We start from the raw sequence: 71,067 nt of genomic DNA on the forward strand, positions 1-71,067 counted from the left end.
GTTGGATTCTGACCGTTGGAGCTCTGACATGTGGCCCCGCCTGGATGTCCGGTGTACACCGGACATGAACTGTTCATTGTCCGGTGCATCGGTATGGGCGCGCCTGCCGACTGCGCGCGCAGAGCGCGCATTAAATGCGCTTGCAGGTGACCGTTGGCGCGGAAGTAGCCGTTCCTCCGTGGTTCACCGGACAGTCCGGTGCACACCGGACAGTCCGGTGAATTTTAGCGGAGCGGCTGCCGCGCGAACCCGAGGCTGGCGAGTTCCGGAGGCCGCGGTTCGTTGGCGCACCGGACATGTCCGGTGCACACCGGACAGTCCGGTGAATTATAGCGCGCCGGCCTCCGCGAATTCCCGAGGGCGAAGGGTTGAAGTCGAAGTCCTCTGGCGAAGGGTAGAAAACGAAGTCTACGGGCGCACCGGACACTGTCCGGTGCACACCGGACAGTCCGGTGCCTCCAGCCAGAGGTGCCCTCGGTTGCCTTATTGCTCCTTTGTTGAATCCAACACTTGGTCTTTTTATTGGCTAGATGTGAACCTTTTGCACCTGTATAACTTATACACTAGAGCAAACTAGTCAGTCCAATATTTGTGTTGGGCAATTCAACCACCAAAATTATTTAGGAACTAGGTGTAAGCCTAATTCCCTTTCACTAGGAAGTTAGGGGCAAAATGCAAGGGAGACAAAACTTGTATTTGGGTCCCTAAGGATATTTGCACTAACCTTGTAGGACCCAACATGAGTTGGGTACCTAAGACCCAAGCCTAAATTTGCCTAGCAGGTTTATGCATCCGGAGGTTCAAGCTGGATTATCGACAGCGGATGCACAAACCATATGACGGGGGAGAAGAAGATGGTCACCTCCTACGTCAAGAATAAGGATTCCCAAGATTCAATAATATTCGGTGATGGGAATCAAGGCAAGGTAAAAGGGTTAGGTAAAATTGCAATCTCAAATGAGCACTCTATATCTAATGTGTTTTTAGTAGAGTCTCTTGGATATAATTTGCTATCTGTTAGTCAATTATGCAATATGGGATATAATTGTCTTTTTACAAATGTAGATGTGTCTGTCTTTAGAAGAAGTGATGGTTCACTAGCCTTTAAGGGTGTATTAGACGGCAAGCTCTACTTAGTTGATTTTGCAAAAGAAGAGGCCGGTCTAGATGCATGCTTAATTGCTAAGACTAGCATGGGTTGGCTGTGGCATCGCCGCTTAGCACATGTGGGGATGAAGAATCTTCACAAGCTTCTAAAGGGAGAACACGTGATAGGTTTGACTAACGTACAATTCGAAAAAGATAGACCTTGTGCAGCTTGTCAGGCAGGTAAACAGGTGAGAGGAGCGCATCACAGCAAGAATGTGATGACCACATCAAGACCCCTGGAGCTGCTACATATGGACCTCTTCGGACCCGTCGCCTATCTAAGCATAGGAGGAAGTAAGTATGTTTTAGTTATTGTTGATGACTTTTCCCGCTTCACTTGGGTGTTCTTTTTGCAGGATAAGTCTGAAACCCAAGGGACCCTCAAGCGCTTCCTCAAGAGAGCTCAAAATGAGTTTGAGCTCAAGGTGAAGAAGATAAGGAGCGACAACGGGTCCGAATTCAAGAACCTTCAAGTGGAGGAGTTCCTTGAGGAGGAAGGGATCAAGCACGAGTTCTCCGCTCCCTACACACCACAGCAAAATGGTGTGGTAGAAAGGAAGAACAGGACGCTAATCGACATGGCGAGGACGATGCTTGGAGAATTCAAGACCCCCGAGCGTTTTTGGTCGGAAGCCGTGAACACGGCTTGCCACGCCATCAACAGGGTCTACCTTCATCGCCTTCTCAAGAAGACTTCGTATGAGCTACTAACCGGTAACAAACCCAATGTATCTTACTTTCGTGTATTTGGAAGCAAGTGCTACATTCTAGTGAAGAAAGGTAGAAATTCTAAATTTGCTCCCAAAGCTGTAGAAGGGTTTTTGTTAGGTTATGACTCAAATACAAAGGCGTATAGAGTCTTCAACAAATCATCGGGTTTGGTTGAAGTCTCTAGCGACGTTGTATTTGATGAGACTAATGGCTCTCCAAGAGAGCAAGTTGTTGATTGTGATGATGTAGATGAAGAAGATGTTCCGACAGCCGCTATACGAACCATGGCGATTGGAGAAGTGCGGCCACAGGAACAAGATGAACGAGATCAACCTTCTTCCTCAACAATGGTGCATCCCACACCTCAAGATGATGAACAGGTTCATCAAAAGGAGGCGTGTGATCAAGGGGGAGCACAAGATGTTCACGTGATGGAGGAAGAAGCGCAACCGGCACCTCCAACCCAAGTTCGAGCGATGATTCAAAGGGATCATCCCGTCGACCAAATTCTGGGTGATATTAGCAAGGGAGTAACTACTCGATCTCGATTAGTTAATTTTTGTGAGCATTACTCCTTTGTCTCTTCTATTGAGCCTTTCAGGGTAGAAGAGGCCTTGCTAGATCCGGACTGGGTGTTGGCCATGCAGGAGGAACTCAACAACTTCAAGCGCAATGAAGTTTGGACACTGGTGCCTCGTCCTAAGCAAAATGTTGTGGGAACCAAGTGGGTGTTTCGCAACAAACAAGACGAGCACGGAGTGGTGACAAGGAACAAGGCTCGACTTGTGGCAAAAGGTTATGCCCAAGTCGCAGGTTTGGACTTTGAGGAGACCTTTGCTCCTGTAGCTAGGCTAGAGTCCATTCGTATCTTGCTAGCATATGCCGCTCACCATTCTTTCAGGTTGTACCAAATGGATGTGAAGAGCGCTTTCCTCAATGGGCCAATCAAGGAGGAGGTGTACGTGGAGCAACCCCCTGGCTTCGAGGATGAACGGTACCCCGACCACGTGTGTAAGCTCTCTAAGGCGCTCTATGGACTTAAGCAAGCCCCAAGAGCATGGTATGAATGCCTTAGAGACTTTTTAATTGCTAATGCTTTCAAGGTTGGGAAAGTCGATCCAACTCTGTTTACTAAGACATGTGATGGTGATTTGTTTGTGTGCCAAATTTATGTCGATGACATAATATTTGGTTCTACTAACCAAAAGTCTTGTGAAGAGTTTAGCAGGGTGATGACGCAGAAATTCGAGATGTCAATGATGGGCGAGTTGAACTACTTCCTTGGGTTCCAAGTGAAGCAACTCAAGGACGGCACCTTCATCTCCCAAACGAAGTACACGCAAGACTTGCTGAAGCGGTTTGGGATGAAGGACGCCAAGCCCGCAAAGACTCCGATGGGGACCGACGGACACACCGACCTCAACAAAGGAGGTAAGTCCGTTGATCAAAAAGCATACCGGTCAATGATAGGGTCTTTACTTTATTTATGTGCTAGTAGACCGGATATTATGCTTAGCGTATGCATGTGTGCTAGATTTCAATCCGATCCTAAGGAGTGTCACGTAGTGGCGGTGAAGCGAATTCTTAGATATTTGGTTGCTACGCCTTGCTTCGGGCTCTGGTATCCAAAGGGGTCTACCTTTGACTTGGTTGGATACTCAGATTCCGACTATGCTGGATGTAAGGTCGATAGGAAGAGTACATCGGGGACGTGCCAATTCTTAGGAAGGTCCCTGGTGTCGTGGAACTCTAAGAAACAAACTTCCGTTGCCCTATCCACCGCTGAGGCCGAGTATGTTGCCACAGGACAGTGTTGCGCGCAACTACTTTGGATGAGGCAAACCCTCCGGGACTTTGGCTACAATCTGAGCAAAGTCCCACTCCTATGTGATAATGAGAGTGCTATCCGCATGGCGGAGAATCCTGTTGAGCACAGCCGCACAAAGCACATAGACATCCGACATCACTTTTTGAGAGACCACCAGCAAAAGGGAGATATCGAAGTGTTTCATGTTAGCACCGAGAACCAGCTAGCCGATATCTTTACCAAGCCTCTAGATGAGAAGACCTTTTGCAGGCTGCGTAGTGAGCTAAATGTCTTAGATTCGCGGAACTTGGATTGAAGTGTAGCATACATGTGTTTATGCCTTATGATCATGTTCCTTTTTGCATTTTGTTGCTTATTGTGGTGCTCAAGTTGTACAAACATTCCCTGGACCTCACAAGTCCTTGTGTAAGTGATGCACATATTTAGGGGGAGTTGTGTTACAACTTGACCCTCTTGAGACTAACCATATGCTTGAGTTTGCGTTATTTAGTCTCGAAGGAGAATTGAAAGGGAAAAGGTGGACTTGGACCATGAAAGACTTCCACTGCACTCCGATGAGAGGGTAACTTATTCCAAGTTCATCTTTAGACTCTTATTGCCTATTTGCTCTTAATTGAAGATTTTGGTGAGGCAATGGGGTTAAAGGGCCAAGATTGATCCCGTTTTGGTGCTTGATGCCAAAGGGGGAGAAAATAAAGGCCAAAGCAATAGATGGATCAGCTACCACTTGAGAAATTTTGAAAATAGTAGATTAGAGCTTTTGTGTTGTCAAAACTCTTGCATTGTCTCTTTTGTCAAAAGTTGGGCTCTTGTGGGGAGAAGTGTTGATTATGGGAAAAAGGGGGAGTTTTTTGGAATCTTGAATCAATTTTCTTTGGAAAACCTCTCTTTGTGTCTCTACAAGTGGATTTGACTTAGAGATAGGATTTTGTGTTTGATTTGCAAAAACAAACCAAATGGTGGCAAAGGATGATCCATATATGCCAAATTGAATCAAAATAAATTTGAGTTTTTATTTTGAAGTGATATTGCACTTGTTCTAGTTGCTTTATGTTGTGTTGGCATAAATCACCAAAAAGGGGGAGATTGAAAGGGAAATGTGCCCTTGGGCCATTTCTAAAGTATTTTGGTGATTGAGTGCCAACACAAGTGCTTAAATGTGAATCTATGCCCATGGATGAACAAAGTGCAAATCAAGAGCAAAGGTATGTTTCTAAGTCTTAGTACATTGGTTTTGTGTACTAATATACTTGTCTAAGTATCAGAAACAGAATGAAGAAGAAAAGAGAAGAGTTGGCTGTGTACAGCCAAGAGGCTGTTTCGGTCTGGGGCACCGGACTGTCCGGTGGTGCACCGGACAGTGTCCGGTGCGCCAGGCTGCCTCGGGCGAAGTGGCCGCTCTCGGGAATTTGCCGACGGCGTATGGCTAAAATTCACCGGACTGTCCGGTGTGCATCGGACTGTCTGGTGAGCCAACGGTCGGCCGGGCCAACGGTCGGCCGCGCGATCTGCGCGGGACACGTGGCCGAGCCAACGGCTAGAAGGGGGCACCGGACTGTCCGGTGTGCACCGGACATGTCCGGTGCGCCAACGGCTCCCGCATCTGCAACGGTCGACTGCGCTGTTTAAGGAAGGAAATCGGGCACCGGACAGTGTCCGGTGTGCACCAGACTGTCCGGTGCGCCCGACGACAGAAGGCAAGAATGGCCTTCCAGAATTGTTCTCAACGGCTCCTAGCTGCCTTGGGGCTATAAAAGGGACCCCTAGGCACATGGAGGAGAAAAACCAAGTATTCCTACAACATTCCTAAGCACCAAGACATCGATTCCACGCATTTGGTTCATTGTGATAGCATCTAGAGCTCTTGTTGAGTTGTGAACTCATTGAGTTGTGTTGCGAGCTCTTGTTGCGACTTGTGTGCGTGTTGTTGCTCTGATTTTGAGTCTTGTGTGCGTTGCTAGTTTCTCCCTTACTCCGTATTTCTTTGTGAATCTTAAGTGTAAGGGCGAGAGGCTCCAAGTTGTGGAGATTCCTCGCAAACGGGATATTGAAAGGCAAAGCAAAACACCGTGGTATTCAAGTTGGTCTTTGGACCGCTTGAGAGGGGTTGATTGCAACCCTCGTCCATTGGGACGCCACAACGTGGAGTAGGCAAGCGTTGGTCTTGGCCGAACCACGGGATAAACCACTGTGTCATCTCTGTGTTTGATCTCTTGTGGTATTGTGTTTTGTTGAGACTCCTTTCTAGCCACTTGGCAATTATTGTGCTAACACTTAACAAGTTTTTGTGGCTATAAGGTTAAGTTTTCACAGGATCACCTATTCACCCCCCCCTCTAGGTGCTCTCACTCTCTGATAAGTCGCTCCAGCGTTTTTGAGGTCGAACGACATGGAGGTATAACAGAAAGCACCAAACGGAGTGATGAACGCCGTTTTTTCCTCGTCTTCTTTTGCCAAACTAATCTGATGATACCCGGAATAGCAATCTAAGAAAGACAGCACCGAACATCCGGCGGTAGAGTCCACCACCTGATCTATCCTCGGGAGCCCGAAGGGATCCTTCGGACAGTGTTTGTTGAGATCAGTATAGTCGACGCACATGCGCCAATCCACTTTATTCTTTTTGAGTACAAGAACAGGGTTGGCTAACCACTCAGGGTGTAATACTTCTCTAATAAATCCAGCCGCAACCAAGCAAGCTAACTCGGCGCGAATGGCCTCTCTCTTATCGGGCGTGAAACGACGTAGCTTTTGCCGGATCGGCCTCGCCTGGGGATAAACCTTCAACTTGTGCTCGGCCAGTTCTCTTGGGACTCCCGGCATATCCGCAGGTTGCCATGCGAATACATCTCGGTTATCTTGCAGGAACTGGACGAGCGCGCTTTCCTATTTGTTGTCCAAGCTGGAGCTGATGATGGCTGTCTTGCGCTCATCAGCGAACCCTAGGTTGATTCGCTTGGTTTCTTCAGTCGGCCGCATAGAGGTCGCGGCCTGAGCTTCGTTTGCCGGTACGGCGAGGTCCTCCTCAGGCTTAGAGTTCGCCAGTGTAGAAGGGACCGTTGACGGCTTGGTGGTGAGAGTCGCTTGGATGGCCACTCGGAAGCATTATGCGGCGCCTTGGAAGTCGGCGCGCACAGTTATGATCCCTTGCGGTCCTGGCATCTTCAGTGTCATGTATGTATAGTGCGGAATGACCATGAATTTGGCCAATCCCGGCCTTCCGATGATGGCGTTGTACCCGCAGTCGAAATTTGCCACTTCAAACCTCAGGAACTGAGTTTTGTAGTTCTCCGGAGTTCCGAAGGTGACCGGCATGTAGATGTGGCCCAGCGGGTATTCCCCCTCCGTCGGCACGATGCCGAAGAAAAGAGTGTCCGACTTGAGGAGCTCTTTGAGGTGAGCCCCCAAGCCTTGGAGCGTCCGGGGGAAGGTGACGTTGATGCTGCTCCCCCCGTCCACTAGCACCTTCTTCACCCGGCTCTCTCGGATCACCGGATCAACGAGGAGCGGGTATTTGCCTGGATGGTCGAAGTTGAGCCATTGATCTTCCCGAGTGAAGGTGATCGGGTGCTCTGACCACCGGTATGGGGCGGGAGGACCGGTGGTCGCCACCAGTATCTGGCGGTCGTTGAGCTTTTGTTGTCTCTTGTTCTCCTGCGACCCATGTCCGCCGAAGATGACGTTGACCTCCCTGTCGACGCGTGGGAAAGCTCCTCCTCCTCCCTCCTCCGGCTGATGAGGTTGTCGCGGTTCATCCGGTCCTCCCCTCGGCGGAGGAGGAGGTAGAGGTTGGAAGGGTCGGCCATGCCCAACGGAGTGCTTGAAGTCCCAGCAGTTGCGAAGAGTGTGGCGCATGTCCTTGTGGTATGGGCACTGGGCATCGAGGATGTCGTCCAGCGTGCGCTCGCCTCCGCGAGGTCCTCCTCGGGCGCGAGAGGCAGGCGGTCCGGCGGCGTGTACTTCTTCGCGAGGCCTCTTCTCCCAGCGTTTGTCGGGTGGCTGGTTCGCGTCGCGTCGTGGTGCCGTCGGTGCAGGCTTTGCTCCTCCGATGAGGTCCTGAGCTCGCTCGTCGGCGGTGATGTAGAGGTCGGCTTCCCGGAACAGCTCCTCGGAAGTAGTCGGCGCCTTCTGTAGTATGGCTCGGACGAAAGCCGAGTCGTTGGATCCTCTATAGAAGTCCTCAATCACGGTCGCCTCTGTGACCTCGGGGATGCGATTTCTCATGGTCTGGAACCTTTTGAGGTACGACCGGAGAGTCTCATCCCCCCGGCGCTTGATGGATTTGAGGTCCCATGGTTGCGCTGGCTTATCGGAGAGGGACTGGAAGTTGGCGGTGAAACGTCGACTGAAGTCTCCCCAGTCGTCGATGCAGTGTCGGGGTAGATGTCGTAGCCACTATAGCGCATCTTGTCTAAGGACGATGGGCAGATACGCGGTCATAACGTCCTCGGATGCTCCGGCAGCCCGAGCAGCGGTGGTGTAGACGGCTAGCCAACCCCCTGGATCCTGCTTAGGCTCATATTTGTCGACATTGGATACCTTGAAGTTGGGAGGCCATTGGATGGCCCTAAGGCGCGGAGTAAGTGCGGACACTCCGCACGTGTCCTCCTGTCGTCGGGGACGATGTCTGTCCCGGGGAGGGGAGTTGTGATTGTGGTTCCTCGACCGTCCCCGGATGGTTCCGCCAGTTGAGGCTGTTGCTGACTCAGTCCTGGTGGCCTGGCTCTGAGTCGGGATGCCATGATCCCGGTCGTACTCCTCCCGACGGCGAATCTCGTTCTCATGCCGCCGTTCGCGCGAAGCATTGATGGAGCTTCGCGCGTCTCGGCGACTGTTGATGGTGTGTCGTAGATCGTTCGGCGGGTGAGCAAGCGGTAGAAGATGGTTGGCTGCCTGGGTGAACAGGCGTCGGTATCCCTCGGCGTCGGGAGTCCGAGGAAGTCCATCAGCTATCCGAGCTAGTACCCCTCCGACTTCGCTTGGCGTGTTCATAGCTCGGGCGAAGTCGGGATTCAGGTTGCGCCCGAAGAGCGGATTCTCCCGGCGTTGCCTTGCGTCTTGCTCGGCCTGTTCCTGAGCCCGCCGGCGATCACGTCGTCGGGAGTTCCTTCGTTCTCTGAAGACGCGTTCTTCTGAAGTTTCTCCTATCTCCGAGACCTCGTCTCGTGAGACAGGCTGCTCCGGATCCCGTTCTCCGGCCGCGTGATGTCGTCGAACGTTCCTGCGCCGGTTCCTCCGTCGGCGGGATTCTCGTTGAGGCGGTTCTTCTCCGGGCGCGGTCGGCTCGTCGTCAGAGACGGTGGGCGACTCCACTCTCCCGATGAAGAGGATGTCGGGGTAGAATGGTGCTGCTGTCGTGGCGACTTTCTTTCCGTTCTCTTTTGAGGCCAGAGGAACGGAAGGAACGACTTGTTTTTCCCTGGTCTCCTTCTTCCTCGCGATCCGTGTCCATTCTTTTGTCGGGGAAGTAGACAGCGGAGTCTTCCGGGTCAGTGAACTCTCGGCCCCCGGCTTTCCGAAGACGATCTTTTTCCGAAGAGCCGGAGGTTGCGCCTCTCCGGCATTTTCGGGGTTTGTTGGAGGAGACTTCTTTTCCGGCGGATCCGCGATACGGTGTAGAATTCCCTCTTCATCCGCTACAGATGAGATTGTCCCAAAGCAGAATACGGATCCGGGACGCATGGTGATCTTGCTGTTGAAGGTGACGGCCATTGAGCTAGCTTGGATCGTCGACACACCCCCTACCTGGCGCGCCAGCTGTCGGTGTTTTGGGTCCGACCGCACACCTGGGGTGGCCCCTCAAGGTGTTTTTAGGAGTAGGACGGTGTCGACGACTGTAGCAAAATGGTTCGTGCCGATCACACGAGGGACAGTGGACAAGATTTACAGGTTCGGGCCGCTTAGAGATGCGTAACACCCTACGTCCTGGTGAGTATGTGTACGCGGTTACAAGAGGGCTCTCTGGATTGAAAACACAGAGAGTTGAGGTGGGTGGCTAAATAAGATAGGGTCGATCGTTCTGAAGGGGTGCCCCCTAGGCCTTATATACTCGACCATGGGGCAGTACATGTGGATATGATAACAACAAGTAGCTAAAAAGTGGTGAACCTCTTGAGTTTATCCCTACGTAACCCTCGCCGACTTATCCTCGCATGGCTCCGTTGCATGGGGGCTTCAGCGCGGGAAAGTCGGGCCTCTGTTGCGATTTACTTGCTCGACGTCATGGGCCACCCGAGCTTGCACCAATCCGGTATCACGTCGCTTTGCCTTGTTGGTTGTTTCTCCCCAGGCCCACGAAGGAATGACCTCATGATTTATTGGGCCCTTGGGCCTTTCGTGAGGTTTTTCACTCCTCTAGTGGACCCGGGGGATATCTATCCCCCACACCTCCCTCGACGCCGTCTCAGCACACCCCTGTACCTCGGCTTCGCCGGCGCGCCCGCCGCCGCCGCTTTCCTCTTGCTACCGCCGGCAACCCTCCCCGTGGGCGACGTGGCATTACAGCGCGGGCGGTGCTCCTTCATGTGTATTTCCATGACGAACTTACGCGGCCTCGCCGCCGCTTCAACACCACCACCGGCGTCAGCCTCGTCGCTGGAGGAGAACGTGGAGAGGGTTTCTGCGGCAGCGTGGTGGAGACCGGCGACCCCACCACCGGCTGGGACTCGTCGGCAGCGAAGGAGTGCTCGTCCACGGCGTGCAGCGACGACGCCGGTAGCGGGACACGATCATCAGACGTCGCGGGGAAGTTGGTGATCGCCGACGGCCCACGAAGCCGACGCGTCTCGCTGTCGTACCTCCTGGCCGCCTCCTCGGCGGTGTCGAACATGCCTAGCCACATCTGCTTGCCCTTCCGGTCGCGGGTCCTAGCCACGTACCTCCCTCGACGTCGTCTCAGCACGCCCCTGTACCTCGGCTCTGCCGGCACACCCGCCGCCGCCGCTTCAGCACTGCCACCAGCGTCAGCCTTATCGCTGGAGGAGAACGTGGAGAGGGTTTCTGCGGCGGCTTCCACGGGTTTCGGCAGCGGCGTGGTGGAGACCGGCGACCCCACCACCGGCTGGGACTCGTCGGCAGCGAAGGAGTGCTCGTCCACGGCGTGCAGCGACGGCGCCGGAAGCGGGACACGATCATCAGACGTCGCGGGGAAGTTGGTGATCGCCGATGGCACGCGGAGCCGACGCGTCTTGCTGTCGTACCTCCTGGCCGCCTCCTCGGCGGTGTCGAACGTGCCTAGCCACATCCGCTTGCCGTTCCGGTCGCGGGTCCTCGCCACGTACCTCCCTCGACACCGTCTCAACATGCCCCTGTACCTCGGCTCCGCCGGCGCGCCCGCCGCCGCCGCTTTCCTCTTACCACCGCCGGCAACCCTCCCCGTGGGCGCCGTGGCATTGCAGCGCGGGCGGTGCTCCTCCATGTGTATTTCCATGATGAACTTACGCGGCCCCGCCGCCGCTTCAGCACCGCCACCGGCGTTAGCCTCGTCGTTGGAGGAGAACGTGGAGAGGGTTTATGCGGCGGCGTCCACGGGTTTCAGCGGCGGCTTGGTGGAGACCGGCGACCCCACCACCGGCTGGGACTCGTCAGCAGCGAAGGAGTGTCCGTCCATGGCGTGCAGCGACGGTGCCGGAAGCGGGACACGATCATCAGATGTCGTGGGGAAGTTGGTGATCGCCGACGGCCCGCGGAGCCGACGCGTCTCGCTGTCGTACCTCCTGGCCGCCTCCTCGGCGGTGTCGAAGGTGCCTAGCCACATCCGCTTGCCCTTCCGGTCGTGGGTCCTCGCCACGTACCTCCCTCGACGCTGTCTCAGCACACCCCTATACCTCGGCTTCGCCGGCGCGCCTGCCGCCGCCGCTTTCCTCTTGCCACCGCCGGCAACCCTCCTCGTGGGCGCCGTGGCATTACAGCGCGAGCGGTGCTCCTCCATGTGTATTTCCATGACGAACTTACGCGGCCCCGCCGCCGCTTCAGCACCGCCACCGGCGTCAGCCTCGTCGCTGGATGAGAACGTGGAGAGGGTTTCTGCGACGGCGTCCAAGGGTTTCGTCGGCGGCGTGGTGGAGACCGGCGACCCCACCACCGGCTGGGACTCGTCGGCAGCGAAAGAGTGCTCTTCCACAGCGTGCAGCGACGGCGCCGGAAGCGGGACACGATCATCAGACGTCGCGGGGAAGTTGGTGATCGCCGACGGCCCGCGGAGCCGATGCGTCTCGCTGTCATACCTCCTGGCCGCCTTCTCGGCGGTGTCGAACGTGCCTAGCCACATCCGCTTGCCCTTCCGGTCGCGGGTCCTCGCCACGTACCTCCCTCGACGCCGTCTCAGCACGCCCATGTACCTCGGCTCCGTTGGTGCGCCCGCCGCCGCCGCTTTCCTCTTGCCACCGCCGGCAACCCTCCTCGTGGGTGCCGTGGCATTGCAGCGCGGGCGGTGCTCCTCCATGTGTATTTCCATGACGAACTTACGTGGCCCCGCCACCGCTTCAGCACCGCCACCGGCGTCAGCCTCGTCGCTGGAGGAGTCCGTGGCGCGCGGTCGTTGTAGAAGACACATACTAGTTATTAGATAAGTACTCTATCTTTTTCTGTCTGTGCTTACTCAAACAAGAGAACTGGCCTTTCGATTGTGGTGTCATCACTGATGAAGATAGAGTCCAGAACCATGAACACCACACACAATGGGCTGAACATTACAGGGTATGATGGGCCTTTCCTAGATACAGCCCACGAGTTGAGGCTGTATTTAAGTGCCGTTACAAGTGCCCCTGCACCCAATATGTTGCAATGTCAGAATTGCCACTCATCTCGAAACTATAACTGTTTGCACGACAAGTTATCATCAGTGCTTATTGTAAAAAAACGTAGAGACAAATTACTGAGTAGACCATGGTCAGAAGGTTTATATCCTATACTATATTCTAGGTGTTCTTGTCCCTCCGAAGTAAAAGACTCCAGCAAGTGTTGTCTGAAACCCTCCAACCAAGCATATTGCCATGAATGACCAATATTTGTACGGATATACCTTGACAACCTTCGACTGGAACCACATATGAAAACAGAAAAAAAAACTACATTATGATTCACAAGAAAAAGAAAAGAAAGATACATTGTGAGCTAATTAAAACGGCTTAAAATTAAATTAAACATGGTAACAAATGATGGGCACCAAATTAAGCACAACTACCTAAGGGGGTGTTTGGTTTCTAGGGACTAATTATTAGTCCCTCAATTTTATTCCATTTTAGTCCCTAAATTACTAAATATAGAAACTAAAACTCTATTTTAGTTTCTCTATTTTAACAATTTATGAACTAAAATAGAATAAAATAGAGGGACTAATGTTTAGTCCCTACAAACCAAACACCCCCTAAATCAGGTACCAGCAGGCAAGCATGAAGCTGTTGCCTGCCAGCAAGATTGTTCCACGTAGCCGATGATGGCTCGCAGCATCCACGGCACCGACGTGCTCTTCGCTGTGATGGTGAAGAATAAGGACGTTCCATAGATGCAGAATCTTTCCCTGTTCGTCCATCCTCAACAACGAGGGCTGACTAGCTGGCTCCAATTGATCGATTTGCTATGGACTGTATGCTCTCCAACAGTTTCTCCGACGGTCACATCTGGTCCAATCGCTACACACAGTGTGGCTTATCTGCAATAAAAAAAGTAGTCAAATTGACAAGACGACGATAATTCATAAGACAATATTTACTTGGAACCAAATTCTTTAGTTCATCTAGAGGTGGCAATGAGCTATAAAATTTAAGTATTGGATTGGATTAGGATCAGACTCTATTCTTATTTATTTTTAAACTAAAGTGTCTAATTTACTGTGAAGAAAGATTTAGATTGTGATCCATTACCACTCGTTACCACCCCTAAGGTCATACAGTGCTCTGATTGAGCTCAATCCTATGTACAAAGCCGATGCACAGGTCAACTCATTGAAGTTGTTTAGCTTCTCCTGAACTTTGTCTGTGCCAACAAATTCAACCGAGACACGCTTTTGGCTTGCCGAGAAGACAGACATCTCATCTGAACACAGTGCGACAAAGCATGTAATCAGGGTCATTACGAAGGAAATCCAACAAACTGCAACAATGTTTGCACAAGTATTTCTACTCTGCTGAAAGGGAGTGAACATTGCCGGATCAAAGGAAATGTGAAGACGATGACGACGACAACAACTTGCCTTTCGCATGAGATCCCATGATCACGCGCAGTTTGTTTTAGCTTTTTTGACGAGTTTTTTTAGAATTAAAGAGAATCTAAGTATTATTAGAATTATATGCTAAAGAAGACGAAGAAACTCATAGAGTTTATAATATAAAAATTAATGGATTTCTATTATCGCTATAACTTTATATTAATTTTGAACGGATTTTTATCGAAATGATCATTATAAAAACAGAGCGAAAAGATGATATTTTATAGTTCACATCGGTTTCTGACGGTCAGAATATAAAGGGTTTTTTAAATTGATGCCCTTCGTTTTAAAACCTGAAACAAACACGGCCCACGTGGTCACGTCCACCGATTTGGAAAAAGAAACAGTATGGCACCCACTGAATTTTTTCCCACCGATTTTACTGTGCTTCCTTCCTTCGCACCCCGCCTCGGCCGGCGTCGCCACGCGCACCCCGCCTCATCCATCCACCAATCCACCGCCTTTCGCAGGATTGCGCTTGCTACCCCGGGTCCCCACCACACGCACGCGAGCCCGCGGCCACCACCTCGATGCCACTGACGGGCTGGAATCCGCTGGCGCCCGTCCTCCAGACCGTCGCCGCTTTCTCCCGCCACATCCTCATCGCCCCCGACGCCGGGCTCGACGACCACCGCCTCCGCCCCCTTCTAGCGCTCTCCCTCTCCCCGCCTTCGCCGGCACCACCGCAACCGGAGGTCCGGAAGGCAAGTCGTTTTTCTCCGTCCTCCGCTCCGAATCCGATGTCGTCTTCTGTGTGGTTTGATGGGGGGAGGTGATTGGTGAGGGTTTCGAGTGAATGCGCAGGAGAAGAAGGATGCCAAGGAGGCGCCACTGACGAAGGAGGAGGTCGGCCGGGCCACGTGGATGCTGCTTCACACCATCGCAGCGCAGGTGCTCGAGCTCGATCTATTACTGTACTGAGTAGCTTAATGAAGCACAAAACTAGCTTAGCATTTGCCTTAATCTGACAATGCTATTATACTGTCTCACGTTACAGAATGATCAAAATGCAATGGAGAGAAAAATGCTATCCATGTACCATAGCACATTTACTATTACAAAGATTGATTAGTATACTTGTGGGATGTGGGCAGAGACTGATTTTTATATATATATATTTGATTTTCGTTTGGATCTCATCAACTATGTGACTTGCTTTCAGTTCCCTGACGAACCTACGAGGCAACAAAGACGGGATGCAAAGGAGTTGGTAAGCGCACGAGACAACCCTATTAACTTTCTTTATAATTTGAATACCTGGGACTTGGGAAACCAAAATGTTGTTGTGAAGAGGTTTGAAGACTTTCTGCAACTGTAATTTACTCTCATGGTTTAGTACTAGATATCACAATTTGTAAATGTGAAAACGCTGGTAGCTACTTCCTGAAAATTACAGAGAATAACTTTCATGATCTGAGTACATTTATAAAATCTTCCATGGGTGACACTCTAATCCTTTATTATCTTTCTTATTCCCAACTTAGGCGGGTTAGTGTGAGGTGCACATGGTCTAGCATGCTTCTAATGGCAAATTTAGAAAGAAAAAAAAATCATAAACTATGTGTTATCAGACTACCACTAAATCCATCAGGAATAGTAAGCTGAAAACATTTTTTAGGAGGGACTGGAACTGGACCACCAGAGTAATTAGACTTAGCATGTTCACAAGACAAATGGAAACATTTTTTCCCCTGAAAGTTTGTACTTTCTCTACGTCAAACATTTTTATTGCTTGATATGCACACAAAAATAACATTACTGCTGGTCGCTGCTCAGATGCATATAATCTCGAGACTATATCCTTGCAAAGAATGTGCTGATCACTTCAAGGAAGTTTTGAAGTAAGCATTTCTCACCAACAACTTGGATAAATACTTGTAATATCAATTTTAATTGCTTGATTCCTTGATGTTTCTTTGTGTTACAACTTACAAGTATTCTCTCTGTGAAGTGGTCACATGGTTCCCTTGACAGTTTGCTGCTTTATAATATGATGCAAAATAGCACATATTAGCTACGAACTCTTGCTACTTTCTGCAGTTTGAGATCTGTGCATGAATCTTAGTTTCTGGTGCTCTGAAGTCATGGGTTTGGCTGGTAGCCTGATACAGTATACACCTATTTATTAAGTGTTTACACAGTTTTTTGTCCATATGATGCACAGGGTGAGTAAGCTCTTTTTTTTTAATAAGGAATGTGTAAGCTCTTTACATGCTCATCTATTGATGACTTGAATATAACAATGAATCACAATGATTGTTTGTGTTTATATTTGTGAAGGTTCATGTTGTTAATATCTGATACGGAAACATGGCTGAGTTGCGTGTTATTTTATCTAACTTTTGGTTATCTGAAAGTTTATGTAGAGGACAGCCCTCTCATTCATCAGGCTGAATATATCATAGTTCAGTGATAGCAATAATTCTTGAAAACTAAACTGACTTAACTGTGTTGTACTTCTGTAGAGCAAATCCTGTGCAGGCAGGATCTCAGGCTGATTTCTCCCAGTGGTTATGTTATGTCCATAACGTGGTTAATCGAAGGTGAGTCCATACAGCCAACTTTGTGCAGTTGTTTATTGTTGCCTTTGAAATCCTCTAAGGCATTGCAAGTGTTGAATATGTTTATATAGAATCATAGGAAAAGTAAGGTCTCAGGGCCAAAAAGAGGAAAACTGAGGCACACCCTTTTACTCCTACAATAAGGGGTATGTCAGTATATGTTCATAAGTGTGGATGTTTCCATTCTAATACCATGATTTGCAGAATCTTGAGCTTCTGGAATCCCCTGACGAGCTTGTTCTTATGTATTTCCTATCTGATCGGTCTGTGTTTTTTCTTGCAGCCTTGGGAAGCCAATATTTCCCTGCCAAAGAGTAACTGCACGTTGGGGTAAACTGGATTGTCCTGAGCGCTCGTGTGATCTAGAAGGCAGCATCGACATCATGCCAAACCGATGACATGGCCAAGAAATCGCTTGAACTTTCTACCCGTAGATGATTTCATTTCAATACCACTCATTGATGAGCACTTGAGCAATACCAGGGAGATAAGAAAGAGAATTCAGGACTCCGTGCTGACATAGCAGGGCGTCCATATGCTTCTGTATCTTTGGCGTTGGACCGTTGTAGTAAAAGATATGAATGTCTCGTGATATTTGTACTTGTCTATGCCTAGTCTGATGTCTGACGACTCTTCCATAACCCATACCAGTCCGTGCAGATTTTCATTTTTGTGCAACCGTCTTATGTCTGAGCAGTTTTTTTATAATATCACAGGAGTCAGAAGTGTACTCCCCTTTCGAGGGTAGGAAGATGTGTCGTCCTTTCTAATACTTAAATTTCTGTATCACAGGAGTCAGAAGTGTACTCCTTTCTATATAGAATTCTGGAAAACAAGATGCTGATGACACTTCTACTAGGATGGATCCATATACTTATTAGGATGTTAAATATCTGATCTTTTTTCAATTGCGAATAAATATGATAGCTATATAAATTTATATTCTTGTTTTTAGCATTGAGTTTATTCATAAAAAATAAGCTTTAAATTCGTTTTATATCTTTTTTAAATAATCGGCATAAAATTTGGATACAGATTTAAATTTTCAACTTTTTTTTGTTGTTGAGAGAAAATAATGCATAAAAATTATACAAAATTTTATTCTGGTCTTTATAATATGTTTAACAACATGATTAAAGATCAACATCTAATTTTACGCACAACTATGTTAAAAATTAATAGGGTGTTTGGTTTGAGGAATGAGCTAGTCTATCATCTTCTCACTCCTCACTATTTTTGTTTGGTTTGTGGAATGGAATGAGTTGATCCATCACCACCTCATTCCTCATAGTTAATTAGTTAGTACTAATATGAGGAATTAGGTCATCCCACCAAATTTGATGAATGAACCTATGATGCATTATCTTAATTTGGATGTATTGGATGTAGTGATTCTTTAAATCAAACACCAGATAAATCTATGATATAATTTGGATATTTAGGATCCATCCGTATCTACAACTGCCGAAATTAGTAATTGGTAATGGGTAAAAAAAGGAATGCGACAGCCGAAATTAGAAAGTGAGGAGCAACACCTGCAGACTGCAAGCATGGCCATCAATGCGAGCAAGTGCCGGGCGATGGCAGGAATGCATGGAGGCCACCTTCCTCGTTTTTCCAGGCCATTTTTCTGCAGCTCCTCGTTGTTGACGATGACATAAATTCTCCCGTCTTATCACATCATTTTTTTAAAATCCGCATGCTGACATCTAGCAGTAATGCTAATGGAGGCGCATCACGCAGGGACGTCTCCCTATCTTAAGAAGAGGAGCTGCAGGAAGCCAAAGGAAACGAAGCATAGCCGTAGAAGCATTTCACAAGTCTTGAAGGGATTGTGCTTGCTGCTTGCATAGTGGTAGGAGATGGAGCGTCCATCTGTGCTGATTTTGCTGATATTTGCATTTGCTGGAGGAAATCTGCTCGTGGGCATCGCCTCTAACGCAAGAAGCATCAAGAACACAGGTACACCGTACCGGTCGGTTCCTGTTTTTGCCCCTTATCACTTTCTTCGTGCACCTCCTGTTCTTTTTCTTCTTTCTCGCCAGTTTTCTGGAGCCAAGCCGTGACTGATAATTCCAGGCTTGTAGCTTGAGCAATTATCTCGCCCTGCGACCCTGCGTTCATGATATAGTGCTGAAAGTTTAAATGAGATCCGATATTGTACTCAGGACTAAAAAGAAAAGAAGATAACGACCAAATCATCGGCTGATATTGATAGCTCGTATAGACAAAGGCTAGTTCTTTCCTTCTCTTTTGAGTGGTTTTCTCTTCAAGCAAAAATATACCACTGGAAAAAGGTCTCCAAAAGCTACCCCCACGAGCCCTGTAGTGTTTTTTTAATAAATCGTAGTACACGCCTGTATACATGTACGTTGCAATAAAATTGCTTCAGGCTGCCCGCACTGGGCGACGCCAAATGCCTATGCTAGGGAATCAGGATGAAATATTTTTTAAGTAGAAATTTACGGTTCCACGAGTGGTGGATATCCTCAGCAGTTCACTTTAACAATTTCTATTTACTGAGCAAACATTACACAACAAACCTACATGTATATATGCACGAAAAAAAGGACTTGGTGCCTGTCTTTTTTTTCAAAAAGTAGGATGTGATTTGGCCCAGCGCAGTTTTCAATAATGCTAGTAGTACACCTTAACTATCGATACCTCGTGTATTATGTTGTTCATGACCATGGCATTATTGACGTCAAATCAGATCCAATCTCACTAAATCTGTACTCTACGAAATTTTTTGCTACCTATTGATCAAAGATTATGGAACTTTAATCCTAGAATACGTGCACCTCTTAATTGATTGAGTACTCTACCTGGTGCACAACCGTTTCACCGTACTTCCGACAGTTCTCTCTCTCTCTCTCTCTCTCTCTCCTATTTGGTGAAGGAAAACCTACTAGCTTTTTACAGAATGCGATGTAACCGTACACACGTCCGACAATTGTAGGCGTGGTATGTATGATTGGTTAGTCTGCTTTTTTTTCTTTCTGTCAGCATCTTTTTATTGAGCAATTGGCGAGATTATATTTAGGAGTTGGGGTATATATGGCCCGTGGGCCTATTGCTGACATTTAGCTGAATTCCTTGTAGATCCAGGACATGGAAGCATAGATCTAAACGACAGGAAACTGAAGGTATGTTGTGTGCTCTCGAACAGCGTATCGCACACATCGGCAGAAGCATATACACGGCCAGAAGAGAGTCCATTTAGTTAACTGAAATATATTACCTCAGTGGCTAGTGTTTGCCTTATCAGTAATTAATTCTTTTTGACAGTAGTATCTTTTTACCTAGAGACGGCTACCACCTATTTCCATCAAGTTCTTAAGTGACTTTCCATGTATCATTTTCAGGAACGATATACTTTTACCATCCGAAAGACAAGGGGCCTGGAAAATGTCAGGACGGACGACTACCAACCCGTTGACCCGAGCCCAAGCTCCAAAGCCACGATCAGGCCAGGTCCAATTGAGCATGGAGCTCCGCTTCTTCCTTATGTACCGCGGTACCCGCCGCCGCCGCCTGCCTCCTGTTGAATCCCCTGGATCCCCTTTCAGGCTTTCACTTGGATACATCTGGTCGTCAAAATCTGCTGTCATACTTTTATTAAGGTCACTAGTGTGACCATATATGTATCAAATATAAGTGTGTTACTGTTACCAATACCATATTGCTTGAGTGCTGCATGTTTTACTATGTTTCGCGAAGTGGTGAATGGTTGTCAAGGGCCCAAAGAGTTTGAAGAACTCATCCTTGATGGCCTCAACTATCATGCTTGGGCATCATTTGCCAAATTTAAAAGAAAGTGCTCATGAAAGCTAAGATATGAATTGTACTTCAACCTTCAATCTAACATGATACCGGTGGTTGGTGGTTTAAATCATGGTTCATACTGAATCACATAACACCATTTCTCTTTTTACGTGAAGATCATTTTGTTAGATGATTTACTTTCGAGTAATATTCAAATGATCCACTTTGAGATTTGATATAATCTCATTATTATTGACATCATATTTATTGATGTTGTGATATGTTCAAGCTCATGCGTAATCTCATTATTATTGACATCATATTTATATGATATAATATGCTTCTATGGTGCATCTATTTGATGACCTAAAGCGTGTCATTCTGACAACACGAGACCATTAAGTAATAATGTCTCAAGCTTGAGCACATTAGCCTCTACACTACTGAATTTATCAAATGTGCTTATAGTGATGAATGTTTGTCTTGGTATTCAAAATGATATCCATAATGTTTGTCTTGGTATTCAAAATGATATGATGAATGTTTGTCTTGGTACTGCACGTGCAAGTTTCCCTATGATTTTAGTACGTGAGAATCCATAAAAGATTTCCCACGCATATATTGGGTATGTTTTCCCAATCTCACCATTGTAGCTTACATGTATGGGCACACAGAAAATTGGGGATCTATGTGAGAATTCATTTTTTCGTCGATCATTAAGTATTTAGAATCTCTTTGTAATAATCTATTTATGGCCCTACACTAGCTTGAATCATGAGGTTTTCTAGACATTATGGGGAGATTAGAGTACCAAAAATAATACCAGGAAATTATAAGAAATGTGGTAAGCATTCAGGCTCAGGATTACGTACTAAAACTGAACCTTTGGGTTTGAATGATTTGCAAGAAGTTGTAAATTAACTGCCATGTGCATTTACTATAAGGTGCCACTCAAATTAATCCTATGTGCAAGTGCCAGAAATAGTGGTTAAATGGAAAACCACTCAACTCCCTATTGCAACACGGTTGTAAATAAGAGGGGGGAAAACCACTCAACTCCCTATTGCAACACGGTTGTAATTCGCTCCCATAAGGAGTCAAACTGAGGACCTGAGGAGTGCTACTCAGACCACCTAACCAACTCGGATAGAGACCATTTCGCCTTTGGTAAAATACCGAGGAGTCTTTTAATCGTTGCTTTACTATGTGTTTACTTTTAATCAATTTAGTTCAACCATTTATATTTCTAGAATAGTCATGCTATAGGATTGGCATTTATGATGCAACACATTTTTGGCACATCATTAGGCACTCTTATAAAATTAGTCTTATGATCAGGATTTAATTTGTGAAGGAAAAATTAGAGAAGTCCAATTCACTCCCCCTTTTGAACATCTTGATCTTTTCTATTAGTATCGGAGCCTCATGCTCACTAGCTAGACTTAACTGCCTTGAGTTGATATAATAATAGAAAAAGTTCAATTCACGATACGAGGAATACTATTTAGACCATTTAACCAACTTAGTTAGAGACGCTCTTAAGACGACTCTATACGAGTATGATTGTTAGTGAGAGAAGCCACAGCCTATCGGAGTATCCTCAACCTACAATATTGTTGAGATGTAAATCATCTCTGATCAAGTGACAAATGTAGTGCCGTCAGGTGGCAGTTTTGATTGTGACAAATCAACTTTCCATTTGACTCTCTGTTCTGAATTTCTCATCCATTCAACTCAATTATTAATTTTACTAGCTACCGGAGAATAGACAGTAAGAAGGCATGATTACCTATCATGAACTAGTCATATAGGGCGCAATAACTGATATCATGTTGAATTATAGATGTTACTAGCCACCTATATGATGCAATCTTCCAGTTCCATAGAGCTGGTTGTTAGGATCTCTAGGATTGCTTTTAACTTAAGCTCGGACAAGCAGAACAAGCTAATTGCGATGGTTTCAATTAGTGGCCTCTTCCTTTCAAGCTTTTCTCAATTGTCGTTCCACTGACAAAGACTCGCCACACGATGACACGTCTCTCTCTCTGTGTGTGTGTGTTGATAGGATTTATTAAACTATTATATATCAAAAGAAAATTTGACCAAATTGACTTTATGCCAAAGAAGTACGTTTCTACACAAAGGCTCCGTTTAGGTAGAAAGTGAGTGTATCTTAAGTATAAAGGAAGTACAATGAGCATGTAAACTACCTCATCTTGAGCTTAGAAAAAAACACGTTGATTCACATGTTGAGAAAAGAATGAAAAATTGTCATCAACTTGGATAAAGCTTGAATGACATGAGACCTAATCACCAAGCATCACTTGCAACAACTCTGATTACCATCATGACATGTACGTTCCTTCTGTTTCAAGGTATACCACCATTAGCATTCTAGTTAGATCGGACAAACCCCATGCATTACAGAATCTTTAAACCATGAAGCATGCAATTGGTAATCAACTATCGCTAGGGACTGGGACATAATTGCCTCTCCACTGACAACCTCCATCAGAATTCAGAACTGCAGAATGAACCAGCTTCAGAAGGCTCTCTTGGTTTCTGGGTGCTGACTGACCGAATCGTGCTTTATTGGTGACCCTTGCCTTCATTGATGGTCCTATTACTACTAACTAACTAGATCACTATCATTATTATCAGACAACTCTGATGGATGAGCACCGATGTTGAAACTCAGCAATCAGCAGTCGCTGCTGGGTGACACCTCAGCTAATGCTGACGCTTGTCGAAGTGAAAACCTGATGGTTTTGCTGTTGTTTCCTTCAACAGTGTTCTAAGTATTTGGACATAGCCACATAAGTTGTTAAGAAGCTGTTGTTGCAGTGCACAGTTTGTCTTTTTTTTATGTAGAATAGCCACTGGTCGCTTGTTGTACTATTTAGACATTTCTCCAATAGCTTTAGTTACATCGGTCTATCAGGCCTTGAGTCCAAAGTAGTTTCTTGAACAGTTTACATCGCGGATCCTTTGCACGATGCATCATTTTAAATAACACCGTCCTGCGTCTTGAAATGAAGTATGTTTTCACTCTCATGTTCATGTTGCTTGTCCACCCAAATCCTTGTAGAATACGAATTCCAGTATCCAAAAAGGAAATGTACTGCAGCTTTGAATCGGACGATATCTGTGTAAACCATATATATGTTTAACAAACTAGCAGTAGAAATCTATAACCAACATTTCTTCCTTAACAACAAGAAGGGCCTGCCTAGCCATCTTCTTAAGGCTGCATTATTCCATTCCGGAGCTTTCAAAGAGAAAAGGTGGATTCAGCTTTGACAAATTCCTAAGTTTCAGATGAGAATAGATTTCAGTGCAAGCCAGGCACTACAAACAAGGTCTACTTTCCTTGGGCCATATGTGAAGCAACTGCATTTTGGACTCTTTGATGAGTCGTCCGTCTCCAGTATAAGCAAAGATTGTTTTTTTTTCAAGACTATGGAACGGGTTGTTCCTTGCAATCAAGTATGGGCTTAACCAAACAACTAAATCGAACGATCTCAACAGACTGGAGCATTGAATCCCAAGCTTATGGAGCTTTACTCTGTGCTACCTTTTTAAAATGGTACTACCATCCTTTGTTCCCTCTTCCCTGTACGCATGGGGCATGGCAAACCCAGTGCATCAAGCAATGATGAAGTCGTTCTCGTCCCCATGGATACAAGGGGTGCACAACACAAAGATGAACTCCACTACTCCAGAATAATGCGATGGACGACGTAACTGCAAGCAAGGTGTAGGTTTCGCAGAAGGCGGCTTATGAACTCGTGGATAATTAAGGGCAGCTACTAGGAACTGCATGTCTGGCTTCAAGCTGCATATGGACATACAGAGAAGAGTCAAGTTTTGCGTGCGCACACGCTTAGCTGTTGCCAATTGAGATAGATATTGGAAACTCTTGTCCTCGTCTGGAAGTTTCTGCGCGTAGCTAGCTGTTGCCACAGCAAAAATGCTGATGCTCCTTATCTCAAAGTCACTCGCATTCTTCGTAGTCACGCCGCGCTGATGCAAAGGCGCACGCATCATAGTGCGTAAACAACTATTCCAGCCGTGCACAGCTTAGCATATCGGCTGGAGTATGAGTGCACATATATCCATCCCACAAGCTCTCTCTCTCTCTTTTTTAATGTAGTATTCAGTATGAAGCCATGTAAAGGTATGATGGTACTCAAGTCCTCTTTCCTTGCCACTTCTGCATGATAGTACATGGTGATTAAAAAAAGGACTTGTAGTTTGTTAAGAGTGAGAGTCTGTTAGACGATTGAGTACATCAAACTTGAATGCTCACGTTCAGTGAGTAAAGGTGCCAGACTACGGTTCAGCGTACCATTTGCTGTAGTTGTACAGTACGTCAAAACTGAACCTCCCAGTTTACTGCTTGCTATGCTACCCCAGTACATGAGATGAGTGGCGAACTGGCTGGCTTATTCAATGTTCTTGCGCTGGCATGGGCATGGCACTGATCAATCAAAGTCGGCGAGCCACATGCTGTAACACTACTCTGACTGACTGACTCCATACTAGCTTTAGTCATTTATTAAACTACTGTGACACTGGATGGATAAAACACTGCAGATCTTCAGGAACCATCTCCAGTCCAGTGTAATGGTCCACACACCTAAGATGCTGTCACTTTTACGGTCTGCAACAGCAGCAGCAGCAACAACAGCCAGATACCGGCCGGCCTTTGCGCACATGCACCAGCACATGGCTGAATGCCAATAGGTCTCCGTATTTGCAAACTAGAACAGATGTTTTTAGGGGAGTAGATACGGTTTGTAAATTAGCTAAGACACTAATTGATTGAAGGCATAAAAAGGAAGGATAGTAGAACCTCCTTAGAAGCAAAGGGGGGAGGACAAAAGAAAAAAGGTACACAATTGTGCAGAGAGGGGAAGGAAGGGAACAGTGTGTGTGGGGTGTGGTGTGGGGGGGCCTTCACAAAGCTTAATCTGCAAATAATGGCCGCCTTTAAGTGGCCTAAAGCTGATGCTTGCTGGGTTTTGGAGCCTCGCTTGTGACGTCCAGGCAGGCTGCACTGCAGGCCAAGGAGGCTGGAGACGGACGGCTGCAGCTGCCGCAGTCGAGCTGCTGCTCCTGGTTCCGGTCGCAAACTCATCAGGTACTGCTGAAACCTTTTGCACCCTCTGCAAGTTCAGATTTGCTTTGCATTGCATTGCGGTGGTGGTCTGGATTGTGATTCCTTTTCTTCGGGGTCTTGAGATGCTCGGCCTTGTGAGCTTTCGACACTGCCTTTGCTTCTCCTTGCTTTTTTTTTCTCTCTCTCTCTCCTTTCTATTTAAGGAGCATCTCTGAATATATCAGCTTGGCAACTGGATGCAGTGCATTTGAGTTGTATATAAGCTGTCAGCAAGATGCAGCTCTGCTCTTGATCTTCTTTTTCTTTCTGGTTGACGAGCAATGGACGGCCCTTGCAAAGCAATCACAGGCCCAAAGCCACTTTTGTTTGAGGAGATCTCCTCCTCTCTTTTTTTGTTGTGTTTCTCAGTATTTAGAACAAGGAGAATTTCGTGCATAGGGATTACTCTCTTAGTCCTAAAATAAATGTCGCTGCTGCATTCGTGCTGGTTAAACTTTTTTTTTAAAATCTAACTATTACGTTCATTAAAAAAAATTAGTTTGTTATAAAAAAAATAGATCCGATGATGTATCTAACAATATTAAGTATATACTATAAATGATGATAAATTTATATATGCGTGCACTTCATTACAGTTGAAAGTGTCTGCCTGTTGAAAAGCGAAAACGACGCTTATTTTTTTGGTACGGAGGAAGTACAATCTTTGTGCGTTATAGACCAACAGATGAATACCCATCCACAACCAAGAGTTGTTGTTTTTTTCTTTTCTTCTTTCTTCCAGCAGAGCAGCCGGTAGATTTACAGAGCAAAACATGATACGTCGGTGGTGTGGCAGCAGTTTTTGTGACGTTTTCATACGCGAATTACAATACTAGAATAGTTCCACGAGAGTTCACGATTGTTGCCGCGTCCTTGTCACCGGGATCGTCGCTCGTGCCGTCATCTTTCTTGCGCGTGCTTGGTGGCCCTGCCCCGGTAGAAGATCGCCATCGGAGAATATCTGCATAGCTTCTCAGTTACTGATGGCCTCCTCTTGCAAGAATTTTTCCATGAGACGCGGGAGTTGCCGAGCCCGAGATGTATGCTAAAGCCGACGATGCCTGCGGATCATCAGAGGGCTCTCCTCGCCTCTCCTCCGACTGCAGGCGGTTGGCAGAATTTCTCCGGGAATCTTGCTGCTCTGCTGCTGCCTGCAGCCTGCGTTAGACGTGAGTGAAAATTGGCACATGATGGCTAGAACCATATCCTTAACTACAGTACCCGCATACACGCGTTGGAAAATTAAGCACACATGTGCTGTCGGGACTCGGGAGTACTAACTGTTAGAAATAAATGCGACACAAAATAGGATCAATCACAGAGAAGACACGGATTTAACGTGGAAAACCCCTCCAAAGTGAAGGGGAAAAAAACCACGGGCGCCGGCAGGCAACTTCTCACTATTTTCGGGTGGTTACAGATCGCAGGAGATTTACAATTTGAGATAGGCCGGAGCGCAGCGAGGCCAACTTGGCCGCCTTCTTCAGAATTTGGATCACAAACTCAACACTAACTAGTAGGGGGGCTGACCTGAGCCGTAGGAAAACAACACAATCATGGAACTCTGGCGCCTTCCCATGTCCTTGCCGCTCGCCGTCGTCTCCATGCATTTGGCACTAGTCAAACAGAGCTAGAAACGAAAGGAAGGGGTGGATGGAGAGGTAGCTGATCATTGGGGGGTGGGGATCTGTTCTTGTCGTCCAGGATCTGGGAGAATATGCAATGTTTTATGGGCGGTACCATTTCTGTACTTGATGCCTGTCAGTCTTTCGTTCGTGAGGGTGTGGAATCTTTCTTGGATTATTTTTGCTCCTAAGTACCCTCGCCTGTCTGTCTGTTTGTCACCAGTGCGCTATTGCGCCGATTCACTGCTCTCGGACAAATTGAGGTCACATGGTTTGTGCATGATCCGTGAAGGAACCCTGGCCGGACCCCGGTTAGTAGTGTAGTAGTTCCTTCCGTCACATTCGTTGTCGATTGTCGTCATGTTAGGTCAAAGTAACGATAGGTCAATTTGGAGGCAGAGTTAGAGAGAGATAGCTAGAAGGTGGCTGCGACGACCGTAGTACGATCTCCGTTGACACTCGCAGAGAACGTTGGACTTTTGGTAGTAGCACAAATGCCAGGTGCACGCTCGCGGCATGGCCAGCACGCATGCCGGATTGCCGGCGTTAAGACTTTGAACGGGAGAAGGCAGATCCAGACGGCGGGGGACAGTACACGGACACGGCGAGCGAGATAGAAGAATCTTGGCTTGCCAAGCGTGTAACGTCGGGCCTGGCTGGTGGTCCAAACTCACCGAGGGGGGAGAGCATGCGGTTTTTTGTCCCGTTTCCCCGTCCGTTGCATCCATTTGTCCCGGGCTCGCTCGGCGTGCCATGCGGCTGCTGCCTTGGCACATGTGCGCGCGCTGCCTCTTCTACCTCGCTTGGTACTCTCTCTCAGGGTCCCCTGGCCATGCCCTTGCCTACTAGTTGCCTTCCCGCACGGTTGGATGGATGGAAAAACAGACGGTACTAGTCCTTCTTGCCGCGAGGCCATCACTGGCCAACCACATCGTTGGCCTGTACCGAGTGTCCAGCCCGTCCATCCGAGCTGACCCTAATCTCCAGCTAGTCTTCACTGTAGCCTCAGCTGCTGCTGACGCTGCAATAGGTCGGCCGGCCGGTCGGTCTGTCCGTTTTTTACAGCACCCTGATCCTGATCTCCACCGTGAGAGATGGGAGAGAGATGGCAATGGGCCAAGGCCAATGCCAATGGCATTGGCGCATTCCTCGAAAGCCAAGGACTCTTAATGCCATCTAGCTAGACGCCCTAGCTTTACAGCGCCATCCGCGGCAGCCTTTTGTATCCGGCAAGCACTGCACTGTTGCGGGAGGACCAGGATAACGTGGCTGTTTTGCGTGGATACCCTTTTTTTTTCTCCCCCCGACGACCTTTTCGCCCTCTTTGATCTCTCCTGTGACATCTACTACTCACCTGTATTTCAGTTTTACAGTTTCTAGTTGTTTATGTCCTCTAACAAAATTAATGACTACAGATAGTGTGCTCCACTGTTTATTTTCCTGTTTTCATCCTTTCTTATTACACCATCACCCGGTGAGACATAAAATCAACCGGAATACCAATGAAGAATCTTGAGTTTTCTAACCGGTAATTAATTTGTGGTAGTTTGTAGCTTTGTATTTGGAGTTAGCGACTTGCTAAAATCCAAGCGCCTGAACTTTAGTTTTTGTTTTCAGGCTATGATTAGTACATATAATTCATAATGAACTTATGTTTTCGGAAAAAAAACATAGAAACATTTATGAGCGGTGTCATATATTTGTGAACGAATGTACTAATAGTTTTTAATCCACATAAGAACATTTTTTTTGTACGACATATTTTATTATAGAATCATGACGCGTCGTCGGTCGTCGCTACGGGACAGTGACATACATACGAGCAGGGGCGCCAGCCAGGCACGTACACGTTACAAGTGTACGTTTTGGTTAGCTAGCCTTTTTTCCGGTGGGTGATCGTGTTCTATTTGATTTGAGTTTGATACAGCAGTGGACGCGCGCGCACACCACCTGTAATTATCGTGCTTGATCTAGACTCCCCCATACATACGTGACAACTAACCGACACGTACAATATAGCTAGCGTCGGCGGTGTTAGGGAGTAAGCTAAGCAACTTTAGTTGCTGAAGCAACCCCGCTGTACGTACGTGCGCGAATTGGTGTACTCGTGAATACATAAGCATGCCGTCACGGATAGCTAGCGTAGCATGCAAAACAGTGATCCACCAGATGATGCGTTCATTGACGAAGCCTCTCAACTCATCATCAGTCTCAGCTACTCGATCGGTCTACTCGTACTATATTACGTACCACTTCTAACAAAAAATTGACTCGACACACACAAAACGCGCGCTACCGCGCAGCGCGCGTCAACTGCCTGCCGATCGAGGGCCGATCAAGTCAGAGTCACTAGCGACATAGGGATACTAGCTAGCTAGCTGAAGCACGAACACGGACGCACCGACCATCTGTCACGCGTGATAAACGGGACAACAACAACCGCGACACGGCTGATGACTCGTCGACCCGCGAGGAGAGGGAACGTGCCACTAGGCTACTCCGCGTCGTCTCTACGTCCGGCCGGTCCTCCCACGTCCGAGTCCGAGGACGCCGGACGGTCGCCGGTGGACGACGTCGACGCGCGTACGTGCGTGGCCTTGGGACTTTGGCAGGCCGCCTGCCATTTCCCGTGTGTGCTCGCGCCCGTGCAGTGGGTCGTTCGCGGTCGTGTCGTTGGCGTTGCAGGTGCTGGCTGCCGCAGCATGCTTTAACGACACGCTGCCCCGTCCTCCTGCCCCCGCAATACATGACCCAGGGCGCGGTGCCGCCGAGTTTGGTGAGCTGTATTTGTCCAATTACACTTGCCCACCACACCTTCGTCGTTTGCCCGCCATAGAATACGTACATTGATATCCTATACATCCATCCAAGAGATAGTTTTTTTTTCATTTAATATTTGTTAAAAGTATCCTAAGACACCACATAAGTATATAGCATAAAGGTATATATATTTTTAAGAACCAAAGTATTTTAAATTTAACTAGATTATTTAATTATTCTAATGCCACACTAGGCCTCATCCATGTGGCCTGTTCTAGAATGCAGAGAGTCCATAGTGATCGACCAATGTGGAGAGTTCATAGTTTACTCAATAAATTGGCATGTGATCGATTGACGTTCAGGCTAGGCCTCATCCATGTGGCCTGTTTTTGGTCGGAAAATAAAACTACTGCCTCGTGGTTTCCAAAGACATCGCCAATGTGGTTGGTGTGCGCCCTAGGCTAGGCCCCTAGCTAGCTAGACACCCACTTGATCATCATCACAACAAATTTAAAATACACTTAGTCAAGGTTTGTACGTCAACAGTAGTAGCTGTTCAATTTGTATTGGACAACAGTCTCAGACTAAGCAGCCGAGTGCTATATTTTGTCCTTAATTTTAATTTATACGCGTCTGTGCTTCGGCGCAACGAGTTAGCTAGACGACGGAGCATCGTCCACAAAGACAGTTAAATTCTTAAGATTTCTCACGAGACCTCTTATATTATTACATCATGACGACAATGCAAGCTCATCTTGTCGGGCAAATAAATGGTCGGAAAAAAACCCCCCATTCTTTTTCTGAATTACTGTTACTCAACAGACCTCTCTCCTACGATTTGACTTCCTCTTACAAATATCTCTAGTGTGATGCCTGCTGGACCTCACAAGACGCTCTCAAGAAAAGCAGGGGCGTTAGGAAGGTTAGACGCTAAGCAAGCACGCGATTAGGAAAAAGGAAAGTGCCCGTCTGAGGACGACTCCTTAGCGAGAATACTATAGTCTCGCTCGCCATGAGACAGGTCTTGGGCAGGCATGACATAAGACTATACGAGAGGGATTGTTGTAGGGAGCTAAGCTAACACAGCTGCAAAGTGCAGTTCGAAGCTACTGTTTACCTAAAACCCAAGAAATAAGGGGCGAAATTGACGTTCTTATTATATGTGCTGCACGCAACGAATAATTAATCTCCCGGTTTCTGTTAGATTTAGAGCATGCATATATAGAATTAATGCATGGGTTGATGCTTTATATATTGCTGTCCATGAAGAAACCACAAGTTTATGAATTTTATTTCCTTTTCATATACAGCACACAGTCAGTTATCATAATTCTAGCAGTCATGATAACACTTTTCTATATACGGTGATCTTTTCTCATTGGTCAGATGTAACTGGTGAGTTTTGTGTGTGTGTGTGTGGTGGCAATATATGTGCTGACTTTCTAGGGTGATCCTTTCTCGTGGCATGGGTCACATAAGCAATCATATTGCAAAATACCCGATAATTAAAAAAAGTAGTTGTTGCCTATATTAAAGAGATCGTCCAGCACACCCACCACCTGAGAATTCCCGAGATTCAGTACAAAAGCTCCAGCAAGAGAACTCACCTAATTAAAAAAAAGGCCAGCTTTCCCCTGTTGTTTTCTTTTCGGGTGCAATCCACGCCTGTATTTTATTATTCGTGCAGAAACAAGAAGAAATATACTATATACACAATCATAATTTAGCCTGTCATGTGTTTCAAGGTACTCTTGTTGTAGGTCATCTTTTTTTTCCGGAAATGGAGTTCTGTTCATATCGTTTTTATATGTTATGTGATATGTACAACAAAGCTTTTGTCAAGGGTATGCAGCTCTGGTGGGTCATCCATCGAGGGAAGGTTGGGTTCTGATTAATGATTATATATATTATTCAATAATTGTGATGTTTAATCTAAGTAAGCTAAGACCGGTTCAGGAATTGAGATTAGGGATGTTTTTAGTTGCAATGATAGGACAAGATAAGATGGAACCGTCCCTTATATAAAGATGTTTGATTGACGGTTCAGGATTTTGGCACATGACTATTCTAGTACCGTCTCCAGCTATGCGTCAGATTTGTGTTTTGTCCCTCTAAAAGTTAATGAATTAGGTCAAGTAAACTAAAATATGAACTCGGGTTCGGTAAGTACATGTCGTGAAAACAACATTGTACGAAATTTTCATAGTGGTACCGGTAATAAATAAACAATGTAAACGTCCCTCCGTTACTACTTCAATGGCGCCCTAAACTATTAGTACTAGTAGATAACTTTAGTTTAGCTAACCTAAACCTACCTAAGCTCTTCACCTCGCGCAATGCCTGCCATTCAAAACTGAACTGTACTTATATAATAATTTCTTTTTAACCTAATGCTTCGACCTGCTGTTTTTCAGAACTATTTTCCCCTTTTCAATCCACAACAGCACAAACAGTGTTTTTTTCTCACACTTCTAGCGGATTAAAGTTTGTACCGTTACAATCCTCTCGTGCGACATTAATTTATATCATTTTTAACTTTGTGTTAAAACAAAATCATAATAACTAAAATCTGTACAACCTCCAGTCGCTTAAATATGAGGTTTCAGACAGTTTTTTTTTAATTGCACGTCATTTTATTATGCTTTCATGGAATGTCAACTGAAACCGGAGAGAACAGAACAGAGAGTAGGGAATCCAGGTTAGACCCTGTTTGGTTCCTTTATTCACTAAAGTTTAGTCACTAAAGTACTCCGTTTGATTCTAGTGACTAAACGGACTAAAGAGCATTAATTGTTGTGAATAATAATCGGATTACCCTTATTAATTGTTGGATGTTTGCTGCAAGAAGAAAGTGAAGATGACAAATAAGGTAAAAATCCTACTTTAATCCCCTTTAGTCACCCGAACTAAAGTTTAGTCATCCACTTTAGTCACAATGTTTGCTTCTTTAGGGACTAAAAGTGACTAAGGGGGTGTTTGGTTTCGAGGGACTAATTTTTAGTCTCTCTATTTTATACTATTTTAGTACCTAAATTACCAAATACATAAACTAAAACTATATTTTAGTTTCCATATTTAGCAATTTAGAAACTAAAATGGAATAAAAATGAAGGGACTAAAGATTGGTCGCTAAAACCAAACACCCCTTAAACTTTAGTCACCCCAAACCAAACGAGACCTTAGTCGTCTTGACTGCACAAGTGTTGCTTTCCAACCCTAGTAGTAGTAATAACTAATAAGGGGGTGTTTGAATACACTAAAACTAATAGTTAGTTGACTAAAAAAATTACTAGTAGAATTAGCTAGCTAATAAATATCTAGCTAACTATTAATTAATTTACTAAAAATAGCTAATAGTTAAACTATTAGTTAGGGCGCTTGAATGTCTCCAACTGAATTTAGCCATTGACTATTAGCTCTAGTACATTCAAGTTTATATGGACTAATCTTTAGTCCCTTCATTTTATTTTATTTTATTTTAGTCTTTAAATTGTAAAATACGGAAACTACAATATAGTTTTTGTTTCCGTATTTGACAATTTAGGTACTAAAATGAAATAAAATGCAGTGACTAAACATTAGTTCTTAGAAACTATACACCTCTAAATTGGTCAGACAGAAACATCATTTGTTTCATGTTTTCTTCTCTTCCACATATGTACCCTTTATAAAATCATATAGCACCAATTCAGGACTTTTAGGTTCTACCCCAATCCATATAGATTGAGGTGATTTTAATCCCTATTAAGTCAAAATCTTTTTCAATCTATATTAATCCATTCCAAATTCATATGATCGAAAATAACTATACAAGCCCTCACGGTTTTTACATGCTACACCAAAATGGCACTGTCACTCTCACGCCAGTGCCAACATTGTAACATTATTTTTTGAAAAAAGAGAGTTTAATAAAGAAAAAGAAGTTAAAGGCTCACACGCCGCTAGTCTGAGGAGTGGGGACATCGTCATGGCCACACCACACCCAGTCACCCACCCACACAGGCACACACAGCAGCAGCGCAATCGCAGGGCAGGGCGAGACCAGCAAAGATCCCCGGAACCAGAGCAAAGCAAGACACAAAACGAGCAAAACAACAGCAAAAGAAGGAGCGAGGGAAAAAAAAACTCACGCAAAATCCCCACTTCACTTCGCTTCGCCTCCTCCCTCCTCCTCTCAAACTGTAAACACTTCTTCACCAGTTCGCTGCTTCTCCTCGTCCTCACAGGCGCGTCGTCGATCCGGAAGGCGCCCGCCACCGGGAGCGGAGGCCTGAGCGGGAGCAGGAGCGGGGCCGGCGAATCTGGAGCCCGGGGGACCTGCATTGCCTCGGGACCGCCGCGCGTAGCCAGATCTCCCCCGTCCCCTGCCGCGGCACCGGCACGGCATGGTGGCTGCCGCGGCGGCGGCCACCGCGCCAGATCCGGACCAATCCTCGCGCCCGCCGCTCACGCCGGCGCTCGACAAGCCCAACTCCGCCGCCGCGCGGAGGAACTCGCGCTCCAACAAGCCCGTCTCCTCGAGGTACCTGTCCGCCGCCGCATCCCCGGCCTCCTCCACTTCGTCCTCCACGTCGTCGTCGTCTTCCTCGTCCTCCTCCCGCCGCTCCCTCTCCGCGCAGCGCACCCGGACGTCCACTCCGCCGCCGCAGCACTCCACGTCGTCCACAACCACCGCGTCGGCAGCGGCAGCATCCGCCACCGCGACCACGATGCGGAGCCTCTCCGTGTCGTTCCAGGGGGAGTCCTTCTTCTACAAGACGTCGCGCGCGCCGCGGGCTTCGTCGCCGTCCTCACCGGCAGCGCGCCGCGGGCCCACGCCGGAGCGCCGGAAGAGCGTCTCCTCCGTGCCGGAGGCCGAGAACGCGCGGCCGTCGGGACGATGGCCGGCGGCGAAGCCCAAGGCGTCGGACCCGCTAGCGCGGAGCCTTGAATGCAGCCTCGACCGCAAGGACTCCATCCTCGCCGCCGTTCACCTCCTCCGCCGTTCTATGGCCTTCGACTCCTCCACGTCACTCTCGCCGTCCGACCGGGCAGCTGCAGCCGCTCCAGACCTCTCCGCGTCCTCCGACACCGACAGTGCCTCGTCTGGTAGCAACTCCGGCGCCGGGGATCCCCCGCGCCGCGGCATCAGCGTGCCGGCGAGATTCTGGCAGGAAACCAACAGCCGCCTGCGCCGACTTCCAGAGCCTGGACTGCCGCTACCGTCGTCTGGCCGGAGGTCGTTTTCAGACAGCCCAATGTCACCCAGACTGCCAGGTCGGTCCCCGTCTCCATGCCGTGGAAGCCGGGGCGCTCCGAGTCCATCAAGAGGGCGCAGTGGGGAGGCATCGCCAAATGGACATACGGTGCAGGCTCCAGCAAATGCGCCATCTATCATCAGTTTTGCGGCAGAGGTGAGAAGGGCGAAAAAGGGGGAGAAGAGAATCGAGGAGGCACACAGATTGCGGCTGCTGGACAATCGGCATTTGCAGTGGCGATGCATCAATGCTCGGACAGATGCGACGCTTCTGGTGCAGAGCTTCACTGCTGAGGTAAATCAAGCCTTGATGTTGATCCTATGTTTATCCATGCTTTTCGCTTTAGCTATCCTACGCCCCGTGTTCTATTAATAGTTAAACTCGAGCGAGAGAAAAAGTAATTACAGCTTATTTGGATAGGAGTGCATGCACAGTTAAAAAAACCAGTTCCATGTAATGCTATTTGCGTAAACATTGTCTTACAAGAGTGTTAAAATTCATTGTAAATAATAATCACAGCATGAAACAATACAATTTTTCTGCGTTATCCTCTTTTAGTAATTAGTAACACCGCCATTAGGAAGGTTTTAGGAGCATGTGAAGAAATTTCCTAGCTGGGGACCACAGTACTTTGGCCTTGCTTGCTATGCTTACAGCTATTGCATTGGAAGGTTGGGGTGGATGTGTTCTATGCAGTGGCGAAGCTAGAGCAAATTTTTTTTGGGGGTGCATTTGCCTTGTGGGTGCATAAGAATTTATTCTAGGGGTGCATCTATGGTAAAATTTTAACTAAATCTATAGATTTTGAATTTTCCAGGGGTGCATTTTGCACCCCCTAAAAACAACATGGCTTCGCCCCTGGTTCTAGATGTGAAGCTAGAGCAAAGTTTATGGTTGAGCAACTCCAACAATTCCCTAAAGAAATTCCTAAACTCATAATTAGCAAGTTGCTAAATAGCTATTGGCAGTAAAAAAAGCTCGATATCCAATAGTTCCTAATATTTAGGGAGTAGATCAACTTTGAATCTAGTTGACACCCGTCGGACCTGGCTGGCGACGGGGTCGAGAGCAGAGGACGTCGAGGGTGGAGGAGAAGGCAAGTTGGCGCGACCTGTGGGGGAGCGGTGGTCCAACGGTGGAGGAGAAGCTTGTGTCGCACGCGTGGGACTTGGCTGCCTCGCTGCACGAAAAAGGAAAAAAAAAGAGCGCGCCAGACCTGGCTACCTCACTAAGCAGGAAAGGGGAAAAATTAGCACGGGGTTGTGAAGAAATCGACGTCAACTGCATTTAGGGAGTGCCTATCGGGTTGCCAAGCTTGGAGAGAAAATGTGGTTGGATAGCAACAACTAAATTTAGCAAGTCTATTTGGAGAACTATTGGAGAAGCATTTTTCTGTATACTTCTTGAATTTAAGATTTAGGAAGTTGTTTGGAGAACTATTGGAGTTGCTCTTATGGCACTTTGTTGCTGCTTGCCCGCTGGCTGGCATATAGGGTTAAAAATTGATGGTAATAACTGAATTTTGATCTGGGCCTGTGTGCAGTCTAACAACATAGACCCCACAAAGGAGTTATCAATAGTTTGCTCATTATTATTTTTCTAAGGATGAATTTTGGCAACACTAGGTATAGATAGTGAGCAATCATGGCAAATACTTCCAACTATGGACGGACCTTCAGCCTGTAGTAATCACCCACAAGTTCCAGACATTAACATTATGTGAAATAGCAGGGCTAAAATTTGACTTTGTGATTTTCAGCAAGAAATTGTATATTAGGGTGTTGTCTAGACATGCACAGGTTTCATTCTGAGTAAATATCTCTAAGCATATACTGCATCAACTAGGTTCAATCACTTGCAATATCTGGTCAAGGCCACACTTTTACTCTATATTGATATTGGAACCCAAACATACCTAAATTCCACTTTTAGCTTGTCATTAGTACAATTCTTTGTTTCTTATTTGGTGCATGCCCATAGCCACTTTTTTGTACCATTAGTTTGTGAAAGGGTACTATGCTATTTTGCTACTGTACTGCTAGAGAAGCAATCATTATCACAACTTATGTTAATAACTTGTGAAGTGGGAAGAAATGGTGCCAACTGCCAAGCTAGAATACGAGATATGCAATGTTGCATGGCAGTTACCTGGATAACTTGGTCCCTGGAATAAAAGGAAAAGATCTTGTAGAATAATTTTTTGAATAATGGTATTCTATGCACTATTCACAACGCAAGCCATCAATCTACCTGTGGTACATGTGTTGTCATTACTTGCATGATTTGGGCATTTAATACATCGAAGTGTACTGTTAAAATCTACGGGAGTCTAGTCGCCTGAAATCCCTCTTCAGTGTAGTGTGCTTACTGCTTAGCGCTTACAACTCAATGCCTTGCTAGATTGGACGGTGGTTCATCTCTTACAGTAAAACATAGTGAAATTATTCAATTTGCTGGGTTACAAAATAATAGATTCAATCAGGATATTAATGTATATAAAAGAACTTGATGAAGATATGCAGATTTTTGTACACAATACTCTGACTGCAAATATGCAAATAACCCTGGTCATGATGGATTAAGAAAATATGATAGTTTTGTGTAAGAGAAAAAAAACAGCCCCTTTAAACTAATGGTTATCTTTTTTTTTTCCAGAAAACTCTTCACAGTGCATGGAAAGAAATATCAAGATTGCGTGACAATGTCAGTAACAAAAGGAGCAGACTCCAGCTTCAAAAGCAAAAACTCAAGCTGTTTGCTATTCTTAGGGGACAGGCAAGTGATATGTTATATTGTTGTTTAAACCGTTTATGTGGTTTGCACTAGGATTTCTTATTACTGCTTGACTTTGTATAGCTTATATATCTCTTCTGTTTGACATGTTCAGATGTCATATCTAGAGGCCTGGTCTCATATCGAAAAACATCATTCAAGTGCTTTATCAGCAGCAATCAAAGCTCTGAAGGCTAGTACTCTTCGTCTTCCAGTTGTTGATGGCGCAAAGGTTGGCAACCGACTGATCAAATCTAATTACTTGCTCCATTCATAAAAGAATGCAATTCACACTTTTCGAGAAACCAAATGCTTTAAAGTTTAACGAAACCTATACAAAAAATTATGAATATTTTTGCACAAAAATAAATACCATTAGATTGATTATGAAATATACTTCCATAATAAACCGATCTGGAGGCCTAAATTTGAATATAATTCACTGTAAATTTGGTCAAACTTGGACTACTTTAACAGGCACGTTTACCATAGTTGTATTCTTTTATGGACGGAGGGAGTATGTAGCATGATTTGATATTCACAAAGTAATACTTACACGACCTCTGTTCAGGCTGATGCTCAAGCCGTGAAGGAAGCAGTTAACTCAGCAGTGGATGTGATGCACACAATGACATCCTCGATTTGTAATTTGCTATCTAAGGTGTGTATATTCACCCTATCTTCCTGCAGAGCTTTGATACATTTTCTTTCCCTTGGATCATATCTAAGTATTATATCAATGACAAAAAATCATCAGTCCCAAATTGGAAAATGGTTCCAAATAAATATATGCTCCACCCTGTCCTAAATTGGAAATGCTTCCAGATAAATACTCCTTTATGCTTCACCTGATGGACTCCTATGTTTATACAGAAATTTGTATTGATTACCAACATTATGGCTGTATTTTATAAAGTGTGGTGGTGAGGACTGTTTTTGGTGTGTTTTGTAGTAACTTTGCCGCTTGGTGTCCTCTGATTTCAGTACCAGTGCATTTCATCTCTTCTAATGTAATATAGTTGTGTCCAATGTTCTGGTCCCCTTAATTGTCCTGAGTACGAACTGTTTAACTCCAGATCTTGATCTATGTAGCATTTTGATACCTTGTGAAGTTTACAACTTCAAAATAAACCAGGCTTATGTTGTGGTTTTCAGAAAATAAAAGGCAGGGCAGTGACGTGGACTTTGTTCTTAGCGAACAATTGTTTCATGTAAATTTAATGGAAAAGGATCACATGCTAGATATGCTGAAATATGATATCACTGTTTTCTGGCTAAATAAGTAGCTTACATTGGCTGCCCGCAGGGCAAGCATCTTCAAATCTTTGCAATATACTGTGCATTCCTATGATTGTAGTGACAACAGATAGAAACTATGGATCCATTGCCTGTTCTGTTAGTGATGTGATTCATTGCTTCATGAACTAAACTTTATGTGTTGTGTTAGGCTCCGTTTAAAAGGTGTTTAGTCTTAGGCTCCGTTTGGTTCCTTTAGTCTAGAGACTAAAGTTTAGTTAAGGGGAAATTTGGATCCATACCATTAAAAGATCACCACTTTGGATCCATACCATTACTATCTCACTTACATGTGGGTCCACATGAGTCAATGACATGTGGGGTCCATGGTATATATCTAAAGTTTGGATCTTTTAATGGTATAGATCCAATTGTTCCTTAGTTAAGAGACTAAAGTTTAGTCTTTACCCTGTTTGGTTCTAGGGGCTAAAACTATTCAAACATATTAAATAAATCATAAGAGGACTAAAATGCCTCTTAGCATTCTCCTGCAATTAGTACAACTGAAATAAAGGAGGGTGTAGGAAACGGGTGACGCCTAAGAGGGGGGGGGGGGTGAATTAGGACTTCTAAAACTTTTACTAAACTAGGCCACAATTAAATCCCTAGAGCAAAACCTATGCAAGTAATCAAAACTATAATGTGCAAACTAGGTTTTGTCTAAGTGTTGCTATCTCTACCGCAAAAGGCTAAGTTCCAATCTACACTAAATAAGTATGACTACAAGATTGAAACTTAAATGCTTAATATAAATGCGGAATGTAAAGAGCTAAGTAGAGAAGCAAACTCTCGTGGATGACGCCGGTATTTTTACCGAGGTATCCGGAACCGCGCAAGGTCCCGACTAATCCTCGTTGGTGCCCCTACGCAAAGGGAAGCCCACGCGAGGGCCAAGCACCACGGTCGAGTAACTCCGTAGAGAGCCGCGGGCCTTCTCCACGCGCAAGTGGTGCTCCGCTTCCGGCTCCTCTCGGACGCTCCCCGCCGTCTCCACTATCGAGCTTCCGGCCGAAACGCCGCGGGCCTCGTTCCCTCCGGTACACGGTGGCGGCCGTGACACAAACGCGGTTGTCACGGTCTCGCAAGACTCTCGCCCCACTCGGTACAATTACAACGGCTCGCGCAAGAGCCGAGGGGTTGTGAGGTTTATCTAAACTCACTCAACTAACTAGGATTCACCTAGAGCAAGCGCTAAAGCGGTCTAACTAACCTAAGCACTTCGCAAAGCACCTACGCTAATCACCGAGTGATTCTATTAAGCACTTGGGTGTTTGAGCACTTGGAGATATGCACTATGTGTATTGGAATGTTGCTTGGGCTCTCACACTTGAGAATGGCCGGTTGGGGTGGTATTTATATCCTCCACTCCCCCAACTAGCCGTTGAACAGAAAGCAGCAACTTTCTGTCGTCGGGTGCACCGGACAGTCCGGTGCACCACCGGACACTGAACAGTAGATGTCCGGTGCACGCCACGTCAGCCGACCGTTGGCGCCTGTAGCAGTCGACCGTTGGATCCGACCGTTGCCTTTCTGCCCGTTGGCACACCGGACAGTCCGGTGCACACCGGACAGTCCGGTGCTACAGCCAGAGAGCGCCCTTCTGCGGCCTCTCTGCGCAGACTGTCCGGTGCCTCACCGGACAGTCCGGTGCACACCGGACACCGATGTCCGGTGCGCCACCTGGCGCTGGCTGACAGCCCTTTCTTGGATTTCTTCGCTGATTTCTTCGGGCTTCTTTGTTCTTGAGTCTTGGACTTCTATGCATCTTTTTATGTCTTCTTTTGAGGTGTTGCATCCTCATTGCCTTGGTCCAATTCTCTTCGCATCCTGTGAACTACAAACACAAACACTAGAAAGCTTATTAGTTCACGGATTGCGTTGTTCATCAAACACCAAAACTCAATTAGCCAAAAGGCCCGGGGTCCATTTTCCTTACAGAGGGGTAAAAGTAGAAATGGTCTAGTCTCTTTTAGTCACCCTAAAACAGTTTAGTTCCAAATTTTAGTCCCACCGTTTGGTAATTTAGGGACTAAATGAGACTAAAATGGAGGGACTAATCTTTAGTCTCTAAAACCAAACGGCCCTTTACACGGACACAGATTACATGTTGATGTCTAATGTTTACTGCAGAAATATCTAATGATACGTTATTCATCTTCAGGTCGAGGGAACAAGCTCTGTGGTGTCTGAGCTTGCCAAAGTTGCAACGCAAGAACAAATGTTGTTGGACCAATCAAAGGATCTCTTGTCCACGGTTGCAGCAATACATGTATGGACATCTCCTACGATCATTCTTACCCAATCTCCATAATTCAACTGTATTTAGCTCGGTGTTGACTATCTGTTTGGGGAAAAAAAAACAGGTCAAAAATTGCAGCCTGCAAACTCATATGCTACAACGTAACCAAAAGCAGAGCCCGACACAATTGTAGACCAGTTTGCCTCGCCACGTTGGTGGTCACTAACATCACACGGCCTCATGTTTTCTCACCGGAGACTGTGGTACAGGTAATAAAAGCTGTAACCATTTGCTGGGTGTGAAGCGTTTCCTAATCTGCTCGATCGACCTCACTGAGTGTAGCAGATTCATGTAATTTTTTGAGTGCATATCAACCATAGGAGCGGCCCTTCTTACCTGCAGTCGCTGCAGTTGGTGTATACAGAAATCCCTAGCCCTGACCCAAAGATAAGCTTCCTGTAGATATGAAAAGAGCTTGTCGTTTGCGTGCTTAGTCTTGTGTGGAGTGCTCGAGTGGTGATGAGTGTTTGTATTGTGAAAGGGAGACGGTTGTTGGCTTGATACAGGTGTTTTCTTGTCTAAATCCACACGAAAGTTGTTCATCCTGATTTGCTCATGGAGTCATGGTATCTGCTTTGAGAGTGTCTCGAGCTGCTCTCTGATATCATCCCTTATTCCCCCTTAAACCTGTCATATTGGGGGGGGAGATGAGGTAATTTTATTGCGTTAGAACCTTTCCAATAACTATCCTTTTTAGTGATCACCAATGTATCCCCCATTTCTCAAATATGGTAGGAGGGGTTGATGTATTGCTAATCTGCTGCAGGGGCGCCCCCAATAATTTAAAAAAAAACAGTATTGGTGATCACTAATACCACTATTGGGGATGAATTATTGATGAGCTGCTGGAGATGCTCTTATGCATCCTGATTCCTGGAGTGGAAATCTAGCTGGGAGGTTCTGTACTGGGAAATCCTAATACTCTTAGCGCTGTAAAGGTTCTGCTTTCTAGCTGGGAGTGCCATCAAACGTTTGTGTTGCAGTCGTCCCAACTCCCCAGAGTTTAGGGCCGTGGCTGCCACAGCTGTTTTCAGCGAGTTGTTTTGTGGTATTGGTCCAGTTGGAACGCAATGCAACAAAGTGAAACGCAATTGAAGATTCTTTTTTTAAAGAGTTTTAGAGCTATGCTCTAGTCTTTTGACTGGGTTCAACTATTGCAGCACATAGGGGGATTGGCATAATGCATAATTGCATACCAACCCGGAACATAATGTAAAGCGTAAACAACTCACAATACCACTAAAAAACAACGTACGAGAACGAACAGCAGAAGCAGAACAACGACTAGGGCTGTACCATCTGTACGTCAACAATTGAAGGTTATTTTTGTAGAGGTTATAAACAACTCTTTTAGATTATAGACTTACATTTTCTCTCTGTTTCAGGTGCCTGGATTTTAAGATAATTTCAGACAACAACATTACACCCTTAGCTAACACAAGTATATTACTTTGATGATTTGCTATTTATTTTTATGTTATAACATATCAATTTTTTTGTTCTTGTCTGATGTAGAAATACTTATTAATTGTCTTTGTGCTAACATAAAATCAGATTTTGTTTTTCGGACTTATAGTTTTGTTTAAGATGATTTTTATTTTTGAAACTGAAAATTATAGATTGTGTTTATAGAATGGGGAAAACGATAAAGCTATAAATTTAATATAAAATACATAACAAACTAAGACTATAATTTTAATATAAAATATTTACAACTAAAAAACTAAAACCCACGCAGTCGAGTCCCGTAGATTTGGATTGGGAGGTCATATTCAAATATGTGAAGAAAGGTCCAGTAGTGGCGGGCGGGCGTCCGTTTGGCGCCTCGTCACATCACCGTGACATGGTCTGCCTCGACGCCGACGCGGCCGAAACCAACTCGCCACCTCGTTACTTTACCGGCTACCCCCACTCGTACCGACCGCCTCCGACGCGAGAGCCGAGAGCGACGCGAGCCGATGACGGGCGGCGGCGCTAGGCTGCTATGGATAGCCGCTACTGCAGCGTCCAGTTGCGAGCCGATGACGTGCGGCGGCGCTAGGCTGCTATATGGGATAGCCGCTACTGCTGCAGCGTCCCGTCGCGTCGTGCTCGGGACACAGACATGATCAATTCAAGGCCGACGCACAAAAAACTACTACGGGAGGGCACCACCGCGCTATGCTCTTGCCTCTTGGTGGTCCGTCGAGACCAAATTCAGTTCTTCGGCACTATCACCATTAGTGCTTTAGGTCTACTAAACATTCGGTATTTGGCTTTAGGTCTACTAATAGTTAGCCGTTAAAGTTAGCTAAGAGGTTTAGAACGGATCAACTAATGAACCATTTAATTTATTATTTATATCTCTAAAATAGCTATTAGTTGTTAGCTGCTTTAAGCTAGCTAAACCAGCTAACAACTTATTAGCTGGCTGCTAAGAATTAGTTCCAGAGAGCCGTGAGATAATTTCAGCACAACTAACCTTAACTGAGGCAAACGTGTGTTCTTTTACTCACGATGACTATAATATGTATCTCTTTGTTGCGTTCTTTATCTACTAAATGATATGATAAGACATTGAGAAGTCTTCTTCGAATTGATGATTGTTGAATGAATATACGAACGTTCATTGTAGCCAATAGATAGATTTAGGTGTTGTTCGGTTATTTTATTCCATGAGGATTGAAAGAGACTGAGATGTATTGAGCTGGATTTAGACTTATTATGAATTTAAACCGACTCAATCCCACACAATCCATATGAATTAGCATGAAGCTGAACAAACCTTTAATGAATTGGAAGCGATGGATTTGAAGATATGTTATCCTATAGGTATGCCGTATGCACATTTATTTGAGTATTTATGTTCATAAATTTTTCCCATTCGCATAATTTTATACATGAAATAATTAATAATTTCATGCTTTTATAGAAACCACTAAGTGCTAGTTTGGTGACCAGTGAATTGGAGAGGATCTATGAGAACCCATAGATCTTCTTCAATCACTGGTCACCAAATCAATCTTAAATGAAATAGATTAGCTTTTTGTCAGGGGCGACGACGACGGAGCATGGGGGCAATGTCTCCACTAATGCTCTCCTAATTCTATAGGAACTGCTAGTTTCTTTAACTAATTCTCATGTAAACGATAAAAAAAATACTTCTAACAGCTCTCTATTCTAATTTAGTCCCCGCTAATCTCATATCCTGGCTTCGCCCCTTCTTTTTGTGGAAGACGGCTCCCAAATGGTTTATCCGTTGTTTAAAACCCAGTGTTGAAGGAATTTTGGACCTGCAAAAGGACACGCAGCGTCGCATCCAGACACGCATGGTTCTGATATATGGTAATCCACGTCAGCTTTTACACCTGTAATTCCTTACGTTTCTATCTCTCTCTCCAATAAAATGTTGGCTGTTTCCTGCGTTTACACGCATGGACCTACGCTTAAACAACTCACTCAACCTAGTCAAAGAAAAGCACTGCCGAACAAGCCTGCGTCAGTCCACTCCCTCCTGCATTCTCCAAGCCTTTCTCACAGTCACAGTCCGTCGCCCCGCGTGCAACAAGTCGCGGCTTCAATGATGACGAGCCATCTCCTCGTCGGCCCATAGCAGCGGACTTTGGTCAGCCCACTTGCTGAGAGGGCCGAGTCACTGCCATGCCCCACTTGTGAAAACATGGAAAAGCTAGGGCGCAAACGTTCTGAACAGCCCAGAAACGTGGGGACGGCCACTTGGGCCTCGCACGCTTTGTTGACTCGGAGTCGGAGCTTTGTCAACGCGGCGCCGTCCAAGATTTTTGCTTTTGTACTTGATTGGTCTGCTGCCAAGCATAATAATAATGCAACGAATAATGGGCCAGGTAGTCTGCGAGTGTGCATGGTACGAACGGAACGGTCATGTACTGTTGTATACCTCAATACCTGTACTCATGTTCCCCTATGGTCTGAGCTGCGCTGCGGACGCATTGACTCGCGGACTGCATGCGGCAGAGCAGGTAGACTGGGAAATGGCATCCCGGTCCCACACACTGGGAAGTGGGCACGATGCACGATTTGGCGTCGCCCACGCAGACGCAGGTTTTGCCGTTGGAGATCTCAGGCCTCAACTGAGTTGAATCATCCCAGATTTTTCTAACGTCTGAGATACGCTTCTAGACCCCACCCAGATAGTAACTCGATCTGAACTGATAGCAAGCACTAAAAGGCGAGTGCTCGGTCGGTCTGTTGGGCTTGCCGCCTTCGTCAGCTCATCAGCTGTTGCTGCAACGGACGGGTGGGTGACGCGGACGACGATCTGGAAAGCGTCGGAGCGGTTGCATGGTCGGCAGGCCCTACTCTGCTTTGCTCACGACGGACATGCATATGGTGCATTTGCTGCCCGGTGAAGCCGAAGATGAGGAGAAGCGTCGTGTCCTCTGGCGGTCTGGCCTGTGGCAGGCACAGGACGGTGTCTGCTGGCCTCGTCTCGTCTTCGTCTTGTCTCGTGGGAAACAGGCAATTAAGCAGCAGCGCATGTCGCGTGAATCGTGGACGAGAGAGGCGAGGTCCATCATCATTCATCGGCTTGGGAAGATCCCCAGCGCGCTGAACTTCCCAACTCATGATTCACGGTCACGCGCGGCGTGCAGCAGGTGGACTTCACACGAGGAACACGTCCTCATTTCTGACTGCACACAGGCCACTTTACTACGGCCTTCGTCTCCGTTTGTTAGGTCCCGGGCGACATTTTAGTCGGTTCATGCCTGTACTACTAGCTGCGGTAGCGCGTGGGGCTGCATATATAGCGTGGTGCTCGTTTTGGGGCCGTTGTGCATGCGCGCTCATGGACTGAATATGTACATGTACTCACGCTGACCCTACTTATCCTACTCTATGTTCATTCTCTTGTTCCAAACTTCACTATATAAACAATGTAGTTTACAGTGCAAAACAGTGTTTTGTATGACTATACAAACAATGCAGTTTAACGGTGTTTTGTGTGACTATACAAACAATACAGTTTACAGTGAACAATGTTTCGTATGACTATACGGTAACGATCAATATCTTAAGTACATATTCATTTCAATATCACTCCTTTTGTGGTTTGTGTAGTCACAAAAGAAAAGGAGGCCACTAAGAAGGATCTTAATAGTATTACATCACTTTGGAGAAAGATTCACAAAATACGGACGCGACCAGCTCTTAACAGTTAACATGACATCCGGCGGCGCGCTGTCGACCCCAGGTGCGCGCGGCGCGGCCGTCGCGGCCAGCGAAATAATGGCCGTAGTCCGCGCCCCCGTGGCTTGATCTGGCCGTGCGGCGTGCCACCGATGGCTGCTGGGGACGGGCGGACGGCGACGCGGGGGACCTCTGGTCTGCCGCCCCTCCAGGTCGATCACCACCGTCGCGGTCCTTCTCCGGCGCGTCCACGTCGGAAGGCACAGCACGCAAGGCCGCTCTGCTGGCTGCTGGCTTCCCCGACCGCTAGGGCAAGGCATAAATTCGCGGATGGTGGTGGATGTGCATGTGCGCATCAGAATGATCTCCCCCGTCGACGTCGTCGTCGATCTGTTTTCCTCTTCTTGGTAACTGGAGGTATATGGTAAGGACATCGCTGGGCTGGGCAGCTAGGATCACTAGTAGTCCGCCGAATAATGAATGGCATATATATCCCATATACCTTACCCGATGTGCCTACAAGCACCGGAATTCACATGCGAAACAATGCACCTCATCATACGTGCATGCACTTGCGCTGGAGCCAAACAAGAGTATAGTAGGCTTCTAAAATGAGGCGGCGCATGCAGGCGTCGTGTAGCCGTCACCGTGAAGATGAGCACACTACGGGCTGGAGCTCGACCATCTTGCAACTTGCAAGGCAGTTTGGGGCTGCACACGGAGGAGAAGCGGAAACGAAACCAGGTGCGCAGGTGGCGGTGTGCCCTGCTGAATGAGCCGCTCGTACTGCACGCCACACACTCCATCAGTTCCCGCCCGTCGAACTGCCCGCCTTAATTAAACTGCGCTAGGAGACGACCGACGGCCCGTCCGTGCGTGCGTGCGCCCAACCGTGGGGCGCGCGGGCCACGGCTGGCGTCGCGTCCTCATCCACCTGCCGCTATCTCTATCCTGCAGCCGTCACGCCGCCCGCTACCTGAAACGACGGCGGCGCCGCCCGCCTTCGCCGTTTCAGGCTTTCAAGCCTTTATGCCATAGTGCCAGCCAGCCGGCGTCGCCCTGGCTTCTTCAGCCTCAAACACTCGCAACAAGCCACCAGAAACTTGACACCTGCGAGTAGAAACGTACGGAAACTTGACCTTTTTTTCCCGATGGCTGGCTCGACCGAGAGCACTCATGATTCATAAACGGAGCTATATAGTACTAGGCTATAGCGGTGCCTGCCAGCGACAACGAAAACGTGAGGCTCACATTGAAGGCAATGTCAGATCTTTTAATTTGGTGGTAGTGGGGAGGGAAAAAAAAAACCCAGAGCCCAATCATCCTCGTCGTCTTGGAACCTCCGATCGCGTCCGATCATGTCAAGCGAAAAAGATCCGAAACAGTGCCGCCTGTGTACGCCGCCAGCCGCAAAACTGAATCCAACCAACCACACAGAAGAATGCTCTCGCTCGCCGCTACGCTACGGGACACCGCCCCACTTTCCACTTGTAAAGCTGTCCGGCCGGGCCTTGTTTTCTTTACTCCCCACAGGCCACAGGCCACAGGGGGGGGCAGACGAGACGAGACGAGACGAGAGGACGCGGCCACCAGCGCGTTATCCGAAACTCGGGGGGTGGGGTACGGCCACCAATGATTGGCTTCTTGGCGAAGTGGAAAATCCCGTCCCGGCTGCGCACGACAGGACCGGGGATGACGACTAGACTAGCGTGCCGTGCCATCACGGTCCGGTCCCAGGCGCGCGGCGGGCCGGCGGCCGTTCAGAAAAAACGAGCTCTGGCCCCGGCCACGCCGCTGGGCTCGATCCGCGCCGCGCCGCACGCACGCGAGGCGACGACAGCCGAGGACCCCCGCCACGTCCCGTCTGGGCGGGCGGCCGGACACGCGGCGGCGGCGAACCAACCAGCCAGGAGAGGAGCTGGAAAGAGACGAGAGGAGAGACCCAGGGGCGCACGAGCGGCACGTCGTTTTCCTTCGCCGCGACCGCGAGGGGGATAAGGGATACCGCGCTACTACTCCGACGCCGCATCGGATTCGGCCGCTAGCTTTCTCCCCCGGCAGGGCAGCCGCCGGCTCGCCGCACATGTCCTTTCGCCAGCGTCGCAGGCACCCTGGCGATAGGGATGCAGTGAACTCTTCAGTTTCACGGCCGCGATAGCGTTTGGAGATGTATAATCTCCGTCCATTTTCAGGAACGGCATGCAGGTGGTAATATCCCCCTGTCAAGGATTGGTCAAAGACCACAGCGATGACTATACTTGTTGGTCCTTCCAATAAGCACATGCACCCTGTTGAGTTTCAGCTTCCACAAGCACGAGCGCGGGTTCTTTATTTGGTAATAAAAAACAGCAATATATTTCTTTTGCAACAAAAAAAAAAAGAACAGCTTGTCAGAGCCGGCTGTCCTATTGCTCTTGTCTGACTGGGCCCGTGCACGGTCGCGTTGGGGGACAGGCCCGACCGCCCGAGCATAAACAATCAGGGGGCTAATCGGTGTCAGAAGGCCTACCAGCGGTACCAGTTGCCGTTGGATGCTCAAAACACAGCTAGCTTGGCAAGGCCAAATAAAAGGCCGTCCAATCGGAAAAGGGAAAAAAAAAGAAAAGAGATCAATTGTAAAACCACGCCTCGTTAGATAAGGTTAACAATCAGACAGTTGCGTCGCGCCTCGTGGAGCGACCACGGGACATGTCCGGTTTTGTTTTGCTCTACCATGTGTTGCCTGGGGGCTGGGGCTCCCTCTCTGACGCGGAAATCCACTCCGTGACCGTGACCGTGACCATGACCACAGGTAGTAATACCGGCCGTTGCTGCCGTCGTAACGCCCGAATTTTTTGTATTTTGGCCATTTTTTGGGAAAAAAAAACACGTTTAGACCCTAAAAAATTTTAATAGCATTTTTGGACCCTTTGCTCGGCGCCATAGCCTGTGGCGCCGAGGTAACACAGCTCGGCGCCATAGGTTATGGCGCCGAGGTACGTGCTACGTTGGCATAACCCGGACGCCGTGCGCCGTGTCGTTGACGTGGCACCGAGCTCAGCGCCACAGATCTTGGCGCCGAGCTCGGTTGTGTTATTAATAGTTTTGTTGTATAAAAATAGCACAAAGCCATCTAGCCTAGTTGGTGCAGCACAAGGTTTTAAACCATGAGGTTGGGGGTTCAAGCCTTGCAACTCACCATATTTTTTTTTATCTTTTAAATAACTCATTTTTTAAATAACTCATTAGGTATACTATTTGGAATGCAAAATTATTATATAAATCAATACATGAATTTTTTAATCTCACCAGTTTAATTTTATAAAAAAAACATGTGAAGAAAAAAAACAGAAATGTACGAATTTAGGAACGGCCGTAAAATGGGCACTGCACACACATGACCGATGGACTTCAGACGTGGCAGGTGCAGATAATGTGGGGGCTGGCATCAGCAGAGCTTGGGCCAAAACGGTATAGAGATGTTTTTTCTACGGCTTACCATTGGACTCTGAGCAATCCGCCTTGAAAAAAAACAGGTCAAACCTAAATGTAAAAAAAACCGTGCTGATTTATTCAGAACGAGCTGTTGTGGTTCGATTGAGCTGCAGCCCAGGTCCAGTTTACAGGCACCTCAACAGCTTCGCGCATAAGCTGCGCTGCTGTGGTTCTCTTGTTTTATTTACTTGTTCAGTCTACTCCAATGCTTCGTGGTAAAGCAAACCCGTAGCTGCAGCGTGCGACGGCGCATGCGTGACCAGACGAAAATGACATGCCAGCGAGCAAGGACGCTGACCTTGATGCACGTTGTCTTCGGTGGACAGCAACGTCTCCGGAAACCGAAGTAGAAACGGAAACAGGTACAGAGGAAGGCGCAAAATAGTTTTTTTCTTCACATGCTTTTTTATAAAATTAAACTGGTGAGACTACAAAATTAATGTATTGATTTATATAATAATTTTGCATTCCAAATAGTACCTAATGAGTTATTTTAAAAAAATAAGTTATTTAAAAGATAAAAAAATATGGGCGAGTTGTAGGGCTTGAACTCCCAACCTTATGGTTTAAAATCTTATGCTGCACCAACTGGGCTAGATGGCTTTGTGCTATTTCTTTGCAACAAAACTATTAATAACACAACCGAGCTCGGCGCCAAGATCTGTGGCGCCGAGCTCGGTGCCACGTCAACGACACGGCGGCCGGGTTGTGCCAACGTAGCACGTACCTCGGCGCCATAACCTATGGCGCCGAGCTGTCTTACCTCGGCGCCACAGGCTATGGCGCCGAGCAAAGGGTCCAAAAATGTTATTAAAATTTTTTAGGGTCCAAACGTGTTTTTTTTCCGAAAAATGGCCAAAATACAAAAAAATCGGTCGTAACGCCACTAATCGGTGGTAGGTGCATGCTGCTGGCTGTCCTGTACGTATAGCAGCGAGCTGAGAGTTTAGTACTCCAATTCAGTTCACGCGCATCCATGGGCCGCGCACGAAAACAGCGAGCCGCAAAACACCCCAAAAGAAAAAACGGAAAAGAAAAGGTAGGCGCCGGTTCTGCCCACTACCAGCGCCAGGATTTACGCTGCACGTAATACGGAGTACTACGCAGTTAACCCCGGCGGCCAATCATACGCTCCACTACTGCGCTCTACGTAGTAGGAGGAATTAATAACCGCGCGCGCAGCAGGGAAAAAAAAACCCAAGCGGACGACAGGCAATCAATCAATTCACGCCGTCGTCAACCAATTGGGAGGGCATCGGCTTTCCGTTCCGTTCCCTCGCCCGCTTTGCCGTTGCTCGTCATAGGCTTCATGCGTGCGTGCGTGCGCGCGCGCTTTCCTTTTGACCTTTTTGTTCGCCTGCTGCAACTGCCCCCACACATGATGCAGGAGAACTGGAGAACCGGGACCGGGGGCGAGATCAGCGCGCGAGTTCCCACTTTTAACCCCCAGAAACCTGAACGGTTAGGTTCTCCCTCTGGTGGGAGGGAGGGAATACGAAAAACAGAAGGCCAAGGGCTCTCTCTCTCTCTCTCTCTCTCTCTATACCCGTAGGCGTAGCTTTCCTTCTCCACCTTCTCCTTCTTCTTCTTCGGCTGCCTATATATAAGTGCTACATGCGTATGCAGTGTTCCTCGCCCGGTTTATTTGCCGATGGACTCTTGGTGGTGAGCAGCGAGCGAGAGATAGAGAGGGTGAAACTACATATGCATATACAAATACATGTAGCTAGCGGCGTAGTACTGGATACTGTGCCATACGGAGTATAGTATATATACTCGCTGTATTAGCAGTAGAGGCGGCCGTGCAGCGATCGGTCGACGATGGTTGTTGCCGCCATGAGAGACGAGGGAGAGGAGGGACGACGACGGGCGGTGGTGGCGATACGGGACTACGATCCCAAGACGGACCGCGACGGCACGGAGGCCGTCGAGCGGGAGTGCGAGGTCGGCCCGGCCGCCGCCGCCGGCGGGATGTCGCTGCACGCCGACCTGCTCGGCGACCCCGTCGCGCGCATCCGCCACTCGCCGCACTACCTCATGCTGGTACGTACGTCTACTCTGTCGTCGTCATACTCATACCCCCGTCCGTACGCGTACATATACGTATACGTTCTACTACATACGCGTCGTCAGTGCGTGCGGATACACGTACGGCGTACGTATATGGTTGTGTGCAGTGCAGCGATCTTCTTCTGCTTATAAATTGCACGGTTGCACGTGGCTATTAATTCGTTAGTTTTGCTTCTTTCGTTTTTATGCTGGTGGTGGGTTGCTGTTTCGAGCGCGTCAGTTTGATTTTGATCTCGACAATGAACAGGTAGCTGAGACGTCCGGGCCGGACGGCCGGATCGTCGCCCTCGTCCGGGGAACCGTCAAGTCTGTCGCCTCCGGCAAGAGCCGCCCTGGCGCGCCCGCCTTCGCCAGAGTCGGCTACATTCTTGGCCTCCGCGTCGCGCCTTCCCACAGGTAAAACATGCTGTAGTACCTTTTTACCTGTCTATCTATCCCCGATCGCAATCCGCATTTGCTGCGTCGGTCGACGGATGGTAAACGCGGCGCGCGTCGCGTGCGTGCGTGCAGGCGGATGGGCATCGCGCGGCAGCTGGTGCATCGGCTGGAGCAGTGGTTCGAGCTGATGGGCGCCGAGTACGCGTACATGGCCACCGACAGGTCCAACGAGGCGTCGCTGCGGCTCTTCACCGGCCGCTGCGGCTACTCCAAGTTCCGGACGCCGTCGCTGCTGGTGCACCCGGTGCACTCGCACCGCCTCAGGCCGCCCCCGCGCGCCACGGTGGTCCGCCTGGGCGCCCGCGACGCCGAGCGGCTGTACCGCAGCCGGCTCGCGCACGTCGAGTTCTTCCCCGCCGACATCGGCGCCGTCCTGGGCAACGCGCTCTCCCGCGGCACGTTCCTGGCCACCGTGGGCGGCTACGAGTGGGGCGGCGTCGACCGCTTCCTGGCGTGCCCGCCGGCGTCGTGGGCCGTGGCCAGCGCGTGGGACTGCGGCGGCGTGTTCCGGCTCCAGGTGCGCGGCGCGTCGCGCCTGCGCCGCGCCGCCGCGGCCGCCACCCGCGCGCTGGACCGCGCCGCCAAGTGGCTGCGCGTGCCGTCCGTGCCCGACTTCTTCCGCCCCTTCGCGGGCTGGTTCGTCTACGGCCTCGCCGGGAGCGGCGGCCGCGACGCCGCGATGGCCGCCGAGGCGGTCTTCGCGTCCATCGTCAACATGGCGCGCGGCAGGGCGGCCGCCGTGGCGGTGGAGGTTGCGGCCATGGACCCCCTCCGCGGGCGCATCCCGCACTGGCGCCGACTGTCGTGCACCGAGGACCTGTGGTGCATGAAGCGGCTCGGCGCTGGTGGTGGCGGCCACGCGGACGGATGGGACTGGGCCAGGTCGGCCCCTGGTCGATCCATCTTCGTGGACCCTAGGGAGGTGTGAGGGTGACTCGGCGGCCGCTTCAGAGCAGAGCTCTAGTGCTCTGTTTTTCTTTCTTTCTTTTTTGCCACTGAGCTTCATTCTCTCTTTTTTTTTCCCCTAACACTTCCAAATTTTGCGACCCTTCAGTTTTGTTCTGGTTCTGGTAGACGAGATACTGTCTTTTTTCTTTTGTAGAATCACCAGGGAGTACGACGATGGAAAATCTATGATGTAGATACATTTCCCTTGACTCTTGTCATTGTCCGCCGTGTTCTATGCATCATGTACGCACCATGTCAAGTGTGCGGTTGCAAGGCGATCGTTCTTGTCCAGCCACACGTACACGGACGGAATAGTATCGTTGAGGCATCAGCTGAATAGCTAGCTGATGATGAATTCAGAGCGGCAGCCACCGCAGAACGCGAGAATATATGTTCCTGCCTCACGTCCGCGTCCGTGTCGCCATGCCTCTGGCTCTGTTGCTACTGGACCGGAAATACTGACGACCACGAGCGAATCAATGCTGTGTGAAAAATGGCTGATGGAGCTCGGCTATGGCACCTAGTTCCTTTGACAGGCCGGCCAAAGGTGCGCTGTTTTTTTCTGCCCTGTGCCTGTGGTTGTCCAGTGGGCGGCTGAGGCGGCACCGGCGGCGGCGGCGGCGGCGCTGCATATCTGCATGGTGCGCGTGCTGAACTTCACACTGATCGGACCTGTCGCCGCGTATCGGTTCCGTCTGTATTTTGTCCATTGGCTAGGAGTGTACACAGGTGACTCGGTCGGTTCGCTCCAGCGCGCTTCATTGTTCACTTATCCGTTTGCACATGCGACGGTGATGCAACGAAGCTACTACATGAGATTAGCCAATTAATCAAGGCAACGAGTGTCTGGTTCCTGTCACAACGATCCGTCCATATCATGTACTAGTGCCGTGCGTTGCACGTAACAGCGGGATTGAGTCGGCGCGATGGCGATCACGGAAACCGGATGAAGAACTCGTCCACTCCAGGGAGGGGTGGGGCCGGGGGACCATCACGGGCGGACGATGGCCAATCCTACTACTGTAGACCAAAACGTCTCGTGTCACGGACGCTACGACGCCGGCCGGATCGCGCGCAGTTTGAGACAAAAAGCAGCGATCGATCCAAGTGCACCAATGCTATGCGCGACACATGTGCCACCTAGTAGTAGCTACTACAAATATAGAGAGCGTACACATGTGATACGCAGCACAGAGCTATACTCGCCCTGCGCTCCAGTGCTCCTCCCGTGTAGTGCTCCTGTGAACGGCACATGCATACGGTTAGGAACGGCATGTGCCTCTGGAGCTCACACACTATATACACATTATTGCTACAGATAAGCCCTGACGACGCTCCTTGCAAGCTAGGTTCGCCGCGCTAGCTTCGTTTGATTCATGCAGAAGTGCTTGTTCGGTCCGTCCCTCTCCGAAACATATAGGTAGTGTTTGGTTGAGGAGCCAATTAGAACGGAGCCGTTTCATACCTGATTCTAGGAACGGAGCCGCTCTGTTCTGTGTTTGGTAATCTAGAACGGAGCGGCTCTGTTTTTTATTTGGTTGCAGAGTGAACGGAACAGAGCGTGACTGTGAGAGCGGGATGGGAATAGAGCGGCTCCGTTCGGTTGATTTTTTGGAGCGGAATGGTTCCGGATCTGAGGAGAATATTCCCTAATTGGAGTCAATTTCGTTCTAGTTACTTTGTAACCAAACAACAACAAAACTGGGACGGAACGACTCCGTTCTACTTGGCTCTTCAACCAAACACTACCATATAAACCGCATTAACCAGAAATACATGGATAGACGATGCATGCAGGTGCTCCATCCGAAAAAGAATATAATTACCATACAGTATTCAACTCATGCTATTTTAATACTCTCCTCTATAAATTTGGTCAAATTTTTTAATACTACAGTTAAATTTATGTAGTTCCTCTCAATGAAGGGAGCCTTGTCACTACCGAAAACAGTTTCTTTGCCGAGTCTCTAAAGCACTCGGCAAAGCCTGGAAAATACTCGGTGAAGGTTTTGCCGAGTGTGACACTCGGAAAAAAAAGGACTCGATGAATTGTACATCGACAACGACTTCTTTGCCGAGTACTTTTTGTCGGGCACTCGGTATTCGGCAAAAAAAAAGTTCCCGACAGAAAGATATCACAAAGTCTGAAGCACTCGACAAAGAGATGGATTCCGGTAGTGTGGAGGCTTTTGGAGCACCGGTGCATTCGTACGTGATCGATACCACGTGAGTGAGGTAGGCCCCGAGGGGAGTACGAATTCTTGTTTGGGAACAAAGATATATCGCATGGAAATGGATGGGTATCTAGGAGATTTTAGCTCATTCAATCATCTTCGATATTTTTGCTCCCATACAAGAGCAAGAATACTGGAGAGGATTGAATAGGCTAAAATTTTCTTGCTATTCAATTTTAAATAACAAGATGAAACTTAAATCTCCTCCAAGGGGATTCAAGTTTACAAACTAGCCCTTGATGGGGCGGAGGTGGGAATGCAATTTCCCCCATGGTGAACCAATGGTAGCCAGAATTAGGAGTCAAACCCTCTCTCACGCGGTCTATGAAGGTTGAATCCAACAAACCGCCTTAGTGTAAGACCGTATAAATATACAAAATTCCCACTTATTAACCCTAACCATCATATCCTTCACTCGGATGTCGCTCGCCCATGTGATAAGTCTAATTTATATGACTATAACAATATTTATGCTCAACAATTCATCCACATGGACTTCGCGTGGGGACAAGGACGGGGATGAAATCCACCACATTAAGTATTTCTGGGTCGGATCGAGGAATCGGTTTCGGGGATTGGGTCGGAGACGGGGAATACTCCCTTGGCCTTGACCCACTCTGGTGCCATCCCTAGTTGCAGTACATTCCTACGTTTTTTATATGTCATATAGGTATACCGTGCTTAATGAGATATTCATATAAACACTACTTTGTATAACACAAACATGTGTGGCTCGCAACATTTAAGATGTCTGCTTTACAACAAACTGAAAGGGAAATGTGCCCTTGGGCCATTTCTAAGTATTTTGGTGATTGAGTGCCAACACAAGTGCTTAAATGTGAATTCATGCTTATGGATGGACAAAGTGCAAAACAAGAGCAAAGGTATGTTTCTAAGTCTTAGTACATTGGTTTTGTGTACTAATATACTTGTCTAAGTATTAGAAACAGAAAGAAGAAGAAAAGATAAGAGTTGGCTGTGTACAGCCAAAAGGCTGTTTCGGTCTGGGGCACCGGACTGTCCGGTGCGCCAGGCTGCCTCGAGCGAAGTGGCCGCTCTCGGGAATTCGCCAACGGCGTACGGCTAAAATTCACCGGACTGTCCGGTGTGCACCGGACTGTCCGGTGAGCCAACGGTCGGCCGCGGAATCCGCGCGCGACACGTGGCCGAGCCAACAGTCGGAAGGGGGCACCGGACTGTCCGGTGTGCACCGGACATGTCCGGTGCGCCAATGGCTCCCAGATCTGCAACGGTCGACTGCGCCATTTTTGGAAGGAAATCGGGCACCGGACAGTGTCCGGTGTGCACCGGACTGTCCGGTGCGCCCGATGACAGAAGGCAAGAATGGCCTTCCAGATTTGCTCTCAACGGCTCCTAGCTGCCTTGGGGCTATAAAAGGGACCCATAGGCGCATGGAGAAGTACAACAAGCAACCAAAGAGCATTCTTGATCATCCACACTCAGTCTTTGCGCATTCATTTGTCATTCTCAGTTATTCGAGCTCCGTTCTAGTGAGAACCTTGAGATAGTCTTTTGAGCTCGATTCTTGGCCGTGTGTGTGCGCATTTTGCTGTGGATTTGTGTGTGTTGCTTCCCTTCCTTGCTCCGTGATTCTTTGTGAACATCAAAAGTGTAAGGGCGAGAGGCTCCAAGTTGTGGAGATTCCTCGCGAACGGGATAAGAAAAGAAAAGCATAACACTGTGGTATTCAAGTTGATCATTGGATCACTTGAGAGGAGTTGAGTGCAACTCTCGTCCGTTGGGACGCCACAACGTGGAGTAGGCAAGTTTTGTACTTGGCCGAACCACGGGATAAACCACTGTGTCTTCTCTGTGTTGAACTCTTTGTGGTTATCGTATTGTGCAAGATCTTCTCTCTAGCCACTTGGCATTAACTGTGATAACGTTTAACCAAGTTTTGTGGCTTAAGTTTTTAAGTTTTACAGGATCACCTATTCACCCCCCCTCTAGGTGCTCTCAATTGGTATCAAAGCCGTTCTCTTCAAGGAGGGACTAATCGCCCGAAGAGATGGATCCTAAAGGGAAGGGAATCGTGATCAACGATAAGGAGAAGGAGTCCTTCGTCAACGAGCCAAGGGATGACAAGTCCAACGACTCGGGCTCGGGCCACAGACGCAAAGATGGGAAGAAGAAGAAGACAAGACGCATCAAGGAGATCGTCTACTACGACAGCGATGAGTCTACTTCCTCCCAAAAGGACGACGACCACAACGACTACGAGAAAAAGAAACCAGTCAATTCGAACTTTTCTTTTGACTACTCTCGTATTCCGCATAGTTCAAGTTCACATTTGCTCTCCATTCCACTCGGCAAGCCCCCACACTTTGATGGAGAGGACTACGGATTTTGGAGCCACAAAATGCGTAGTCACCTATTCTCTCTCCATCCTAGTATATGGGAGATTGTAGAAAGTGGAATGCACTTTGATAGTTCCGATAGTCCCATGTTCATTAATGAGCAAATACATAAGAATGCACAAGCTACTACTGTTCTTCTAGCTTCTTTGTGCAGGGATGAATACAACAAAGTGAGCGGCTTGGATAATGCCAAGCAAATATGGGACACCCTCAAGATCTCTCATGAGGGGAACGACGTCACCTTGCTCACCAAGATGGAGTTGGTGGAGGGCGAGCTTGGACGGTTCGCAATGATAAGGGGCGAGGAGCCAACTCAAACATACAACCGGCTGAAGACCCTTATCAACAAAATAAGGAGCTATGGAAGCACGCGATGGACGGACCACGACGTCGTCCGACTGATGCTAAGGTCCTTTACCGTTCTTGATCCTCATTTGGTGAATAATATTCGTGAGAATCCCAGGTACACCAAAATGTTGCCCGAAGAAGTTCTTGGAAAATTCGTAAGTGGGCGAATGATGATCAAGGAGGCAAGGTACGTGGACGACGCCTTGAATGGACCGATCAACGAGCCGCAACCTCTTGCTCTCAAAGCAACAAGAAGCAAGGAGGCGCTACCTAACAAGGTGACACAAATTGAGGCGGCCGGACTTAATGATGAAGAGATGGCTCTCATCATCAAGAGATTCAAGACGGCGCTCAAGGGTCGCAAGGGACAGCCAAGCAAGACCAAAGCCAAAGGGAAGCGCTCATGCTTCAAATGCGGTAAGATTGGTCATTTTATTGCTAACTGTCCCGATAATGAAAGTGACCAGGAACTCGGGAGCAAGAGGGAAAAGAAGAAACATTACAAGAAGGCCAAGGGCGAGGCACATATCGGAAAGGAGTGGGATTCGGATTGCTCCTCCTCCGACTCCGACAATGAAGGACTCGCCGCCACCACCTTCAACAAGTCGTCCCTCTTCCCCAATGAGCATCACACATGCCTCATGGCGAAGGAGAAGAAGGTATGTACTCGAGAAAGTACCACTTATTCTTCTAGTGATGATGATTCTAGTGACGACAATGAAATAGACTATTCTAGTTTATTTAAAGGTCTAGATAGAATTAAAATTGGCAAAATTAATGAGTTAATTGATGCCTTGAATGAAAAGGATAGGCTTTTAGAAAAGCAAGAGGATTTGTTATATGATGAACATGATAAATTTGTAGAAGCACAAAAATCTCATGCTTTAGAAGTTAAAAGAAACGAAATGCTTTCTTGTGAATTATCTTCTTGCCATGAGACAATTTCTAGCTTAAGGAGCATTAATGATGACTTGAATGCTAAGATTGCTAGTAAATCTAACTCTTGCGTAGAGAATGTTATAACTTGCACTAGGTGTAAAGATATTAACATTGATGCTTATAGTGAACACCTAGCTTGCATTTCTAAATTAAATGAAGAGGTGGCTAGTCTTAATACCCAACTTGAGACTAGCAAAAGTGATTTTGAGAAACTAAAATTTGCTAGGGATGCCTACACGGTTGGTAGACACCCCTCAATTAAGGATGGACTTGGCTTCAAGAGGGAAGCCAAGAACTTAACAAGCCATAAGGCTCCCATCTCCGCCAAGGAGAAAGGGAAGGCCCCTATGGCTAAAAGTACTAAAAGGAACCATGCTTTTATGTATCATGATAGGAGACAAACTAGAAATGCTTATAGGAGTTATAATGCTTATGATGACTTTAACTCTCATGCCATGGTTGCTTCTAGTTCTTCCTATATGCATGGTAGAAATATGTCTAGGAGAAATACTATTCATCATGTGCCTAGAAAGAATATTATTCATGCTCCTAGGAAAGTAGTGAATGAACCTTCTAAAATTTATTGTGCTTTAAATGCTTCCTTTGCTATTTGTAGAAAGGATAGGAAAATAGTTGCTAGGAAGTTAGGGGCAAAATGCAAGGGAGACAAAACTTGCATTTGGGTCCCTAAGGATATTTGCACTAACCTTGTAGGACCCAACATGAGTTGGGTACCTTGCCTTGCAGGTTTATGCATCCGGGGGTTCAAGCTGGATTATCGACAGCGGATGCACAAACCATATGACGGGGGAGAAGAAGATGTTCACCTCCTATGTCAAGAATAAAGATTCCCAAGATTCAATTATATTCGGTGATGGGAATCAAGGCAAGGTAAAAGGGTTAGGTAAAATTGCAATTTCTAATGAGCACTCTATCTCTAATGTGTTTTTAGTTGAGTCTCTTGGCTACAATTTGCTATCTGTTAGCCAACTATGCAATATGGGATATAATTGTCTTTTTACAAATGTAGATGTGTCTGTCTTTAGAAGAAGTGATGGTTCACTAGCTTTTAAGGGTGTATTAGACGGCAAACTTTATTTAGTTGATTTTGCAAAAGAGGAGGCCGGTCTAGATGCATGCTTAATAGCTAAGACTAGCATGGGCTGGCTGTGGCATCGCCGCTTAGCACATGTAGGAATGAAGAACCTACACAAGCTTCTAAAGGGAGAACACGTGATAGGTTTGACTAACGTACAATTCGAAAAAGATAGACCTTGTGCAGCTTGTCAGGCAGGTAAACAAGTGGGAGGAACGCATCACAGCAAGAATGTGATGACCACATCAAGACCCCTGGAGCTGCTACATATGGACCTCTTCGGACCCGTCGCCTATCTGAGCATAGGAGGAAGTAAGTATGGTCTAGTTATTGTTGATGACTTTTCCCGCTTCACTTGGGTGTTCTTTTTGCAGGATAAGTCTGAAACCCAAGGGACCCTCAAGCGCTTCCTCAGGAGAGCTCAAAATGAGTTTGAGCTCAAGGTGAAGAAGATAAGGAGCGACAACGGGTCCGAGTTCAAGAACCTTCAAGTGGAGGAATTCCTTGAGGAGGAAGGGATCAAGCACGAGTTCTCCGCTCCCTACACACCACAGCAAAATGGTGTGGTAGAGAGGAAGAACAGGACGCTAATTGACATGGTGAGGACGATGCTTGGAGAATTCAAGACCCCCGAGCGTTTCTGGTCGGAAGCTGTGAACACGGCTTGCCACGCCATCAACAGGGTCTACCTTCACCGCCTCCTCAAGAAGACTTCGTATGAGCTTCTAACCGGTAACAAACCCAATGTATCTTACTTTCGTGTATTTGGGAGTAAATGCTACATTCTAGTGAAGAAGGGTAGAAATTCTAAGTTTGCTCCCAAAGCTGTAGAAGGGTTTTTGTTAGGTTATGATTCAAATACAAAGGCGTATAGGGTCTTCAACAAATCATCGGGGTTGGTTGAAGTCTCTAGCGACGTTGTATTTGATGAGACTAATGGCTCTCCAAGAGAGCAAGTTGTTGATCTTGATGATGTAGATGACGAAGACGTTCCAACGGCCGCGATACACACCATGACGATTGGAGATGTACGGCCTCGGGAGCAATTGGAGCAAGATCAACCATCTTCCTCAACGATGGTGCATCCCCCAACTCAAGACGATGAACAGGTTCATCAAAAGGAGGCGTGTGATCAATGGGGAGCACAAGATGATCACATGATGGAGGAAGAAGCGCAACCGGCACCTCCAACTCAAGTTCGAGCGGTGATTCAAAGGGATCATCCCGTCGACCAAATTTTGGGTGACATTAGCAAGGGAGTAACTACTCGATCTCGATTAGTTAATTTTTGTGAGCATTACTCTTTTGTCTCTTCTATTGAGCCTTTCAGGGTAGAGGAGGCCTTGCTAGATCCGGACTGGGTATTGGCCATGCAGGAGGAACTCAACAACTTCAAGCGCAATGAAGTTTGGACACTGGTGCCTCGTCCTAAGCAAAATGTTGTGGGAACCAAGTGGGTGTTCCGCAACAAACAAGACGAGCACGGAGTGGTGACAAGGAACAAGGCTCGACTTGTGGCAAAAGGTTATGCCCAAGTCGCAGGTTTGGACTTTGAGGAGACTTTTGCTCCTGTGGCTAGGCTAGAGTCTATTCGTATCTTGCTAGCATATGCTGCTCACCATTCTTTCAGGTTGTACCAAATGGATGTGAAGAGCGCTTTCCTCAATGGGCCGATCAAGGAGGAGGTGTACGTGGAGCAACCCCCTGGCTTCGAGGATGAACGGTACCCCGACCACGTGTGTAAGCTCTCTAAGGCGCTCTATGGACTTAAGCAAGCCCCAAGAGCATGGTATGAATGTCTTAGAGACTTTTTAATTGCTAATGCTTTCAAGGTTGGGAAAGCCGATCCAACTCTTTTTACAAAGACATGTGATGGTGATTTGTTTGTGTGCCAAATTTATGTCGATGACATAATATTTGGTTCTACTAACCAAAAGTCTTGTGAAGAGTTTAGCAGGGTGATGACGCAGAAATTCGAGATGTCGATGATGGGCGAGTTGAACTACTTCCTTGGGTTCCAAGTGAAGCAACTCAAGGACGGCACCTTCATCTCCCAAACGAAATACACGCAAGACTTGCTAAAGCGGTTTGGGATGAAGGACGCCAAGCCCGCAAAGACTCCGATGGGAACCAACGGACACACCGACCTCAACAAAGGAGGTAAGTCCGTTGATCAAAAAGCATACCGGTCCATGATAGGTTCTTTGCTTTATTTATGTGCTAGTAGACCGGATATTATGCTTAGCGTATGCATGTGTGCTAGATTTCAATCCGATCCTAAGGAGTGTCACTTAGTGGCGGTGAAGCGAATACTGAGATATTTAGTCGCTACGCCTTGCTTCGGGATCTGGTATCCTAAGGGGTCTAACTTTGACTTAATTGGATACTCAGATTCCGACTATGCTGGATGTAAGGTCGATAGGAAGAGTACATCGGGGACATGCCAATTCTTAGGAAGGTCCCTGGTGTCGTGGAACTCTAAGAAACAAACTTCCGTTGCCCTATCCACCGCTGAGGCCGAGTACGTTGCCGCAGGACAGTGTTGCGCGCAACTACTTTGGATGAGGCAAACCCTCCGGGACTTTGGCTACAATCTGAGCAAAGTCCCACTCCTATGTGATAATGAGAGTGCTATCCGCATGGCGGAAAATCCTGTTGAACACAACCGCACAAAGCACATAGACATCCGACATCACTTTTTGAGAGACCACCAGCAAAAGGGAGATATCGAAGTGTTTCATGTTAGCACCGAGAACCAGCTAGCCGATATCTTTACCAAGCCTCTAGATGAGAAGACCTTTTGCAGGCTGCGTAGTGAGCTAAATGTCTTAGATTCGCGGAACTTGGATTGAATTGTAGCATACATGTGTTTATGTCCTTGATCATGTTCATTCTGCATTTTGTTGCTTATTGTGGTGCTCAAGTTGTACAAACATTCCCCGGACCTCACAAGTCCTTGTGTAAGTGATGCACATATTTAGGGGGAGTTGTGCTACAACTTGACCCTTTGAGACTAACCATATGCTTGAGTTTGGTTGTTTTAGTCTCCAAGGAGGATTGAAAGGGAAAAGGTGGACTTGGACCATGCAAGACTTCCACTGCACTCCGATGAAAAGAGTAACTTTTCCAAGTTCATCTTTAAACTCTTATTGCCTATTTTGCTCTTAACTGAAGAATTTGGTGAGGCAATGGGGTTACAAGGCCAAGATTGATCCCGTTTTTGTGCTTGATGCCAAAGGGGGAGAAAATAAAGGCCAAAGCAATAGATGGATCAGCTACCACTTGAGAAATTTTGAAAATAGTAGAATAGAGCTTTTGGTTTGTCAAAACTCTTGCATTGTCTCTTTTGTCAAAAGTTGGCCTCTTGTGGGGAGATGTGTTGATTATGGGAAATAGGGGGAGTTTTTGAAATCTTTGATCAATCTCTTTTGGAATGACTCTCTTTATGCTTCAACATGTGTGTTTGACTTAGAGATAGAGATTTGAGTTTGATTTGCAAAAACAAACCAAGTGGTGGCAAAGGATGATCCATATATGCCAAAAATGAATCAAAATAAAATTGAGTTTCATTTGAAGTGATTTTGCACTTATTCTAGTTGCTTTATGTTGTGTTGGCATAAATCACCAAAAAGGGGGAGATTGAAAGGGAAATGTGCCCTTGGGCCATTTCTAAGTATTTTGGTGATTGAGTGCCAACACAAGTGCTTAAATGTGAATTCATGCTTATGGATGGACAAAGTGCAAAACAAGAGCAAAGGTATGTTTCTAAGTCTTAGTACATTGGTTTTGTGTACTAATATACTTGTCTAAGTATTAGAAACAGAAAGAAGAAGAAAAGAGAAGAGTTGGCTGTGTACAGCCAAAAGGCTGTTTCGGTCTGGGGCACCGGACTGTCCGGTGGTGCACCGGACAGTGTCCGGTGCGCCAGGCTGCCTCGAGCGAAGTGGCCGCTCTCGTGAATTCGCCGACGGCGTACGACTAAAATTCATCGGACTGTCCGGTGTGCACCGGACTGTCCGGTGAGCCAACGGTCGGCCGGGCCAACGGTCGGCCGCGGAATCCGCGCGCGACACGTGGCCGAGCCAACGGTCGGAAGGGGGCACCGGACTGTCCGGTGTGCACCGAACATGTCCGGTGCGCCAACGGCTCCCAGATCTGCAACGGTCGACTGCGCCATTTTTGGAAGGAAATCGGGCACCGGACAGTGTCCGGTGTGCACCGGACTGTCCGGTGCGCCCGATGACAGAAGGCAAGAATGGCCTTCCAGATTTGCTCTCAACGGCTCCTAGATGCCTTGGGGCTATAAAAGGGACCCCTAGGCGCATGGAGAAGTACAACAAGCAACCAAAGAGCATTCTTGATCATCCACACTCAGTCTTTGCGCATTCATTTGTCATTCTCAGTGATTCGAGCTCCGTTCTAGTGAGAACCTTGAGATAGTCTTTTGAGCTCGATTCTTGGCCGTGTGTGTGCGCATTTTGCTGTGGATTTGTGTGTGTTGCTTCCCTTCCTTACTCCGTGATTCTTTGTGAACATCAAAAGTGTAAGGGCGAGAGGCTCCAAGTTGTGGAGATTCCTCGCGAACGGGATAAGAAAAGAAAAGCATAACACTGTGGTATTCAAGTTGATCATTGGATCACTTGAGAGGAGTTGAGTGCAACTCTCGTCCGTTGGGACGCCACAACGTGGAGTAGGCAAGTTTTGTACTTGGCCGAACCACGGGATAAACCACTGTGTCTTCTCTGTGTTGAACTCTTTGTGGTTATCGTATTGTGCAAGATCTTCTCTCTAGCCACTTGGCATTAACTGTGCTAACGTTTAACCAAGTTTTGTGGCTTAAGTTTTTAAGTTTTACAGGATCACCTATTCACCCCCCCTCTAGGTGCTCTCACAAACGACCATAATTTGATCCCCATTAACACTTCCATTTTTTGGAATATTCTTGAGTGGACGATGTTCGCTGGCAGACGCGAGAGTGAGGGAGGGAACACGACGATTTTTCCACTTAAATTTAGTAGACATAGTTGTGACCATATAAATATGACAAAATATTATCATTGCATGAACTTATCAAACTCATATATAAAACACATAATGATTATAGTAAAACATATAATGAATTTAATAAACTTAGAGATACATTTATATCCTAGAAAGGGGACTATATTCAAGACATTGGTGACTATTTACATGAGTCAACATCATGTGTAGTTCAATGTAGCGGAAGACAATCGATTAGTACTTGTTGGGACAAAAAATTATGGGCTCAAACACTCTAGCGCGGTGAGTAAGGTGGCACGACAAAATAGTAAGCTGAGAGAGCGTAATGTCTTGCCAAGCATGTCCTGTGCCGCTACAGGACAAGATATTTATATGGGAAGCTAGGGTTGGTGGACCTAAGTACAATTATACCCCTGATTGTCAGTTATATTCTTGACATGCACTATACAACGGGGTAATTACATGGCTATTAGTACAAGTCTCCCTGTTACACTAGAATTTATACCCTCTCTAGTTGCTGACAGGTGGACTCGGAGTAGTTAAGTACCGTATCATTGCGGTCGTACGACGTGAGGACCTGGCGTATGCCTCCTGTCCGTGTCCATGAAGACGTGGACCCACTGCTCTTGCTGATACGATGAAGTTGGCCACCTTCGACTCTGTTAGGCCTTCGTGTGGTATTCGAATGCCAACCCATTCGTAGGTGAGTCCAGTCGTTTGACCTCACCGTAGGGGCGAAGGGGTAGATCTCATGGCCTTTGGGATCCGTCACCGGGCCTTTGCTTCTTCCCTATTTGAATGGCCTTGCACCTGACACTTCGGTAGCAGGTTAGTGGTCAAATAATACAATACTCTCTCAAGAGTATGTCAATGATCATCTCCTAGGTTTGACACAAACCAGCATAGTTTGCTCACGGTGAACAGAATATTTGGAAATATCTCATTAAACTAGGGTCATAAAACCTTTATCACATAATAGGATTGCATAAGTGTAACCTACCATTGCATTTTCTCAGTAGCTTAATATTAAGAATAACCTCAAGCTCTATCAAATCTTTTATTTCAAAATTATTGGACAAAAAGTCTTTCACTTGTTTGATCACATCAAGACTAGTTCCCAAGATAAGTATGCCATCAACATACAAACACAAGACCACACCTTCACACCCCACTATATCGATAATACACATATTTGTCATCTTTGTTAGCTGACAAAAGTCAATTTCGCGAGCTTACCACCAACATCTCGTTTGGATCCATAGGAATTAATAGTTTATAACTATAGTTATCTATCTATTATCTAGATCTAGGTTCCAAAAAGTATATGTATTGTATCGATGATTTTGCCAATTAGATGCTATTGGTAGACCACATTTGTGCATGAATGTGAATAAATACATGGAGAGGACCAAAATATTTTTTATTTGTTAGCTGCTATTAGCTAAATTATACTACCTCCGTTCGCTTAAATTTGTCGCCGTGCACTTCAATTTTGAACTATGCAGCGTTAAATAAAAAAAAATCAGAGGGAGTAATAATTAATGTGATTTAATTTATAGCTAGATGTTCCATCAACAATTATCTGATTTATCATCTGTTTAGATTCATCGTTCATCTGGCTGACAATTATCGATCTAGGTGCATGAAGGAGAGTCTTAGAACAAGGTTTTTGTGACCACGCGCTATGAGAAAGAATGTGTGTTTAACAAATTAAAACCTAGACACCTGTGCAACACGGCCGTGGACTGCACTGATTCGTTGGACCCGCCAAGGCTAGATCGCGCGCAAGTACAAAATTGGCCAAACTACGCTTTTGTGAAACCTGGGACTGGCCAAGTGGCAAGACCTTGTACCTGGCTGCTGGTCGTACGAAACATGATGCGGCCGTCCGAACCCAGGCAGGCTATCGACGACGAGCTGCATGAGCGTGACCGACCCAACACCACTTTCTGGTCGTGAAGTATCGGTAGTTTTCGTCTCGATCTCGATCGTCGGGATGGAGCCCAAGCTGCCATTGTGTCGTGGTGCGCCGGCCCCGCGGTGACCACGCGCGTAGTAGTGTGGACTGTGGAGCCCAAAAAAACACGCGTCGCGGACGGGCAGACGACGACAGTTTATCTCCGAGCACCGTGCATGCATGGGCATGGTGGCGATCACAGTCACAACAGGTAAGAGGTTTGCCACGATGAGGGTCAATGAATCAGATATCGCTGGTCAAAAGCAAAAAAACTCAGTCGTGCTCGTCCATGGTCTCGCACCCATTAGCCACGCCGACGAACCGGCCGGGGCCTAACCCGATCACTTTGGACGCGTCGGATCAGGTTTGGTTTGTAGGCCACGATGACCTGACGGCTGGACGCGCTGACTGGTACACCTAACTCCAAACTGATCCCATATGGTAGACAACCTGACCGGCGGGCATGGATTGACATGTCGTGTGACCAGGCATTCTCACCGGTCGGCACTCATCAGCAGCCCTTGATGAATTGACACCTGGCTTGCACTACGTACTCCATGGTTTCAGTGACATGCTTGAGATATTTATGCATTACCATGCATTTCTAATAATTCCACACGAAAATATATGCGAGTTAGATTTATCATGCACCTTATACAGGGCCGTGCCTGAGATATTAGGGACCCTAGACGAAAGTTTATACTTTATATGGAGACCCTTTTGACATATGTATATATAATAAATCTATATTAAGTTATATACAGATATTTTAAAATGTACAATAAATGATTACTATATTAATAAAGGAAATTACTTAATTAGAATTCACAAACTTGAATATGTAGAACCTGGTAGGCCAAAGTAAACGTCAGGCTAAACGCAATTTAGCTACCTCATGTAGTCCTACCTTGCCTAGCTGTTGTATACGCGTACCCCCCCCCCCCCCCCCCCCCCCCTCACGTGTGAAGATTAATAGCAGCGACGCGTTTTGCACCCGTCTTTTGACGATGTGGTGTTGGTAGGAATTGATTTTATCGGTGTATTCTATTTTGATTGAGGAATTGGGATCGGTTTGGACATGTTTGATAATGGTGTATACGATCGCAGCTTGCTAGCAGCCACGTACTGCGTAGGACAGCAAGGCTGGACTACCATAGCATTGGGCCAACCACGCCAATGTTGATAGAGTTGATTAAACAACTAAGGCCATGTTTGTTTCGGATTATAATCTCTCTAGATTATATAATCCAGCGCAAATAATCCATCAAGTAAACAAACACCTAGATTATAGGTTCAGATTATATAATCTAAAGCCCAGATTATGATAATCTCATAATCTCCTCAAGAGTAGCTTATTTGAGATTATTGTTGGTAAAAGACCCGCTACCCATGGTTATGTAAATAGAAATTACAATATATGTCATCCTTCTCTCCTCACCCCAAATAAACAAATAAGGGTACTGATGTCTTTATGAATAATCTACATTTGAATAATCTAAACTACCAAACAACTACATATAGATTATAATATGTCTAGATTATAATCTAGATTATATAATTTAGATTATAATCTAGATTATATAATCTATAAGCTGAAACAAACAGGCCCTAAGTACAATTAAGTACATACTTAAGTGGGTCTCCGATATTTTGGGGGCCCTGGGCGGGGCGGCCGACCAACTCGTCCCAATTTTAACCTAGCACGAGCATAGCAGGTCCATATTAGCTTGATCCAGTCAGCGTGCCATGGCTAGACTAGACTGTTGGTGTGGCTCGTCAGGTTAGCTGATACACATCTACTTTATTTTTATATGATTATATATGTCATCTAGGATAAAGCTTCACATAGACCCAACCAACCAGTCAACGGCCTACCAAATGAACCAGCTATCCCACGCGTACCCACCCATGCGCCATCTCTCAGTAATGTTTTTTTAGTCATTCATCACTCAATTTCATTAATTATCAGCAATCACTAATTGTTAGTGCAAAAAGAACAATTACTGACGAAACCTTCAGTTATTGATTACTTCAGCAATGAAGAAATGTTTGATAATTACTAATGAAATGTTTAATAATTACCTATTAAAGTGAGAGTTCCACTGTGCATCGTCCCTGCCACTCTCCTAGTGAATTGGGAGAAAACAAAAAATGTGTGTACATGCTACGTTCTGATCGTGTGGGAGAACATAACGCTAAGCTTCTAACCACTAACTCATATCCATTTGTGGTATTCGAAGAATAGATATTATAAATATTGTGAATATATTAATTGTAGTAACACACAAGCAACTAACTGAATATGGTGTATATGCTAGTTGAGGCGGGAGAGGACAAGGAGTAGCTTGGCCAGACTTCATCATGCTACCCAGTTGTATTTGTTAGTTATTTCCGCTGCAAGAAAAACAATGATTTACTACTTTTAAAACTCCGATGATGTATAAACATTTGGTACTCCTTAATTTGTGTTATTATGTATTATTGTATTTCTCTGTGCCTCATCATCGAGTGGACAAGTGGTATTCAATCTGGTGTAAGTGGTTTATCGGACTAGATCTGATGGACTCACAATTTATTTCGATTTAAGTGTGTCATCGTCTCTAAGGCGAGACCTAAGCACTTAAGATGGAATAATATGTACGGTTTCCCCTTAACTGGTTGAGGCTAAGCAAGTCAGTCGTGCTTGACGAGCCCAACAACGCCTAGCATGCCATGCTTGGGCCACCTTGGTTCCCCACATGCTTGCACAACAATATATTAGGCAGGTCTATGTGGGGTCGCGCTTAATCTGGACAAGACGATCTATTTGGACATCTATACACACACAAAAGTTTTTAAATATTTATAAATGATCCACAGGTAGTTTGCTGGCATAAGAGGACATCTACAAATTTGTCATGTTCTTCATACAACAAATCCTCTTGCTTTTCTAAAAGCCTATTCTTATCATTCAAGGCATCAATCAATTCATTAATTTTATCTACCTTGGTTCTATCTAGGCCCTTAAATAAACATGAATAATCTATTTCATCCTCATCACTAGATTCGTCCTCACTTGAAGAAGCATAAGTAGAGTTTCGAGTACATACCTTCTTCTCCCTTGCCATAAGGCATGTGTGACGCTCGTTTGGGAAGAGGGATGACTTGTTGAAGGCGGTGGCGGCGAGTCCTTCATTTTCGGAGTCAGAAGAGGAGCAATCCGAATCCCACTCCTTGCCTAGATGCGCCTCGCCCTTTGCCTTCTTATAGTTCTTCTTCTTCTCCCTCTTGTTCCCTTGATCCTGATCACTATCATTGTCGGGACAGTTAGCAATAAAATGACCAAGCTTACCACATTTGAAGCATGAGCGCTTCCCCTTTGTCTTGGTCTTGCTTGGCTGCCCCTTGCGACCCTTTAGAGCCGTCTTGAATCTCTTGATGATGAGGGCCATCTCTTCATCATTAAGTCCGGCCGCCTCAATTTGTGCCACCTTGCTAGGTAGTGCCTCCTTGCCTCTTGTTGCCTTGAGAGCAAGGGATTGAGGCTCGTTGATTGGACCATTTAATGCGTCGTCCACGTATCTTGCCTCCTTGATCATCATTCGCCCGCTCACGAACTTTCCAAGTATTTCCTCGGGCGTCATCTTGGTGTACCTAGGATTCTCACGAATATTGTTCACAAGATGAGG

The 71,067-nt window shown here is 46.9% G+C and overlaps 4 protein-coding genes and 2 pseudogenes across 7 annotated transcripts; 4 read left to right on the plus strand and 2 right to left on the minus strand.

Annotated features, from left to right (window-relative positions):
- LOC103644490 (AP2 superfamily pseudogene) lies at nt 10,209–11,105 on the minus strand (annotated as a pseudogene).
- On the minus strand, nt 11,319–12,242 carry LOC103644491 (AP2 superfamily pseudogene; annotated as a pseudogene).
- Nucleotides 14,270–17,247, plus strand: LOC100281926 (augmenter of liver regeneration). 2 transcript variants are annotated; one of them, XM_008677519.4, is made up of 7 exons: nt 14,270–14,599; nt 14,700–14,786; nt 15,058–15,105; nt 15,672–15,736; nt 16,361–16,438; nt 16,528–16,602; nt 16,740–17,247. In XM_008677519.4, the coding sequence occupies exons 1-6, from the start codon at nt 14,426–14,428 to the stop codon at nt 16,571–16,573; spliced, it is 498 nt and encodes a 165-aa protein (XP_008675741.1). In that variant the 5' UTR covers nt 14,270–14,425; the 3' UTR covers nt 16,574–16,602; nt 16,740–17,247.
- Nucleotides 17,248–18,101: 854 nt separating this feature from the next.
- LOC103632076 (uncharacterized) lies at nt 18,102–20,345 on the plus strand. The gene is made up of 3 exons (NM_001149236.2): nt 18,102–18,418; nt 19,559–19,602; nt 19,822–20,345. Exons 1-3 carry the CDS (start codon nt 18,319–18,321, stop codon nt 20,002–20,004), a joined length of 327 nt encoding a protein of 108 aa, NP_001142708.2. The 5' UTR covers nt 18,102–18,318; the 3' UTR covers nt 20,005–20,345.
- A 4,693-nt stretch (nt 20,346–25,038) lies between these two features.
- Nucleotides 25,039–41,953, plus strand: LOC100382795 (putative DUF566 domain containing family protein). Of its 3 annotated transcripts, XM_020538261.3 has the most exons (7): nt 25,039–25,364; nt 33,994–35,298; nt 37,660–37,779; nt 37,892–38,008; nt 38,348–38,437; nt 41,234–41,341; nt 41,436–41,953. In XM_020538261.3, exons 2-7 carry the CDS (start codon nt 34,153–34,155, stop codon nt 41,502–41,504), a joined length of 1,650 nt encoding a protein of 549 aa, XP_020393850.1. In that variant the 5' UTR covers nt 25,039–25,364; nt 33,994–34,152; the 3' UTR covers nt 41,505–41,953. The 3 variants fall into 3 exon arrangements, with proteins under 3 accessions (XP_020393850.1, XP_020393854.1, NP_001168968.1); XM_020538265.3 differs by lacking the exons at nt 41,234–41,341; nt 41,436–41,953 and adding an exon at nt 38,729–38,970; NM_001175497.1 differs by lacking the exon at nt 25,039–25,364 and having other exon boundaries at nt 33,888–35,298; nt 41,436–41,916.
- A 9,679-nt stretch (nt 41,954–51,632) lies between these two features.
- LOC100281361 (HLS1) lies at nt 51,633–53,655 on the plus strand. The gene is given in 3 exon segments (NM_001348960.1): nt 51,633–52,033; nt 52,308–52,456; nt 52,571–53,655. Coding segments are annotated over 3 exon segments (1,227 nt in total). The 5' UTR covers nt 51,633–51,811; the 3' UTR covers nt 53,427–53,655.
- Nucleotides 53,656–71,067: the final 17,412 nt, after the last annotated feature.

Source organism: Zea mays, chromosome 1, assembly GCF_902167145.1.
Source record: "Zea mays cultivar B73 chromosome 1, Zm-B73-REFERENCE-NAM-5.0, whole genome shotgun sequence".
In the NCBI taxonomy this organism is placed as follows: domain Eukaryota; kingdom Viridiplantae; phylum Streptophyta; class Magnoliopsida; order Poales; family Poaceae; genus Zea; species Zea mays.

Excerpts from the sequence above, each read along its gene's own strand:
- LOC100382795 (XM_020538261.3), top strand. The coding sequence starts at position 34,153 with ATGGTGGCTGCCGCGGCGGCGGCCACCGCGCCAGATCCGGACCAATCC. Across the intron at positions 38,009-38,347 it reads CAGTTGTTGATGGCGCAAAG|GCTGATGCTCAAGCCGTGAA; the intron begins GTTGGCAACCGA and ends ACCTCTGTTCAG. Across the intron at positions 41,342-41,435 it reads CCACGGTTGCAGCAATACAT|GTCAAAAATTGCAGCCTGCA; the intron begins GTATGGACATCT and ends AAAAAAAAACAG.
- LOC103632076 (NM_001149236.2), top strand. The coding sequence starts at position 18,319 with ATGGAGCGTCCATCTGTGCTGATTTTGCTGATATTTGCATTTGCTGGA. Across the intron at positions 18,419-19,558 it reads AAGAAGCATCAAGAACACAG|ATCCAGGACATGGAAGCATA; the intron begins GTACACCGTACC and ends AATTCCTTGTAG. Across the intron at positions 19,603-19,821 it reads TAAACGACAGGAAACTGAAG|GAACGATATACTTTTACCAT; the intron begins GTATGTTGTGTG and ends TATCATTTTCAG.
- LOC100281926 (XM_008677519.4), top strand. The coding sequence starts at position 14,426 with ATGCCACTGACGGGCTGGAATCCGCTGGCGCCCGTCCTCCAGACCGTC. Across the intron at positions 14,787-15,057 it reads TTCACACCATCGCAGCGCAG|TTCCCTGACGAACCTACGAG; the intron begins GTGCTCGAGCTC and ends ACTTGCTTTCAG. Across the intron at positions 15,106-15,671 it reads GACGGGATGCAAAGGAGTTG|ATGCATATAATCTCGAGACT; the intron begins GTAAGCGCACGA and ends GTCGCTGCTCAG.